We start from the raw sequence: 63,084 nt of genomic DNA on the forward strand, positions 1-63,084 counted from the left end.
TTTAATAATTTTTTAATATTTTCTCATTATACTTGTAATCACAATTTTACAATTGTGTATTTTGTACCTACTTTACAATGGATTACATCTATTTACTGTCAGTATCTCCTGTATAATACAGATATTCTCCTATGTACACTACGTCATGTATCACTTTTATGTAAAAACCTTTTTAGACGTATATATAAATAAATATATTTTTATATTCTAATGAATGCAGCCGGAAGAGGAAGTATCCAAAATGGCCGGCACATAGATGTATCGTAGGCGTTTTCAATAACTGATTTTTTTTCAAAATCGGTTTTGGAGTGTTCAGAAAAAGAGTTGTAAGTATAATTATGTTGTTTTAATTCAGATGGAATGTCTGATGGATTCAACATACTTGCTGCACTGCTCTTCCATGGTGTCCTGCAGTCGTTTTATTTCTCCATCCTTCTCTGCTATTAGTAGATTGGTAGAATCCGTAAACTCCTGGAGCATGGATTCATTCTCGGAGATGAGTCGCTGGATATTGCAACTGTGTTCAGCTTCGTAACACCTTAGCTGTTCCTTATATGATTCCTCCATACTCTGTAAATTCCTTTGGTAATCTTTTGAAATACTCATCATCTTTACTTTGGTCATATTTCTAATCTTCTCTATGTCCTTCGCCTGTCGAATTTGAAGCTGGCGCACTTCCTATAAAAGTGCACAAATGTAAATTCACATTAAAAATCCAAAACCCTAATGTATTTGTAATATTTGGACTGAAAAAACCTCAAGAAGCACGGCGCCACTGGTTGTAAAAGTTGCTATAGCAGTTGTCATTGATTTTAAGCTGCCAGTACACCTTGGGCCTACGTTTTGGACCAATATTGGGCCAATGCGCTGAGCCAACAATAGGACACTGTTTACACGTTGGGCCGATTCTGCATTGACATGGATGTAGAAATTAATGCAGCCGTGGCAATTTATTTGCACAGTACGTTTAGTAAACCTTAATGTGCACCAAAGAAAAGTGACCAAAAAAATGGCAAAAAAGAAGATGGTGGATGCTGACTCTGATGACTATGACGGATGAGGCCAATGTACACCAAGTGGTCCTGTATACGTAGGGCCAGCGCGTTGGCCCAACACATTGGCCTTAAAAAGATAACTGGAGTTTTTTATATGTTATCAAGAGGATAAGACTTGTCAAACAGATAATATTATAGAACTGTTCTCTAATTTTATGTCCGGGTTAAATCTTCCCCATAGGAAAAACTAAACCCTTCCACACACTTTTCCACAAATGATCATTTAGTCAATCCACATTATGCAAGTGCATTATATAAAACAAAATAAATACAAAACAATACAAGAACAACACGTCAACTCACCAGAGATCAAATGGGAAAATAATTCACCGACTCCAGATATTTTCATATCAGAGGGTTCGGCTCGGTAGAACGCCTAACAGGGCCTATAAATCCTACTGATCCCTCAACATAAATATTTAAAAAATCTTTCATAATCCTACAATGTATTTAAAATTACTGATTTTTGCATTTTAATATATAAAATTTTTGGTAGATCTAGTATGCCTAAATTTTTAATGAGAGAGATAGGTATAATGCCAGTAGCCGAAATAACAAATGGTAATATTTATAGTCTGAGAAAGCCAAATTCTTTTTATCTCATTTCCTAAATCTGTGTATTTTCTTCATTAACAGATTTTTGAATATTACAGGAATTTGGAATAGCGACATCAATGATATAAGTTAGTTTTTAAATTTTTTCATGTAAAACTATAGCGGGTCTATTATTATCATTTAATGAAAATTTTGTAGTAAGATATCATAACTTCTAGAAGTTATTTGAAAACCCACTTAATTCGACAAGTTTGTACAAAAATCATTGGAAAATACTACATTATTTTTATTATTATTATATGTTCCGGAGGCGTTAAAGGTTAGAGCGGATATTTTCAAATATTTTATCATAAATCTACAAAAAGAAAATACCTCCAAAGATTGATTCTGCAAGTGAACAGATTTGCATGGTAAACTCAAGTAATTGATTTGTATTTTAAAAAATTTAAAAAAAGAACCTCTGCTTTTGATTGCTGCATTAGCTGTATTTTCCCATCCAAATCTTTGAGTGATTTTTTCAATGCATTGTTGAAGTTAATAGATTCATTTAACCTGCACTCCAGCTGCTCAATGGTTTGTCCTACATACCGTACTCCGGCACCATCTCCATTGCTCTTCTAGGTGTTAAAAAAATAACAGAACATTACAAACCTACACTATATTTAGAAAAATAAATCAGGCACTTTGACCAGTTTTTTTTTCAACCACATTTTTGGATTAAATTTAAGATTTATATCGACTTTTTTCATTAAAAGTTCAAAATGTGTAGTTCAGTCATTTTTAAAACATATAATCGGCACAAATGTCGTGGGTGATATAGGAAAATCATAGATCCTCTCATAAACTAATGGCCCTCAACATCCAAATTCAGTCAGTCTTCAGATATCTTATGGTACGTATACATTTGCTAACCGAAACGCGAACCGAGCCACGAATTACGGGAAAGGAACGAAGCAACTGCAATTGTCGTTTTGCGCCATTTGCAGTTGCTTTGTTCCTTTCCCGTAAGTTGAGGTTCAGTTCGACAGTTCGGCTCGAGTATATTAGATGGCTGTGCATCCCGTACCATAAGGTACTCGACACTCTACCCACTTGGGGATGCCCCGCCTTGGGAACAGTTGAGACTTGTGTGGCGTTCACATTTAAAAAATATATTCCCTTCCGCCATCACCATCCTCCTCCTTTCAACCCCTCAGCTCCCTTGCGATTGGTATAGCTATGCCCCTGTGGATTTGTATTGTTTAGGAATACAGTTCTACATCAATAATACATTTGCTTGAGGTGTTTGAGGTAGTGTTGAGTCCCTCGGTTAATATATTATAAGGTCTCATGCTGTACAGCTCTAATACGAAAATGTCACACAACCATCTACCACCTCATATTAATTTTTAGTAATACAAAGAAAAAGACCTGGGAGAAATATTATTTTTGTCAACACTTACCCAATCTTCAAGATACTGTTTCAGGGGTCAAATATTTTGATATTGCGACCTCCCTCAGCAATTAAATTGTGTTTGTACAACAAAGGGATTTATCTTCTGTGTTATAATATGAGTGAAGTCATGTAATGAAAAACAACATGATGATTCAGTGGAAATGTTACCTGGATTTTAGCTTTAAGGGTTCTATTTTCCTCACGCAGACATCTTATCATATGTTCATCAGCTTTATTCTGTGTTGTTAGTTTAACCTTTATCTGCCCCACCTGACTCTTCAAGGTTTTATTTAGACAGTCAGTGATCCGTACTTTCTCATCCAGAGATTTCATTCTCAAATTGTAAATGTAATACATCTCTGCCAGTCTCCGTTTGAAGGCGTTATCGATGAGTTTTGGTTGAAGGCATCTTCGGTTGTCCGGACTGTTTCTATTCTGACTGCTTCTAGCAGATTCTTGGGGAGTTGCGGAACGGGGGGTTTCTCCGCTGATCAACAAGTATTGAGAATTGGGAGAGTCGCACTTATCATGACTCATGTCTAGTCTTCTCCGAACCTGAAAATCGTTTCAAAATGTAGGACAAAAACTGACCATTGTGAAATAAAAATAAATAAAAATTCTCAATTTTTTTTCAAATAGCGTCTTATGTCATCACGATGTTGACATTTGTGAAATTATACAATATTATATTTGGAAAAAAAATAAACATAATCCATTTTCAAAGACATTGTAGATTCAACTGTGTTCAGCTGCACACAATAACACTTACAAGAAGGCTATAATAACATGTCTCAGTAATGATTACAATTAAGGTTAGCATAATACTTTTCTTCTGCATGGGTTCTATATAATTTTAAAAGAAAATTTTACTTTTGATTACAGTTCCACTGAACTATTATGTACATGTTTCTTAAAGCCCTTTTGAGCTTTTAATATATAAATAAAGAATCAAAAAACACAAACACTTCTTTTTAGGATAAACTAATTTAGGATAAACTAATGTTTATAAGACAAGGTTTTTATGCATAGCACAAAGGATAATAAATTATTATAAGCAATAATTAGTCACCTGTAACATCAATACAAATTGAAAACATCTCCCGAGTAAAAATATATGCTGCTGACGGGAATTGAACCTGCGGTCAGACGCTCTGGACCACTGAGCCACGTCGATTTATTTCCAACACGCCAAATAATTCAATATGCATTAGTACTTCAATCAACAATTACTGCTTATTTTATTTTTTTCACCTTGAAACAACCAACTTTATTTTTGTAGGAAAGGCTTTGTTAGTGCTAAATTTCCCACTAGATGGCGTCGAGACATATTATATCTACATTTGTTAGTGAAATATTTATACTTATCAAATATTATTATTTTTTTAATGATAAACTAAAGTTGGTTGTTTACAAGTGAAAAAAAAATGTATATATATCCTCGGGAGATATTTTCAATTTGTATTGATATTACAGGCGACTAATTATTGCATATAATAATTAAACAAACACTTCTTTTTATTTTTACAAACAAAGTTACTGCATTAGGAAATCAAGTGAAGACTTTTGGCCGTCTTTTATATATGAGAATCATAGCGGGTCTGAAGATTGCTGTGAGTGGTTAGAGCAGAAAACAAAAAGGATTTTTCTCTCATATCTGAAATACCTAATCTCCAGATAACTTGTATTGTACTCACATCTGGCATTGGATTAGGAGTTGAAGCCGAGAAAGACGGGGATTCGGGAGGAGCATTGCGATTCCCCGAGCCTCCCATCAGGTTGTAGAAGTTCCTCATGTCAGTTTGACAGTCTCTAAACTGGGGGCCAAACTGGGGAGGGGCGCTTCTACCCTCTGTTTGAGCTCTCATTGTACTCTAGAAAGATTTAATTGAGATTTAAATGTTAAAATATTGTTGTGAGTTTTAAATGAGAGTGTGATTTTGTTGTTCTCATATATGTGTCATATTATGTTGTCCGGTGAGTTGGCATAGCGTTTGGGTCCCACCCAGGAGTATTGTTTTCAATTCCTCGGCAGGCTAAGTCTTCCATCACAACACAAGCAACATTTTCCGCTTACTGTGGTGGTAGTAGGAGATTTTAAATATTGTCGGGTTATTCATAACCTGGGATTGTATGTTTTTCATATTTTTTTTATCAAACGGCGCCTGGCGCTGGTTAAAACCTCAAAGGCGCTGCGTTAGGTGTTTAGTATTATCAACGTCTTAGCTCGTTGGCGCCTTGGTAAGTCGGCGCCCGGAGTGGATTGCTCCAATTGCGCCCGCACAGGACCGGCCCTGTGTGTACGACCTTACAATAGAATTTTTATTTACTCGTGGTCTGCTGAAATAATTACCTACATAACTATTTCTCTGACTTGTATTTTAGAATGGTTCCGTTAAAATCATTTATTAAATGCCCTATTCGATTAGCTTAAGTACTCGAGAGTGAACATAATTGTTTGAGCATTATTAACAATATCCGTTGACTTTCAAGTTGACCTTCTAAAATATGTGTAGTATTATTAAAAAGACATGAAAAACTGATAAGTAGGTATGTTACGTGCCCTTTGCTATTGCGTGCCATTCTAATGAAAGTAAAATGTTGCAACTCTACTACCTACCCCATGCGTGCGGCAAGAGTGATGGAAATTAAAGCAACAAATTTTATCAACTATTCTAATCTACAACTAACGATAAAATAATTATACCAAGTCAGTAACAAATACAAAAGCCTATTACTGAGGCAGTTTATATATGTATAATAAATACTGTATAATTTTAACTATGCACATGTAAAAGCCCCTAAAAAGGGAATAAATAAATAATAAACGCAGAAAATATGTATCAAAAGTATCACTCTTTCTTTAACCTTGAAAAACACGGCATTACAATTGTGCGATCAGGACAAACATAAATATGAAAAGGCATAATAAAGCCCTCGAGCTCACGATTGTTCGGTTTTGTTTTCTGAAAGAAAGGTAAGGGGTAATTTTTTACCGTCCCATAGGAAGACACAAAGGTAAACAGAAATATAAGATTTAAAAGAAAAACATTTCAGGTTTACGAATAACCTGACAATATTTATATTCCTCATAAGCGGAAAATGTACATTGTGCCATGATGAAGAACTAAGCTAGCACAGGATTGAACCCGCAATGCCTCCTACTAACTACTAAGTTAATACTAAGATGAGGTGAGTGATGTTAATAGGTTAATAAATACCCCTTCATATCCTTCTGGCGTTGCATAGTCTTCGGCGCACGGCGTGCAACGCGGTGACGTTCCAACCGGAACTTTCTGAAGCTTTCCGCGTAACGCTTCTTTAGCCCTTTCGCACGATACTTCACCTGGCTCTTCCTCTGACATTGCATAAGGCGACTCCGCAATCGTTTCACGTGGCGTTCCCTGAGACGTTGCATCCGGTGACCCTTCGTACAATTGCTGTGACGTCTGATAGATTTGAGCTTCCTGATAGTTTGGTGCTTCTTGATAGTTTGGTGCTTCTTGATAGTTTGGGGTTTCCTGATAGTTTGGAGCTTCTGGATAGTTTGGATTTTCCTGATAGATTGGGTTTTCCTGAGAGTACGATGTTTCTTGAGACATTCCTTCAGAAGTTTCACGCGGGGTTGAGGCTTGAGTCTCTGTTGGAGATGGTATATTTGACGCACTGCCATTGCTCATGGTTGCATTTATTATCCTTATCTCTGGAATTTCTACACTCTGCGGAATGTCCGGAACGGAGCGGGACTTTTTTTTAGCACAACACGTGCCTTTGGTACATCCTTTGCCCTGACATTTACCGCTTTTGCAGCAAGTACATTTCCGACTGGATGAACGTGCAAAACTACAGCATTTGGTACCCTGAAAAGTTCCACTAAATTATTCATATTTCAGTCAATTACTTATAAAATATATCGATATTCGTTGGAATAAATTATCACTTTCCTTTATTGTATACTATGCGGTCAAAGTTATTTTAATATTAAACTTCTCAAAAGCTAGGTAGCGGTGGCATGCAGTCCAATGCTGAAAAACTATGCCTACCTTAATAAATCACTCATTAATGGTTCAAAAAAATATATATATCTCTATTCTGGGGAAACTACTTACGATAGATTATATACATACTAGTTTTATTAGACGGTACAATTTACAAAAACATAGAGTTTTTAAAGAAAGAAGAAGAGGGATTGAAATAAAATTTACCTACATAGGGAAACAATTTTAGACATTTTTCAAAATGGCCCAACAATCAATGATGATAATAAAAACAACTATTTTCATGGCCATCAAAATATGAAATGTTACACTATTCCAATTCAAAATCCTGCAACCTACCCTCAGTCATGGAGCAATGCATGCTACGCTATGGCATAACACTATAATAATAAACGTAATGTCCAGTGGCGGTTCTTCCCTTAGGTCAATTGGTGTTTGACCCCCCAAAATTATAAGACAACAATAATAAATATAATAATCAATTATGTGCATCAAAACATTTAAAATGTAACGCGAAACAGCGGCGGCGGCGAGTGACTAGCAGTGACATCTGTTGTCTCTAATAGAAGCTTTCATTCACAAGTCCACACGATTCGCTGGGTCAATTTAAAGAATGTCCAATTTGGCATCTTCTGTCCCTACGCGCGCCATAGAATAAACGAGATGGCACTATATTTTTCGTCGAAGTAAAAATTAGCTTCCGAAGAAAGTTTAGGGACGCTTAGGTCATGACCGTGGGGGAGACAACACGGTGAATATTATATGTTTTACAGAGATGGTGACATAAACAAATGTCGTTTTTTCATTTTACACGCTTGTAGTGTGTGGAACAATGGTTGTTTTTCAATTGCATAGTTCGGGAAAGGATTAGAATAATTATTTATGTTGTTATCGATTTAGAATGAAACAAAACAAAAAACGTAAAAAATCATTGTCAAATAGAATCAAACACTGATTTTATTTATTTTAATGTTGTGGACAACTACAATTAAATTTTAATTTTTTAAATTCTTCAAAAATTAGGTGTGTTGGATAATCTCTTGGTTTTTTCAATATTATTTTTTTAATTACACGTTGTACAATTTCAACAGGGATTAGATTTGTTTTGTATACAGCTGGGGAGCTGACCAGCATATTGGAGATTTGATTGTACTAAAGTGTGGTAGACTGATGTTAGAATTTCCAATGAGAGAAAATTTCGAATATTCAAAAATATATAAATTAATTTTCTTATTTTGTTGATAGTTTGGTTGATTTGATCTTTCCAGTTTAGGTTTTTGTCTATTATTATTCCTAAGTATTTAATTTTATTTAAAAATTTCAACATGGAACAGTTTTTTTTATTATGTTTTTTTAAATTGTCATGTATAATTATATCAAAATTTTGTGGAACGTCATTTGATTTTATTGCAAATGGTATAATGTGAGTATATTTTTTCGCCATATGAATATGAATAAATAGTTTTGTCCGTATAAAAACTTTCTTTCGTGAAAGGCATACAAATACCATATTGGATTGAATCATCGATTCAATATCAACAACAACAAAAATTTGGGTTTTCCATGTTATGTTGATTTACCAGTTTCCAGTTTGTATTACAAGTATCCAGATACCGTGGGTACACGGTCGGCTGACCTCTCAGGTTAAATGGACAATGACTCCCAAAATTATAAGACAAAAATATTATAGTTTACATTTATAAAATATTATACAAATCAAAACAACTGATCAAATTCTTAACAGATTTGAATAATGCCAAATAGCGAGCAGAGACATTGGCGGATAGCAAGTAGCAATATCGAACATTTCAGTTCAGTTAGAAGCTCTGTCTACGCTCGGTCAAAAAGCCCGCTAACAAATTCCGTCTCTGTAAATATTAATAATAATTAATAATTATTATTAAAAAAAAAAAGTTTTCAACTAGCAATAATCGCCCCTCGGATAAACCTCATTGGTTACGATATCGCCACCGCGCAAAGTTAAATAATTAGCCAAATATCATTATTACTATTATTGCACATTTTTCTTTAGGTCAGTGGATGATTTTTGTAGTGATTTCCAAATAAATATTACTGGGTAACTCCGCATTCCTAATTCTTATTAGGAAATTAATTACTAATCGTACGAAGCTAAAAATGATGCTAAGTGTCACGTTTATCAATGATAATAATGTTAATTAAAATTAAAAAAAGTATAATGTGTTATTTAATTAGAATTCATTAGAATATCAATTAAAAATTAGTCAAGAACAACTGCTATATAACAACAAAAAAGCGCTAAAAATAAAACAATTTTCTCATTAAATTGTTATATTTTTATTCTCTGTGCAATTTATTTAACACTAACTTTAATGAATCTAATCTGAACTGCTAGAGATCTGAACTGCTATAGATATGAACTGCTGTAGATCTGAACTGTTATAGATCTGAACTACTATAAATACTGAACTCACTTTTTCATCACCAAAGTAATTTTGTTTTTTTTTACAACCTTTTAGATTTTGTTATACATATTTCACAAATAATATTAAAAAGCAATACGGTAACTCGTTGAGAGTTTCAATGGTAATGGTCTCATTATTTGTGAAAGACCCTCACAAATGTAAAAAATCAAAAGGTAGAAGCAATTAGTTAGGACTGATTTATGCCCACATTAATACCTTTCTCCAGTAATGGATGGTCGAACACGTTTCTACTGTTTGCCGTAGTTCCACTACCTGCGGGCTGTTGGGACTCGGGCGCTACCAATCACATAAAAATAAATTAAAAAGACATACCTGTTTTTTCAACGGAGGTAACTTGCCATAGCAAGGGGGGCAGGTTAGAAAAGGAGCATCGAGATGTCCTTCGTCGAGTTGTGTCCACAACAAATATAAATACTGATTCCTTATCTCGTATTCATCTGGGTCAGCACATTGCAGGCGCCCCAACCAAGAGTTACACAGCTGAATTTTCTTTTTACATTTCAAGTCACTAATAGCTTTTTGCACGCATCGCAAACTTTCTTCAAATTTTTCTTCGTCATTGTCACACATGTCGATATCATATGTTGTTGGACTATCACATCAAAAATATAGCATGTAGAAAATAAATGTTCTTGGAAAATTGTTTATAATTTTACAAAAATAAGAGTGAAAACATTTCTAAAAATACATATCCTACAAACAAGCTTCAAGTTAAACTGACAGCTTTGTTATTGTCTTTTGTCTGGAAATTCTGTTTTTTTTTTTTAACACTGATCATAGGATTTGTACAGTTCTTTGTTAAACAGTAAAACTAATAGAGAAAATACAATCTTCTATGTATTTATTAAAAAAAAGTTTTTGGCGTGGATTTGTCACACTTGACCTTGAACAAAAGAGGAAGCTCACTGTCTGCATGAGATTTCGAAAAACCACCCCCATACTCTTTTCCCACCCCATAAAGCAGAATTTTGATACTTCTTGATGGAGTTTTGCACATTTGATGATCAAAGGAAGAGGAAAATTACTGTCTTCATTTCTAAAAACTCTGTGTAAAATCCGGGCAATGCCGGGAACTTCAGTTAGTTCCTTTATAAATTAGACAAGTGCCTACCCCATTATACAGGGTGTATCGGCAAGTACCCGACAAACTTTAGCCAGCTATTCCTCAGCACATTTGGAGTAAAAAATGTAATGGGCGCTTTGCTGTCCGGTAACATTTTGGTAACATTTTAAGGAATAGCTGGTTAAAGTTTGTCAGGTACGTGCCGATACACCCTGTATAGTAGATTTACGACTTACGCGATGCTGCTTGTGCAATGATTAAAGACTTAGCAAGCACAGCCTGGGTCAATGTCCCACAAATTCCTTGTCCACTCAGTCATCGTCCAATTGACTTATCTGTGCAAGTCGTAAAAACACTAACAAATAAATTATATTTGCACTTTAACCACAATATATATTTTTTCATTTACTTCATATTGTAAATTGCTTGCATTCACTTGTAAATTACTTATTATCAGCCTGTTCTATTAATTTATATTATTTTTATGCCATCTGCACTTTTAAAACTGGTTTATTTATTTTTTCATGTACATCTAAATGGAAAATTATATATTCATTTTATAATTTTTTGGTTTTTATTTTGCTGTTGTATTAAAAATAAAAACCTTATGCTGGCACTGTATTATGCAGTAAATCATTTAAAATATGTATCATGTAAAAACCCATCAGGGCATTTAAATCAATTAATAAATAAATATTGACAGTAGCAACACCATCGACACAAATATTTTTGAAAAACTGTGTAAAACACTTTATTTATATTAAAATGTCAACCGACTTCGGCAACTTCATTGTGAGAGCAGAAATGAACTTTAAAATATAAATAATATCTGGTAAGTTTTTAGATTCTCACGGCCAAAAGCATTTTTGTTGTTTGTTTTTAGGGTGTTATGCCGTGTTGCGCTAACTCCTTCTTTGGCTAAAGAAGGAGTTAGCGCAACACGGCATAACACCCCAAAAACAAACAACATAAATAATATCTATATATATTTTACAATACGTAATACATAATAATACAATAAATATGTGATAAGTAAAAAATACCATTGTACATATAAGTAAGAAATTTATTAATTTTTAAACATTGTTATTTCATACTTTATAAATTAAAACAATTTATTTCGACAATATCACATACGCTTTATAATATTATGGAATCTATCAAAACCAATACACTACAATGTTTATAATTAATAAAGGACATTATAATTTGTATTCCTTATTATTACTTATTCATTTGTGTAACTAGAAATCACATCACAAAGCAAGTCTATTTGGGTAATAAAACTATTTATTTATATAATTATGTAATTTAATAAAAACATTTAAAGAAGCTCACGTTAATATCAAAATGTATTTATTTGGATAAAGGTAAGTATGACAACTTATTCAGATAGTCAATCTGGCAACTACTTTCTTCCTACTAACTTACCAGGAACTAATTTTGCATCATTTTCTACATTTCTCTAGAAGTGTCAAATGAAGCCTTAGTGTTTTGAATAACTATGTAATAATTACATAATGTAGATTTTAAAATATCTTTAGATGTCGGGAAATGGGTTAATTTCAGCTTCCAAAATTTGCATTCATTACCGAAAAAAAAAGGGGAAATTTAAACATGTGTATTTAAAAATAGCAATATTTGTAAAAAAAAATCATATATATATAAGATAATTCTCTGGTTGGCCCGGTCAGTTAAATGGTTTTCTAATTATTATCTTTTAAAAAGCTGTATTGATTTAGCGAATAGACATAAATTTTTTTAATGTAAAACGGGCATAAAATGTTAATTAATAAGTTCCTGTACGTGCTCTTCTTGGTTGGCAGTAATCAGTAATCAACCTCCACAACTCGAATGCTGTATTCAAATATAGAATACAAGTAGTTAGTAACTAGTAGTGGGTTAATAATTGAATAAAACCATTGTTTACCAAATAAAAATTAATTGTTCCAGAAACGTGTCTGTACTCCAAAGCACGTCTTGTATATCAAAGTGAATTTCTTATGAAAAATAATTAAAACCAAAATGGTTTGTTCGGAAACCTAAAAATATTTGGTAAATATAAAGAAAATAGGGACACGGTTAATACGCACTTTTAATGGAAAAAAACACTTTGTAGCAGTTAGATAATAATGAGAAGTAAGTATTTCAGTTTCTGGAAAATGAAAAAAATCCATTTCAGTAAATATTTCTTAAAAATTAAAATCGATTTTTTACTTGGCGGCCATTGTTATTGATACTAAAGTTTAAGTTGAGTTTTTTTTTTCTTCTCTTATTTAAGTCAAAATGTGAACCTTTGATCCTAAAATAGGTTCTTAGCTTGAGTACAATTAAAAATTTAAAAAAAAAAAACAATTTTAATATTATTATGTCAAAACATGGCAGATGTCAAATTATCGTTTTTTTTAACGAAATGGCTATAAAAATGCATTATTCTCCATTTCCGGATACTGAAATACTTACTTTTCATTATTATCTAACTGTAACAAAGAGTTAAAATAAAATGTGAGTACATATTAAGCTTGCTCTTATTTGAAGGATGTGACGTTACACTGTCACACTGTTACTACAGCCTTCACTAGGATGGTGTTTTCCTACCAAATATTTTACTTCTCATATAACAAGACATCACTAGTTTATCAAGTTCAAATTATAAAAAAAAAATCTTGTCTGGCGAAATGCTCACTAACTAAGTTACTCGCATTTCAAAGTTCCACTGTTTACGGGAAATACAAAATAAAATTAACTTTATTATTCAAATATGATTTAAGATTTTCACGGCCAAAAGTATTTTTGTTATTTGTTTTTGGGGTATTATGCCGTGTTGCGCTAACTCCTTCTTTAGCCAACGTTTCGGACAGCATTGCAGTGTCCATCATCAGGGCAGATAAGACATCTAAGACATAGACAAATAACACATCTGCCCTGATGATGGACACTGCAATGCTGTCCGAAACGTTGGCTAAAGAAGGAGTTAGCGCAACACGGCATAATACCCCAAAAACAAATAACAAAAAAACTTTATTATTGATTAAAAAGAGTGCCTCATAATTAAAAATCATAAAAGTAATTACCTACGTACATATTTCTAATAATTCGGATCTGCCTATATTCTTTTATTCAAACAAGTAGGTATATTACGCAGGTGCTATTTATTGCGACGAAATTCTTATAATTCTAAATTAATCTATCTAAGACTTGAATAACAACAAGATATATTCTATTGTAGTTGCAAACCTACATAAATTCTAGCAAATCAAATAAAATCGTTGCAATAATATACAAAGTCAATAAAGGGGTCAATACACAGAGACAAATAAACAAAAATGTGTCAAAGTCCTCCAATAAAAAGAAGAAAATGTAAAAAATATTAAGAACATCATAATTTTTTAAATTAAACCAATTCATATTACAATGAGTTGATAAAATTAGTGAAAAGTTTAGTTGAACAACTGTAACATTAGTAACTATTAATTTTAAAACATTGTTCACAGACATTTAACCCTTTGAAAGCCAATAAATCAGTGGCGCCAAAAGTCAAATGCCACCATACAGCATATATGCATACAAGTATAACGAGCAATCTGTGTTCAATATCTATTTCGGATGCCATTATAAGTGTTTACTCGTATACTACAATAGGCTCACCTATGTGTACACTTCGGACCATGCGTCGCTCCAGGCCGCCGTGCAGAAATGTCTCACAATGGACTGCGTTGCATTACTTTTACAGGCTTTCCTTTTCTGAGCAGCGGTGGAGTGGTGCGTAGTACCGCCGCTCCGAAGTGGACGTGTAATAGTCACTAATATTTAAACCATCTGATTTTGTAAAAATTTTACTATTAGGGAAGAAAATAAATCCTTTCCATCGGCACAAAAAACGTCAGTGATCCTTTCTTAAGATTTATTATACAGACTCACAGACCCAAAATTTTCTGAAAAAGAAGCAGTATTTTATGTAGCATGAGACATTGGAAGTGAAATTTGTGGGATCTGCATTTATTAGGATTTTTGGTTCAAAAGATTTTAAGATATGTGTATAGGTTATATTGGCCTTCAAAGGGAAGCTTTTGGGAACAGCTCATATAGGTCTCCATTGTTGTCCTGGCGAAAAATAAGATCTAAACGATGTTAAACAGAGAAAACACCATGCTTTATGTTCAAATCTAGTAGATAACCACAGAAGAATTAAAATGTGCACCTCATGAAACAAAAGTTTCCGGCGGCAATTTGAGAAAAATTTATAAAGTTTTGCGAATTTTTTATTAATTATTTTTATATGGTATGACAAAAAAGTGACGTGACGATAAAGTTTATAATACATTGTGTGTTTTTCTTTTTTCTTTTTCAGTAATTTTTCATTAGAAAAAACGTAAGGTGAGCCATTTTTAAAACTTTTTTATGTTTGCATTTAAGATATTTAAAAAAAATATATGTTTTTTTTTCTAATTCTATATTTACTGTTTTTTTTTAATATGCTATCTAAATTTTAAGTATGCCATCTAAAAAAATTCATAAAAAATTAAAAGCTTAATAATCGGCCTCTTCAAATGGCGTCACTTTGATTGCAAATAACCTCCCATATCACCCCACTTAGTTCGATCCATAGCTTACAGAACACCCTGTATATAAAAAAAAACTTGTATATTCAGAATCCAGAATTCAGAATACATATATTTTTCTTAGGCTGATTTTAGTGTCACGCCGACCGCACGCGCACCATCGGCGCTGATGGTCGAGATATATGAACTTCTAGGAAGCGTTTTTGAATGACGCGTAGCTATCAGCGCGCAAAGTGGTCAGCGCTGATGGCTACGCGGCCGTACGCGTCGCGCGTCGGCGCCGCGTAGCTGTCGGCGCTGACGATCGCACGAGCGCCTCTGCTTTCGGTGAGTGTTCTAGTGTCGAGCGGAGCAGACGTCATCGCGTGTACAGTCATGGCGAATCGCGAAGTGGATACAGGTCGAGTTATCGATGAGGTTCGCCTGAAGAAGAAATTGTGGGATGCATCCGATCGACTCTACAAAAATAAAGATGCAAGAAACAAAGCCTGGGAGGATATTGCCGACACTTTTTTTCACGACACCGATTTTTTTGGGATAGGTAGTACAAAGCAGCAATAACTAATACACTCCGCATTTTGGTCTTCGACTGTACAGTAAGGCGGTCAGTACTATACTGAAACGAGCCACGCTGAGCCTCAGCGCTGACAAACTACGCGCTGATCTATGAGCGCTGACGGTGAGCGTGACACTAAAATCAGCCTTAAGCCATAATATTTTTCACAGGAGTTCCTTATTATGTATGTAACCAATAAAAGTATGTCATTTATTAAATATTATATAAATGTATAATTTGAAAATAAAAAAATTGCAACATAGCCAAAATTCATTTAACATAAATCCCCATGCTGCCCTTTACTATGTCAACACATAGTTGAGGGCGGCGCCAAGTATCAGGTACATTAAAAATATACTTAATTTTCTATCATGGAATATGGGTACTATTACCATTCCACAGCTTCTTACTTTCATTGTAAGAAAGGACAACTAGGGAATATCCGAAATTCAGATTTAGTCAATAATTATATTACATAATATTAAATTATACCTTCTATCTAGGTACATGAATTTGAGCATAACGAATTGGCTGAAGCTGGAGATGAATTTCAAATGGCAGCATTTTATTAAATTCTACAGAAATGCTCATTCAAGCAATCAATAATCAAAATGAGATCTTCTTAAAGTAATTAAAAATGTACCCTTAAAAATAATTAAATGTTGTTTTCTCAAGGTTAAAAAAATATTTATAAATTGGTTAAATATTCCTGGACTCAAAAACTAAATTGTAGACATAAAACTTTTTAACTTGTAAAATACCAATTGGATGCATTCAAAAAGAAAACTTAAATGAATACATTACCGAGGAAAATAAAGATAATTTGCACCTTCAGACCTGGCACGCTAATCACATGAGAAGAATTTATAGATGTATGTCTGCGTGCCACACTAAACTCCATACAGTCTGTAGGAGCCAGGCAATGGGTAACTACTGTATACAGATGGAAACTCAGAGTGAACTGCTAGTAGGGCTAGTACAGGATACTGGCACCACACTGCCTACTGCCTCACACACCCTGCAACGGGTAACTACTCTATAATAGCCACGGGTCATGACTCATTTTATTAAGAGCGAGTCATAGTACCAGCTAATATTTTCGTACGACTATTAGAGTCGATTCAATTGAACGGGAGCCGTAAGTTCAATGAGCATACTGTGCTCGCTCGATATGGCTCCCCTGATACTGCTCCTCACATGAATGATCGTACAACTCCTGTTACGCCGTCTCGTACCACGAGTAAAATTAAATGCTAGGTAGTTAGTAAGTGAAGGTACACATGTCCAAGTTCAGATGTCAGACGTCGTTCACGTATCTGAGTACGCAATAATAAATTAATAGTCGGATAATTTTAATAGAGCTATTTTTCTAAAATATCACCTGAAAAAAAAAGAATTACTGTTCAATTGAGCCGTGGTACGGTTTACTGGGAGTTGTACGAATACGGCTCATCAAAAAAAATTAGCTCAATTGTGCGGCTCGTTCATGAATGACTCATCGCTACTCTATACAGAATAAAACTCACTAGGGGTGTTGCTGGTGGGGCGAGTGCCCATACTGGCACCACACTGCCTTCTGCCTCACACCTATACAACAGTACTCCACAGCCAACAGACTACTCTATACAGACAGAAACTCATTGAGAGAGCTGCTAGTAGGACCAGTACAGGATGCTGGAACCACACTACCACCTGACACACCCCCCTGCAATTGGTAACTACTATATACAGATAGAAACTCACTACTACTAGAGGGTGCTGCTAGTAGGACTAGTATAAGACACCGGCACCATACTGCCTACTGTCTCACACACCCTGCAACGGGTAAGTATTATGTGATCTTTTTCTTAACCAATAGCGTTAGCCATTCATACCATGAATAACTGTCGAAACTCCGCTTCTCCAAGTTTAAATCTGTCGTCATTCATTAGAAAGTAGGCAATAATTTTGATTTCCACGCGAAATGTCAATGTTTATATCGACTTGTAGACAACTTTTTATCTAGACAGCGAACGGGCTCGATAAACTAACAATATTTTAGGTGATCTCAACTGTCAAATCTCCCTGGCGATAAGCCTTTGTGCTAGCGAGTGCAGACTAATTATGTACTGGCATTTTTGATAAAAACTTGAATTGTGTCAATGTTAACATTTTGAAGGCATTGTGCTAGATAGTCCTGCAACTCATGCATCTGTTGGGAATGAGAAGCACCAACATGTCATAGATAATATAATAGCTAGAACAGACAGCCTAGCAGATCTTCTTGTAGCCTCGTATGCAGCAGCCCCTGCTGAGCTGGAACTCGGTGTCAGCCTTGAGCTGTTGGAGGTGCGACCTCATGGGGGCGATGTTGGTCCCCACCCACTCATCCAGCGTCGGGGGATAGAATATCTGCTCCATGTAGCCTTTTAAGTACACTTCCACGGAGGAAGCTTCGTTTAATAACCTGAAAAAATATTAACCACTCAGAAAATTAGAACGTCAAAAGACGTAAATATGATAATAGCGGTCAAGACATTAGAACGTATTTTCACGTAAACGCGCGAGATTTTACAAAAATCGATTTATTTCCATCACTAGTATACGGATTGACATGATTTAAAAAACAGAGTATCGATAATGAATAACGCTACGCGTCTGTATTCAAGAATATCTATGGAACGTAGAGGTGCATTATCTAAGCCGATTGAATCTGTCATCTTGTTCGTTCATAATTTATTGCGTTTCTAAATAATTTATTAAAAATATTTTAGTTTGGACGGTTAATATTTTGAGGTGACTAATAGTTTTTAATTATATTTCTTCAATATATAAAGTGTTATTTCTTTATGATACTCAGAAAAAAGTACATTTTTCACGGCTTTGAAATAATGGTAGGCGGTTTTTACATATTTTTGATGTTTTCATAAAATGTATATTTAGAAACGCAAATATGTACGTATAACAACACAATGCGATAGTGGATTTCATAATCTTTCCAAAACATTTTTTAGAATGAGGCTACGTTTCCCAAAACGTGAGTTATGAAGCTTTTAGCAAAACTCGTAAATAACACAAAAATTATCACGTTTTGACAGTTCTCAAAGGAACACATAGTAAATAAAAGTCTTTGTCTGAAAGGTTAATAACATTCAAACAATGAAATAGAAGAAATCACGGAAAAGATAGATAGAAATCAGAACTACCTGGTTCAGAGAGGTACAACTACAGTGTAAGGGCAAGCGAGTCTTTTTGATGAAAGGAAGGAGAGGAAGTTCTGGGAAGATAAAAGGTATGAGGGTTGGGTAGGAATCTAGGGATCAGTGTATCCAGGAGTGACATGAATTTATCCCTCCCACTATGGCGCAGGGCGATGAGTCGAGAAACCAGTAGGAGAGGTCAAAGGGTCTCCCCAAACCAACCTCTCCTGATCTGCCTCCCAAATTGATGAATAATAATAAAAGTAAAATAAAAAAAGAACATCATAATTACATGTAAAACTTTAAAAAATCAACCTATAAAAACAAAGTTTTTATTTTATTAAAAGTTGTATTTAATTTATTTTTTTGGCTGAGGATTGAACGTTCCTCCCCAGCTGCTGCTATCACTCAAGCCAAATCCTAATTGGGTGGTACTGAGATTTATTTTGAATATTAACTACTGTAAATTTTTATAATGTCATCCAATTTCAGAGAAATGCGTGAGTGCCACCAAAACTTGATAAAATGCATTGTCATTGACAACGAGTATATCTGCTGAGTTTCAGCTCGATTGAATGTCGGGAATTTGGTTAATTTCCACTTCCAAGATTCCATTTGATTCATTCATTTATTTATTCACTCATTCGTTCAAGAAAACGAAAATGAAATTAAAATAGACGCATTTTAATTTTTTTTAATTATTTGAAGAAAATGAACACTTTTATGACACTTTTTAGTTCAGAAATTCAATTATTATTAGATTTTTTGTATAATTTATTAATACCCTATCCGCCTCTGCTTCTGTCCATGGATCATCAAATTTGCATATTTTAATTCGATCTTTTAAAAATCGGGTCACTAACGTCTAATGACTAATGTAACATGGTATATTACAAGCGTAGTGAAGATACATAATTATATAATATGCTTACTCATTAATGGCTGGTATCAGACTCTGTATCTGCATGGGGTTGGTGTATCGGCTCTGCACCTGCCACTGGTTTAACCAAGTCTGAACTCTGCAACAAAACATCCTAACTTTACTACTCGATTCTTGGTTCTTAGTTCATTCCAAAACTAAACTTAACTAAATGCTGTAATATCGAAAAGGACAGAAATATCACGAGAAATCAAACAATCTGGATTTCAAGAGATTCAACATGTCGATAGCTTGGATATCTCCACTTGTGGCATAAATGATTTACAAAAAACTCAACTGAGAGCCCTAATTTTTTTGTGTAAAAAATGGCAGATGGCAATGGCGCTCTTGAAGTGATTTTTCACAAAAAAGGCACTACACAAATCATCTTAATACATTAACTAGCTGATGTGTACCCGACTTTGCTTGGGGTTTTCCTTAGGAGATAGACATATACCACCATAGGCTTTTCTGTAGGCCTTTTTAAGAAATTATACAATTCCTTAGTACATTATTTTGATGTACAGTGAAACTCTCTTAAGAAGTTTTCCGAGGGACCGGGGAAAAAAAACTTCTTAAGTGGGAAAACTTCTTAAGTGGGATTCAATTTTAGCCATTTAATAACTCGAGTCCGGGGCATACGTCATTCCTATGTCTACCTACGTTAAATTGTTGTGAAAACAAGCTCATATGATCCAAGCGGTCAAAAAAAAAAATATATACACATACATCTTCTACAGTGGCGGCTTAGGGTAGATTGGCACCCGGGGCGGTTTTGTATTGAGCACCCCTATTTAAAATAAAACACCGAATACTAAACATGCTTACGAGACTTTATTTTACTGAAATATTCGATGACATTATCAAAATTTATTTTCCTGTCTCTTTCAATTGATAAAATCGAAAGATTGGTTAGTCGCGCTTGGCTCATTGTGGATCTTAAATAAGATTTTATTAATTTTAACTTTGAAAAGCTTCTTTCACATGAAGCCACCGAAACACAGATTGTCAAAAAAAATCTTAGACACAGCGCTAAACTTGGAACTGACTCAGAATAGCCCCATTTTACAGTGAATCTGAGGAGCTCCAACGCAGTCCATTGAACTGCTTCGTGGGCAGAAATGTTGGCGGCTTCTAAATGGCGCCTCAATCGTAATATCTCCAACACGATATCCTCTGCTGAAAATTCATCGTAAATTTTTAATAAATTTGGAACCATTCCACGAAGATCTCCTTCTGGTGATGTTACCAACGTTTTTGTCTGAACAACACTAAATGTAACCAGAATAAAATCCATTGCCCTGTAACGATGGTCTAGTTCTTTGTAAAATCTATCGTGACATTCTAACATTGCTCTCTGCAGCTCGTCTGGTAATGTAAGACCAGCATCTCGGGCCATTTCTCCGGGCATACGTTTACGAAATCTCCTCCTTCCTCTTTTTCCTTCAATCGGAAGTCCTCACATATTTTTGTTGCGTAGCAAATAGCGTTTTCCACTATTTGATTGCGTTGACTTTGAAGAAAAATTTTAAGGGCCTTAATCTTTATTACACACTTTTCTAATGATAGCCCAGATGTTTGAATATACTTTTGCGTCTGATTAACTTCTTCTAGTACTTCACACCAAAAGGAAAGATAGCATAGAAAACTGAAGTCACACAAAGCTGGTATGAGTGTTGATGCTGCTTCCCTTGTCTCAACGTTTTCTTTACTGGTGTTGGGATCACACATATCTTCGAGTGTTGATACAAGCTTCTCAAAATTATTCTTCAATGGTTTAACAGCGTCGTGATGAGCACTCCATCTTGTATCTGATAGCCGTTTAACGGACACGCCTACATTTTTCATTAATATTTCCCACCGATGTGTGGATGATGAAAAGAACGTGTAAACTCTTTCTACAGTTCCGAAAAAAGTTAAACTTGAAGAAACGCTACCAAACGAGTGCACTCCACATAGATTAACCGAATGATTTGCACAAGGCGAAAACAACGCTTTCGGATTGCGTTCTTTGATTTTTGCTTGTACACCACCATGAATTCCTGCCATGGTTGCAGCATTATTATATCCTTGGGCTCGACATAGATGTATGTCTAAATTATCACTCCCCAGCTGTGTAAGGATATTTTCAGCAAGATCAACTGCAGTCTTTCCAGCTATAGGGAAAAAACCTAGAAATGATTCCTTCACTTCAACTTGATCGCCTTGAATATGAACATATCTGATCACGTAACTCATCTGATCAACATGTGATATATCTGGAGTGCTGTCAAAAATAATTCCAAAATATTTGGCTTTTTTTATGTCGTTCACAATGTTATCTTTCACCTCCTTCCCCAAAAGGTTTATGGTTTATGAACTTATTTTGAATGTCTTTGGACAAATATGAACTGCCTAAACGGGCGGATGACAGCTGTCGATTCAGTACAAAGAAATGGAATTTCGTGGCAGCTCTCTAATTTGTCTGACTCCTTCCCCTACCATAGGAAGAAATATTTTATAGCGTCGTGTGACGGTAGAAAAGATAAGCGCTCGCGGTTCAAAAGATATCTGCTTGCGCTTTTATAGCTGTGTGTGACGCAGGTCTTATTTGGCTGCACAAGTGTGTTGTCGTTGTCACCCCTTGGTCCTTGGTACCCGGGGCGGACCGCCCCCCCCGCCCCCCCTTTAGGCCGCCACTGATCTTCTAGTTATCATGGTAATTAGTATTATGTATTTAGAAAAAGGTGGGAAAGTAAAATAAATGAAAAATGGTAGAACACATTTGATTATAAAAAGTTTATTTACATACCTACATATAAATAAATTTTTTTTTCGAAGTATTTATCTATAGTAGATTGCTTAACTCTATTATTGAATTCTTTTGTTGTAAAATTTTGACTAAACATTACAAATCAAAACAAAACCATCCCATGGACAAAGTAAACACAATTTTAAAACTGTTAAAGTACATCCCTCGAAAAAGCCACTCGAATTCGGATAGTAAAAGTTGCAGCATTCCAAAAGGTTCATACTGTTGATCTTATTTTAAATTGGTGTAAAGGCAATGAATTATACATATTTACTTGTTAGTGATTACTCACTCTTAACTTGACAGTTGAAGACAGAGCTGTGGATATACGCCGTCTCTTTTTTACGCTTTCGTTTACTATATGAACTGAGGGAGAAAGAAAGACTTGTTGTGGTTAATTTTACCAAGCGGTTTGATAAAAGGACACCGCAAGTAATTTTGCTAACCGCAAACTAATGATAGCGGGTTCTTTGTCTCAGAACCGTTTGCGTACTGCAACCCTGCCATGGCACTGCACAGAAAAATCTCACAAAGTCTACGCGGCAAACTGCTTATTAGTTGGCGGACTTTAACTTTTTTGCACGCTTGCTGCTTGCTCCAATGGCATTTGAGATTTGAGAGACTATTGTTATGATGTATTTTCGCCAGGCACAGTCGACTATCGTATATTTTTAAAGATATTTTAATCCTTTTCTAGAAATTCCTTATGAAAATAATATGCGCAGCTCAATATTATGTACCTGTAGGTTCATTTATGGTCCTACCTAACTAGCAGACATCGAATAGCTACGATTTCGCACATAAATAAATGGCTTGATGCTTGAATCAGAAAGTTATATCATACAAGCTGTTTGACGCTGGAATTATGTATAATCTGTGAACGCATCCAAAAACTAGAAAAATCATTTGCGAAGTTTCGTTTCAATCTACATTTTAAATTTATACATATGTATTTCCTAACCTTCAAACTTAATTTACGACAAATGTCAGATGAAACATGATGCACGGCAATTTTTGATGTTTGAATGAAAAAAACGTAATTATAATGCATATTTTACCATCTCCCCCGCCATATAATCATGTTGTTATGTATTTAAAGGTGAAATATTCCGTATTAACCGTGATCCGATAGATTATCAAAAGTTTTTCGTGTTTTACAAATTCGATGGAATAAAAATTTTATACAATAATATTACGAAACATCTCTATGTTCATTATCAAAGAGAAGATTATTGAAGGAGGCGTCAAATGTATGCAAATGTAGATCTAGCCCACGTTGTCATTAAGGTTGAGTTTAATATAATCTTTCATGTTATTTCGGCCTTAAAGACGCTTGCATATTTGTTACATAATTCCGCATTGTTTATTCGTTCCATTGCTATTTTACCTAGTTAGGGGATTAGGAGACGGGGTATTTGGTTTATTTATTGGATGTTTATTGGTTACGGCAGGTTACGGCTTACGGCCCGGCGGCCGACAAAGGGTTTTATGATGTCAGGTACTAGGTATGGGTTTCAGTCAACGTCTTTCAATTTATGACTTGGAAAAAGGTTCATTTTAGATATTTTGCGACACAATATTTCGTTTGTGTTGATTTTACCGCCGGATTTCTAAAACCTCTTAAGCGGGAAGCAGTTTTAGCTCTAAAACTTCTTATGTGGGAAAAAATCGTGTTTTTTGTATGGAATTTTCAAGGGACCAAAAATCAAAACTTCTTAAGCGTGAAAACTTCTTAAGTGGGAACTTCTTAAGCGAGTTTTACTGTATCTCATAAAGTTTAGCCAGCAAGGAAAATATTTTTTTTATGACTTGATTACAATACATTGACTTTTCTCTACTTTCTATAAATATAATATGCATGTATTATATATATAAACCTTCCGGAAGAAATTCTCCATATGATAGTGAAAACCCTATCAAAATCTGTTGCGTAGTTTAGAAGAACTAAGCGCACAAACAGACATACGCAGATAGCTACTTTGTTTTATACAATTTAGAGATTTAAACAGGTTCAACAAGGTCTAGGTATTGCTTATTGTATTTACAACATTATTACAGTGTGAAAAAACATTATTATTATACTATTATGGCTCATTAAAGATTTGTTTTTCATTTAATACTTCAGTATACATTTTATAATATTTCTAAAATGGTCCTTGCCTTGGATATCCATAGACAAACGGCGACAGAATAAGATCTTGAAAACCTAAATCACGAAAGATAAGCTTCTTGTCAATGAATTGTGTTGGTTTCAAAAAACATTGAACACAATATATTATTAAATAAAAAATTGTTATATCTTTATATCTTGTATCATTTAACACATTCACCACCAACTGTGTCATTTGGCAGAGTTCAAATGTTTCGAGAAACTCAGTACCCGCCAATTGGCGTGTGCGTCATTATAACATAAAAAGCTTAGTGAAAATCTGGCAACTGTCGCGACGTATTGTTTTTTTGCTGGCCCTGTGCTTAAAGAATTAAAAATTGTTGTCCGTGTGCGGTTTTTGACTACCTACTCTAGTTTTAAAGTTATAGCGTGTTGAATATGGGTGATAGAGCGTTCCAAGTTTACATATCGGAGTTTTCTATCCCTTCGCTGTCCAAGGCTGGTAGTGAACCTGTTAATGAATTGTATCTATCACCACAGTCAACTGGTTAAGAGACACATTTTCCTGCAGTCTGGAAAGTAACGAATACACCCCTGCTCCGAGGTACTGAACTTACTGATCTCCATAAGCCAGGTTACGGTATCTCTCCCGCAGTGCAAGGAACACGTTGACGCCTCGCAGCACCTGCCAGCCGGGGAATTCCTGGTCCTCCAGCGGGCCCCCGCCGCCCCCCACACCCCTCGAGCCCCCGCTGAACCACAGCCGAAGGCAAGCCGCCAGCACCGGCAGTCCCACGGGGAGCAGCTCGCACAGGGTGGCGTAATGGTCATACCTACAGCAACAAACAACAATGTACAGAACGCAAGTGACCTTTACAAATGTGTGTAGTATACGTAACTAGATGAGAAAGTGGAGGTTAATACCTGGACCAGCCGGTGAATGCGATGCCCATAAACTTCTGCATCTTGCTCCCGTGCTGCTCTATCTCATTCATCCATGCTTCGTGGTTGCTGATGTGATGCTTCATCACGGGCAACACCTGCATTCATTATAACTATGTAAATAAAAATGTTAATGTTCGTTTGTTCAAAATCTTAAACCTCCGAAAGTTCTGCACCGATTACTTTGAAATTTTCAATTCTTTTAATAAATGTTTATATGTTACATTTTTAGACATATTTTTAACTACCATACTAGGCTAGTGCCCGTGTAAATGTAATTCCCCTTTGGAACGTTGCATTCGAATACGCATGTGTTTTTATATACCTATATTATATTCCCATTTGTTAAAAACTGAATGTCACCCTAGTTGTCTTTATTATCTACTTTGTTTCTTCTTGGGAATAATGATTAATGATTAGTTATGGTTCACATCTAATACATTAATTTTTTTTTTAAATAATTTTTGTTTGTATGTAGTATTACTTTATGTTTGTGATTACTCTATGTTTGCTTCACTTAAATGTAAATTGTTAACCTCGATACAGGCTTAGTCCTAGTGAGGTTGATTTTTATGAGAAAAAATATGATTTATGTATAGTGAGATGCAATAAATAAATAAATTGATGTCACCTGTGACATGTAAAAGCATGTTTTTTTAAAAAAACAGCGCCATCTGTTGGTCAAACATATTTTTTTTTTAAAAAACAGCACCAACTGATGGGTAACATGCTTTTTTAAAAAAACAGCGCCACACGTTGGTCGTAAAAGCAACACGCGCCATTGTTTCTCTATCTGCACAGACAGACTTAGCCTCAACAAACGCGTGGCGGGGTACAGCTAGTTCTAAATAATATAACTCACTGTAAACTTAGTTATAATAACAATTGTTTATTTCTACGTTTGTGATTTGTACCGAAATTCACGGCCTTCTTCGACACTAACACAAACGAATCTTCCCTTTAATGAGCATCGTGCAAAAAGAAATTGAATATGATGTATGGGTAATTTTACATAATTAGTTCCTGTCTTTGATAGCTTATAGAAAAATGGTCGGTGTGGCGCTGTGAAGAAGTTAATACACACATGTGTATTTTTGAAAGTGTAGATTAATTTCGTGCAATAGCAAGCAAGGGGTGACTTGATTGAGACTTTAAAAATTTTATGTGGACATTATAATTACCCTGAGATCATAGACATATGAATATTAGTAGACCTGCCCTAAGTGATTAAAAGCGTATTATCCCCACTCCCCATACCGGTTCCATTGGAGCCGGCTGGGCTCGCGTATGGCCTCAAGTGAAATTTGAAAACGTGACGTCATCATTCTTGTGCGAACTATGGTCGAGGCATCATCGGTTCATTTTACGAAATAACACGGCAAAATGTTGACTTGTGATATGAAAACTTGTAAAAATAGACGTGAAAAAGAGAATAAACCCAATTGTCATATTACATTCCATAAGTAAGCATTATTTTACTTTATTTTAAGCTTATTCACACCGTATTATATGGATCAGTTTTAGAAACATATACTATCACATCACAATGTAGCGATTCTCAAGTGTGCTCATCGTTGTTTACTGGGGTAAGTAAATTATGAAACATTTGTAAAAGTGTCTTAACTAAATACTCTGAAACTAACTACGACTCTGCAAACAGAAGAAATTTACTTTGCCGAATTTGGACTTCGCAAATTAGTTCATAACGTGGCGAGTAATTTGCGCTCCCATGTAAAAATGTCTATTCATTCAAAAGCAGATTTTACTTTTAAGAACTAAATGGTGATATTATAATGCGAGATGCCTATTTACTGTCAGATTGATTTATTGACGAATCACAGTCAGCTTCACTTGTTTCGTTCTTCAACAGTTGATTTTACCCCTCGCCATTATCTTCTCGTCTATTAATTCCTATGTCTGTGCCTGAGATCCAAGAAATCTTCACCATCAACAAACATATAAATCTCCGTGGACACTCAAAAAAATTAACAAAACATCTTTACATCTAATCCTAGGAGACACTTTGTTGCACATAGAGTAGTGGATGCATGGAACAAACTTCCACAACATGTCTTCGATTCTACTAATATAAACCTATTTAAAGCTCCATTGGATTCTTATTTGGAGAGAAGAAAGGGTTAACTTACTTTAAACTTTAAAACAACTCAATTGCTGTTAAACTTATTATGAAATAAAATATGAGCGCATCAGCAGAATGCTGCCTGCTCATTAAATAATAATAATGAATCAGTGGTTGTGAGACAATACGGACGGCTCGCTACTGTCTCTCGCCTTCTTTAGCAGAACCATTGGCAGACCAATGACCTCCAAAGTAGTAGGGTTCTCAAAACAAATCCTTGGCACAAGACAGATGAATGGTACCTGACAACTGCCTGTGGCGCCCTTGAAGGCAGAAGCAGCCCAGACGCGCGGGAACACGTTGGCGTACTTCTCCCAGTGCTGTGCCCCGATCTGAAAGTGCTCCCGCGCCTGGTAGTGCCACACCATCGGCTCTACCAGGGACCCCAATTCGAATTCTGAAATATTATTTATTTATGATAAACCAAAATATTTCATTCCTTAATCCGTAAGATACAGCTATATCTATCCTACTATTCAGATAAATGACAATGAATTTGGTCATCCCTTATGAATAAGTTAAATAATAAATTAACCTTGCATAACTTGGGCATCGATATTTCGCAGCATGTCATCCCACATGATGACCTTCAGGTGAGGGTGCGTCTCCTTCAGGAACCTGGCCACGGCGGTCACATGCTCCAGGAACAGCACCGCCTTGCCATACTTACTGTCCTGGGCTCGACGGGAGCAACTGGGACACAGGCCCATATGCCAAACCTGGAATAATGCAACGGAAGCTACAGGGATCTGTTCACAACCTGCATACATGGACAAGTAGAGTAAGCAAGTGACGTTACCTCATCAGCCCCGATGTGTATGTAGTTGAGTTGAGCGGGCCGGTGGAGCGCCAAAACCTGCTTGAGCAGGGCCTGCACTAGGGGCAGAGCCTCCGGGTGCGAGGGGCACATGGAACTTGGCAGGCTGTCCACCTCGCGCAGACCGGCCCACTCGGGATACTTTAAGACAAACTCCATATGGCCCAGAGTCTGCACCAGGGGGATCTGATCACAATGTTAATACTCTCTATTTGTGTTTATTTTGTTTCCATAATATTGTTAATTGGGTTTAATTTTACTCAATTTCATTTATTTATACTTAATTTATTTTATGAAACAATTTACAGATAATAAATACAGGGTGCGTTTTATGTTCGAGGTCGATTGTTTGGCCGTCATTTTAGTTTGGATGTCATTTGTCAGTTGGCATTTGACAGTCGTAGAGAGTGGTCGATAACAATTTATTATGGAGCATCTAACGCCGCAAAACCATGTAGAAATTATTATAACATTTTATTTAAATAATTGGTCATTTGTGAATGCGAAGAAAATTAGGTGACTAACCAAAAGACAAAATTTTAAGGAAGAACCGGCAGACAAGTAGCCGTGTGGCAGCTTTGTTGGACTACCTATTTTTTTAAACAAATCCTGTAAATAACTACCGTGTATTATCATTATTAAATAAAAATGTAAAACCCAAATAATTACAAAAAGTGGTCATATCGACTGGCCCCCATGATCCCCTGATTCGACCCTTCCCGATTTCTTCCTATGGGGGTACTTAAGGGAAAAGGTGTATGCCAAGAAACCAACCACAACCTCGATACTTAAGGACAACATCTGAAACGAAATTGCTGAAATAACACCAGAAGTCAGAAAAATGTGCTTAAAAGAGCTCGCTTTGGGCTAAGGCCAGAGGCGGCCACTTGACCGACATATTATTGCGACATGTTAATTATGAAATTGATTTCATCAAAAAGTTATTAAAAAAAAACATCCACCTGGAACATAAAACGCACCTGTATTTCATGGTGGGTCTATGATATGTTTCCTTATCGCGCCCTTGAGGTGATTTTGTCACGAAAACGGCGCTATACAAATAATCCAATCATTATTAATGTGTGGTATGTATATTTAGTAATTACCAGGTGACGTGTGTAGTACATTGGTGTGTGTGTGTGTATGTGTGAGTTTGTGTATATGTATGCTCATTTAACAGTTTATATCATTGACAGATGCTCCTTTCAAATATGGGCAGTAAATCTGAAAAAAGGTTGATGTTAAGAGTTTAGACAAATATTATTGAAGGGACGAGGAGCACGGTTAAATGGCAAATTAGATGCTGCATATGTTTTGTAATTAAGCGTGTGGAATAGCGCAGTATGTCGTGTAAATCTCAAGGGAACGTTAAAATCAATTAGGGAACATCTTATCTTATCCATCTCATCTTTGACTTAGTCTATGACAGGTTAAGTTACTTACCACAGTAAGACCACATTCGGCCGCAATGTCCATGATATGTGTGGCCTCCTGTATGGAGTAGGGGGCCCCCGTCGACACGGCGCTCTCCGAGAGCCCCCCCGCAGGGCGCAGCTCCCTCACGTAGGGAAAGGTGTCTTCCCATTCCACCAACAGCCCCGTAGCGCCCCAGTCACGCAGGCAAGGAAATAACTAAACACAGTAGCGCACTGATAATTTCAGAACAGTTTTTTTGAATTTTTCAATTATCTCTTCCTGCTTGAAAATATAATAATAAAACCCAATCATGCATACTAAAAAATTCAAAATGGTAGCACAAGATCGTTTTATAGCAATATTATTAGATAAATTATTCATCTAAGTTTTATAAGGGAACTTTTGAAATTGAATAAAAAAAATCGAACTCTAATGCATCTTTTTCCATCTCTCCCGATGTAAATAGGTGTTTATGTTGTAATTAACTTAAAAAGAAGTGTAACTTCCATAATCTGTGCCTATTAAAAGTGCGGCAGTCGAGCAGGAAAGATAAATATTTACCGTAATGGTTAGTACACACGCAAAGCTCACATCAACAGATAATATAAAGCACAATAGCGCTCGCCATACAATCCCATACAGACCCGACACACGTAAAAAGATAACGCGCTATAAGTGTGGTTCTGAACTTCGCTAACCGAATTTATTTTACGTAACCGCTCCCGACGCGATATTTGAAAAGTTATGCGTCCCCCTCTCCGCCGCAAAAAGGAGAGGGGGTCATTTTAATTACGGAGCTACCAACTAAGTTCCGTGTTCCCTTAGTAAAGTTGTCACTTTGACAGATGAAATTATGTTCCTCGGCCGCTCTCGAATTCAACTGACCCCCTCTCCTACCATAGGTACAAATATTTGATAGCGTCGTGTGTCGGTAGAAAAGATGATGCGCTGTACATTAACTTTTGATGTGAGCTTTGCGTGTGTACTAACCATAAGTCAATTATAGATAGCAAGATAACACATACACATAAAAAAATATATGGTAATTATTCCCTAACCGCCGCAATTTTAGGCACATATGATGGAAATTACACTTAGTTTTAACAATTACTACAAGAAACAAATATGTACATGCACAAAGTAGGTTATTATGTTGGGTTAATTAATTCATTTATGCATATTTAGATTAAAACGAAACTTACGCAAGGGTCAATCTATACAAAAATGGCGGCAAAGGGATCGTTTGAAAAGGTACATTTTGACTTTATTAAAAAAATGGAATTATAATGCATCTTTTACCATCTATCCCGACGTAAATCGTGGTTTCTTATATTAATTAAGTTGAAACGAAGTGTAATTTCCATACTATTTGCCTATTAAAAGTGCAGCGGTAGTGAAATATTTGCCAAAATTATAATCAGAGACTAAAAAAGATCCAAATTTACGCAATATTGCAAACGATTGTTTTTTAAATTGAATTATGAACAATGGACTGCGTCAGAAAATAAGGTTTTCAAATGACTATGAGGCTTCAATGTACGAAAAAAATAACCTTTTCATATATAAGGAAATTTGCCAGCATTATATTATTAGTCAAAGTAGTAAAAAGTTGACAGCATTTTATTAATCCAACTAGTAAAACTTTATTAAGATACAAAAACATTTCAAACACCCAAACCCTTTCGTATTATTTCACATAAAAAAAATAAATAGTTATGTTAATTTTACCTTTTCGAAGTACGATATTTTGGGAGGAGCACCCTTCAGATCCAAATGGACCAATCTGAGTCAAAACGAAACAAACATTATAGCATCGACACAAGTAGTAGGTACAAAAAATATTATATACATTAGGTTTGTACAACAATCATACCTTTGGGTACCAAATGTTAGGGATTCCATTAGGAATCTTCTTCAATAATAACAATAACAAAAACCACCTGATCAAAGGAAAGTATAATATTATTATTATTATGCATAGAAAAATATTTTCACGAAACGTCAAAATAATTATACCATAGATATATAACACCCATAGTAGACTAGATCGCCAATCACCCTACCTCCCGTATAGCAGCGCCCGTAGTGATTTGAAGAGCCAATCCGCCATCTTGTAAAGGTCAGCCGTGATTTGCCTGCTTGTGTACAGTGGAGAATTGATTGCAAGTTTATCAAGTATAATTAAATATTTTGGATTGTTTTAACCATGGTTGTGGCGTGTGCAGCATGGGGATGCACCAACAGACGCGACAAGAAGAAAAAATTTGAATTTAATTTGAAATATAGTATACATTTCATAAAAAGATGTTTACACAAATATTTATTTATTTATTTATATATATATATACGCCTAAAAAGGCTTTTACGTAGAAGTGATACATGATGCAGTGTACATAGGAGAATATGTATTATACAGGAGATATTGACAGTAAATAGATATAATCCATTTTAAAGAAGGTACAAAATACACACTTGTAAAATTGTGAAAACAAGTATAATAAGAAAATATTAAAAAATATGATCAATATTAGTAAAACGTAAGAGTAACATAAAGTAAAAAATAAATTACAACAACACTACATATATGACAAAACATTTAAACTAATTTACCAACGCTAATCTAATTTGTAGGGTTCAACAAAGTGTTGGTGTAGATTATGCTTAATTCTATATATGGAGTCAATAAATAAATCAATAGCGCCCCCAAACTTGTTGCCCAGATCATGCATCCTATTGGTCAGTGAGTGTGTCTGATAGTTGGTCGAGTATGTATTACAGAAAAATGTTATATTTTGTCTTGTATTCCTAGTCGGCACATGTAGTTTAATAGTGGCAAGGATGGCAGGACTATCAATTAAGTTGTTAATGACTCTGTGTAACACAACCAGGTCTGAAATAATTCTCCTGTCAGACAGTGTTATTAGATGCAATTGATTTATCAAACTGACATAATTAATGTAATCAATAGGAATTCCGAGCTTAAAATTTACGTACTTAAGAAATTTGTGCTGAACTCTTTCTATATTATTGGAGTGAACTTTATATAAAGGGGACCAAATAGGTGAATTATACTCCAATTGACTTCTGACTAATGAAATATAGAGGGTTCTCATACAATCTATGGACTTAAAATTAAGTTAATATTAGTTAAAGTTCTGCAAAGGAAGCCAAGCATCTTTAAAGCCTTATTAGATATATGGTTGATGTGTTCAATGAATGACAAGTTTTCATCGAATATTACACCCAAGTCACGAATATGTGATACTGGTATTAATTTAATGTATATTCATGTAGTATATTATAACTGATAATATACTACATGAATATAATAATATAGTAATAATAATATAATGTAGTATATTATAACTGATAATATACTACATAAAAATATGTTCTTAATGTACGATAGAATGCATGTATTTTGAATTCCCGCCGTAATCTGACTCTTTCAAGATGGCTTCAAATTCCTACGGCAATGGCCGCCAGGTTGGCGATCTAGTCCACTATGGGTGTTATATATCATTGAATTATACACAAACAAGAATGACCAACTTGAGCATTTCTCGAATTATTTGCAGATGATGTGCAGCTTGACAATCGCCTGGATGAGATAATATTTAATATAATTCAATATAATTATATGAAAGATTTTAGCGTACTTTCGTTGCTTTTTCTTCACTTGGTGACTTCTGAGTTAGCTAAAGCGTTACCAATAATTTAAATTGTTTGATGTACAGCATAATGTACTGGTACAGCTTGGCACATAAATATACCACTGCTTGGCATAATCTAGAATAAGGGCGCCCACAGACGAGAGACTTTATTTATATAAAAACATACTACAAAACATGTGCCATTAACAAAGATATAAAGTTAAAAAGTTATAAGTATAAAGTGTAAGAAAATATAAAATACAAAAGGTAAGAGATTTTTTTGTTAAAATGACGTATTAATGAAATATAGTAAATTATTTTCCATTGATGCCAATCTGTACAAACCTATAAATAACCGTTATCATCAAATTACAGGTGACTTAAGTAGCGTAGCTATCTATTTGTTGTCAGAATAACCTGTTATTTATTATGGTTCAAGAAAAGACAAAAAATAATAATAGTTGCGAATTCATTACGGTTTATTTATAGAGGGTCTAAAGTCTCTTAGGTGCGCAAAAGACTTTTTGGTTGGGAAATTTGTATACATTCGGGGATTCGAGTTTGACACTTGTCAGTTACATTGTAACTTGATCTTTGTTAATCTTTTGGAAGGCTGGGCACGCTTTATGAATATTTTTTTTGAAATAATACTTCTTCGAATCAATTTAATTACCATAAAACACTACTTTTTACGTCGGGGAAATGTAAAATATTTAATTAATAGTGCCATTTTTTCAAAAAAAATTTCGACCAATAATAGTGGTCCATGACTTTTCAGCGATCTAGTGGCACAACCTCCCCGCACTGAAAGAATACTGAAAATCTTCGAACAAAAAATTGAAATTTTTCAAGTTTTTTTTTAGCAACATCATGAATATTGTGTTTTTCAATCTTAATACTCTAGCTCACTGAAAAGTTACGGACCGCCACTGGTTTCGACAGTTTGAACAACAAACTGTCGTGTCACACTTGTAATGACTACGGCCTGGACAGCTTGGAGATATAATGGACCTAAAAAGCCTTGGACGCATTAGTGCGATTTTGTAGGAATGGCAAAGTTGAGGGAAAATTGCCTGGCAGCCATCTTCTATGACTACTTTTGAACTGATTTCTTCGCAAAATGGTGCATAATGAAAAATAATTATTTTATTTTTGCGTTGTGAATGCAGTTATAAGAGCTTATGATTTTGTTGGGGTATTTTAAGAGACAAGGAATGCGATACGTCATCAAAAAAATTAAGTAGGTTTTGGCATTTTCCATACATCTTCTCCTCACCCTGCGGCTTCAAAGTGTTATCGAATTGCACCGTCCTCCTAGTGTGGTGGTATATTTATGAAATTATCGTGAATGGTTTATCTATGGTTATATCTATGGCCTGAAGTAGGTAATAAGTGTATCTACGGCAATCTATGGCCCGGAGTTGAAAAAGGCAAAACAATTTTTAAAATATGTAAGTATGTATACTTAATATTATATATGTACATAAACACGGGATGTAGTACTGAATAGATTTGTTTTTCTAGTTTCGTGAATGTGAAATTCTTGATGAAAATCAGTGATTTGCGCTGATTCAAAACAGTATAAAAATGTATTAGACGCCAAAAAGTTAATATGGCCTCAGCGCTATTTTGGCGCGAATATTTTTCACATATTAATTCTGGGTGTAAAGTATGTCAGGTTCACATTCAATACTATTCCGCATTGTACTACCCCGTAGCCACATCTTTGTTTATTTAATTTCTCTCTATGTATTGAATTTTCTAAAGGTATAAAGGTTACATTGAGCATATTGTATCATTTAGGTTATTTTCCTTTTGACAGTACCTCTGAAAAAAAAAATAGTATCATTTGCTTTGATAACTGATTACCTTTCGTGTCATGATAAGATGTAAAAATACATAGGTGTTCATAGATGATAGGTTCTGTTATTTTAGGAAATTTTTCAATAGACCGTTATTATAGTTGACTTAGTTACAAACTGTGCAGCGGGTGTATCAAAACATTGCTCAATTATGTTAATTCAAACATGTTCTATTATCGATCTTATTATCATTTCTGATTATATCTTATTTCAGAGGTGGCTATTCAGCTCTTGGATCCGAAAAAGCATGTCCAAGCCTCAGGAATTGAGATCGAAGTTGAAGCCGCGTCCTTTCAGGGTTTCCATTGAAGGAAACATTGGCTCTGGGAAGTCCACTTGCCTCAACTTCTTCAAAAGGTTCGAAACAGTGGAAGTTCATCCGGTAAGACACTCTTATCTTCTTCCCTTGTCCTATTTGGGTCGGGGACCCTGTCTTGCGCTACTTCAGCGACCTCCGTCCATTTCATGCCAACTTCTGCTCGCACAGCTCGCGGAGTTGCTTTCCCCACCCATGCCTGTGGCGGCCAACTTGGTGTTACTACTAGATACTTAATTATATCAATTATTTGTGGTTATACCATAGACATCCAAATTAATAGAACATAGATAGAACCATTAGGGAAAGGGGAACAAACCAAGTTGCACGGAGTGCCGTACTGTCTCCCTATCTGTGATTTGTCGATAAATAAATCTGACAGTATATATGTAACTCGCATTCTAATATCACAATTTAGTCTAGAAAATAAAATTTACTTACGAATTACTAGTCCTTAGTCTGGTTTTTTCAATGTGCTCTCTTCTGCGGTCGATGTATGACTGATGTCCTACTTTATTAAAATCCTTCTCGAACCCTCCTGGTGCCAAAAATATGGTCACATGGTTTGTATCCACCTCGTCGAAATAATACCCAGATTTTATGTTAGGGCGAGTCTATCAATTTGGATGTCTATGGGTTATATATACTTTATATAATAATATGCTTTATGCCGAGATTACACAAGGACAATACAGAAGACAATACAATATTGCCCTGTCCCAGCTCCGTGAACTGCCTCGACCGCGCAGGAAGGACAATACAATAATTTGACCGTAGTTTAAACGCGGAACGTTGCGAAAATTGATACACGACGTAGCGTGTTACGAGTGAGTTTGTGGAAAAAAATATGATGTCTTTTATACCAAGATGTTTTGTAGTGTTCCATTTATCCGACATTTTTAAGTCGAAATACGAGATCCTAGATACGTGGAGCGACTGTATTGTCCTACTGTCTTTCTAAATTCATCTACATTTGAAAAACGCAGCCGGGCGTAATGGTGGGGGTAAAACAATATCCTGCAGAGATAGCTTGCCTGTCTATCTCTGAGACAATGTCTTGGTTCATTTTTCTGTTCTTCAAACTACTGTTCACATTAGGACAATGGGTCCGGAGCCGGAACAAGACAGTATTGTCCTGTCCTCGTGTGAACCCGGCATTATCAGTAGATCGATTGCATAATTTATCAGCTAGTTAAGTCATGTGGACTCTTTCATTGTGGGCCTTCAAGGAACCAAGGAGGAGTGAAGAAGAGAGATGAGGCCCTCTTCCCTCGTGGGGCCTTAAGGGGGATTGGAGAGGCTAGATGAGACTTGGAAAGACACATTGTGGAACCAGAAGACATTGCCTCATATCCAATGACAACCCTGGTGAACTTTATATAGGGGACCGGGAGATGTTAAAGGAATGAGGTAAATTAGGAAATAGCACAATGGGCCTATGGCCTAAGTGCTCACGGGAACATCCCCGCTCTATAAAAAAAAGTTATTAGCTATAAATTAATAAAAAATTCATAATAATATGGGGATTTATAATTTTTAATGTTCTGTTTTTTTAGGAGCCAATTGAGAAATGGCGAGATGTATCCGGAAACAATCTGCTTGGTCTTCTGTATTCCGATCTGGATAAATGGAACTTCCCTTTCCAACACTACGTTCACCTTACCCGGCTGCAGATCCAGACCAGTCCGCCCTCCTCGAACCTGACACAAGTCAAGATGTTTGAAAGGTAATTCATCATTTAAAGAGCAATAATAAACACATCTCAATTAGTAATGGGCGTTGACAATAATCCCATCCAAGCCAACATTATCGTTGGTGATTTGCAACAGTTCAATTTTCAAATATCTGTTGAAAATACTTCCTTGCAAATAGAGAAGTGGATGAATGGAACAAACTTCCACAACTTGTCATTGATTCTATTAATATAAACCAATTTAAAGTTCAATTGGATTCTTATTTTAAATAAAAAAAACTCAATTACTGTTAAAGTTATTGTGAAATTAGTTAGCGCAGCAGCAGAACATTGCCTGCTCATTAAATAATAATAAAATAACTCCGTTATGATTTTCAAACGCATTGAAAATTTGCCAAAAGGCCTATCCAAAATGCACAATATCGTTCACATATAAACTGTAATATCTTTTTTTTATTTATTAGGCGCCAATAGTGCCAAAAACAATAGGTACATAACCAGTTGAATAATATTCGCATTTAGGTATTGTATTTCAACTATTGATGCAATTTTTTTTCGATAGCGTTGAAGGAGCCATATATAGACATACCCGCCATACCTTCAAAATCGCATGTTTAGCAGCTGCCTTTTCAACTTAAACTTTTTTCTTAGATATATATTCAGGGTGTCTGGGGGTAAAGTGCACAAACTTCGGAAGGTGATTTTACACGATAGTACATACAAGTATAAAAAAAAAAACTTTTTAGAAATTTCATCATTTTAAGGCAGTTTTCAGGTACAAAAGTTGAATTGTTTGTATGGAAAAAATAATATTGTTCTATGGAAATTTTCCTTTTTTACTTCTTCCATCGTGTAGAGTCAACCCCCGAAGTTTGTGCACTTTACCCCCGGACTATATGTATGTATGTAGGTTAGGTTAGTATTTATTATTTATGTTCTCATTGAATGTCTGTTCAGGTCCGTGCAGAACAACCGCTATTGCTTCATGGAGAATGCCAAAAAGAACAAGTTTCTGAAGGAACCTGAGTTCCAGGTGTTGGTAGCTTGGAACGATTGGGTGGAGAAACACATGGACATCAGTTTGGACCTTATTGGTGAGAATTACTACTACAAAACAACAAATAAGTACTTCCCATCCACCCTTCAACCACAATTTTTTAACCAAATATTTACGCAAACATTATACATTGGAGCAGGGTCACGATGTTTTTCTTTTCTGTGGCCGATTCTGAACAGCCAGGTGCTTCCCGACCTTTCTCTTCACGTCCCCTATTCATTCAGCCTCACCACACCTTAATTGTAGATGGTAGTTGGGACTCTTATGCAGTATAATTACTGTAATAGGTACCGGCTTACGCTTTTGAAGACTTGGTTTGGGAGTGTTATTTTATGTTATTTTCCAATAAATCTTTTTCAGTTTACCTTCGCAGTACTCCAGAAGTAGTCTTCCACAGAATGCTGAAAAGGGGCAGATGTGAAGAATCGTCTGTCTCACTTGACTACCTCAAGCAAGTTAGTACAATAAGTGTTCAATTTACTCTTAGGTCCTTCGTATGCAGAGATACTTACAAGCTACGTAACTGTTACTCTTTAAAGCTGGTTTCCGTACACGGCGCTACTCGAATTATACTAAACTTGAACATTTTTTCACGTACATCCGTGGAGTTAATATGATGTCAAGTGACTGTAGCGATGAAGACAATGTTGTTCTTATTTATCTTTATTGTAAGCATAATAAACGATCTAAAAGAAGATTTCGGGTTCACTCGTACAATCAAATAAACATTAATTTTAGGGCATTCGTCGCTGCCAATGATTTTAAATTGACAACCTCAATCCATGCCTTCCTTGCTAAATCCTTTCTTATGTATTACACCTCCAGATCATGCTCGCATACCATTTCTGTCAAACGAGTAGTAGATGCAATGAGCGTAGCGTGCTACCAGCATTATCAGTAGCTTACAACCGACATCAAAACCGTAGTCAACGCATCGCGTCGTGTACGAACATTAGCAAAATAGTATGGCGGATACTCACGAGATATGCGCACAAAACTCGAGTCTCTTGGAAGTATTTCTGTGTACAAATGGCCTTAGTCCTAGTTACAGGCATTTTTAATACCAACTTGTAGCCTGAACATTCTCAATTAGTCTGCATTTATTATTCCTATCCTTAGATAGAAAGTTGTTAGAGTGGAAGATACCTAAGTCCTCAGTTTTCACCTTGGTGCGAGAGCACATTATTCAGTGACCACAAATAAATAGCCAGGTACTTCTTGTTCCTATCTCTTTCCCCTGGCCAATTCCTTTTTCTTCCTTCACAACATTCCACTGTTTTTTAGCAGACTCTTGGGACTTTTATTTCTGTTTAAATCTACCTGGGCTCCATGTTTCTATGAAAATTCTAATAACCCTGATTTGTTTTGAAAACTCTGAGGCAAACTTTAACATTTGGCTTTTACATCCGTTCTTTTTCCCGTGGTGATTAATTCAATATCTTCGATAACAACCGGATTACGTATGTAATAAAGTGGCCACATTAATATTTCAGATCCACGCTTCATACGAGGAGTGGCTGTCAACCCCTGAACAAGTGACCTGCCAGGTCATCACCATTGACGCGGACCAGGAGTTGGAAGGGGTGATCGGCCAACTGGAGCACCACACCCCCTCCATTCTCCACCCCTCTCTTCTCCCAGTCTCCTGATCATATTAGATATTATAATCATTTGTAGGACTTGTATATATTATGCAATAATACTCTTGTGCAGCTGTTCTCGAACAAGACTTATACGGAATCATTCTGAAATGTTGAGGTTAGGCTCTTTAAAAGAGACAGATTGAAGATATCCATTGCAAGGAGGGTTGGACAAAACATAGCATCTGCCAAATGACGCTGTTTAGTACATAATGGTAAATCTCATTAACATAACTCAACACAATGACAATTGAAGACACCAACCTAACCTAAAATAATTTTGGATTATACATAAGTTAAGTACTGCTATTTTTGTGTGTTTTTTTTTTTAAACTTCTGTTCCTACCAATTTACAAATAATCACACAGCTTGACAAAAGCCTCATTCAAATGGAAGTTAAATGTTTGCTTTGAGATTATTATTTTCTCTCAGTAATTCGCACAAACTCTTGACACAAAAATTTATATTTTATTTGTATGGTTGGAGAGATGGTGGCTGCACTGCGAGGGTGCTGAGGTCTTTCAGCTATTGATTAACATTCAGTATGGCATTGTGTAGCATACATGTTACCCGTGGAACTAGCAGAGTTTCAGCTATTGGTTAACTTTCAGTGTGGCATTTCTACAAAATCAAGACAAAGCGAACTTCGCATAGCACTTTTTTTATGCATGAGACTGACTACCAGTTTTATCAAGATGTGTCGACTCAAAATACATTTACTTTAATATATTGATACCAAATACATTTAAGTAGGCGTGAGGAATAAGTAATCCATTGAGTGAATTAGATTACTTATTGAATTCAGATTCATATAGTACATCTAAATCGCACGATTTAAAAAAATTAGATAAGAATAATTAAGAAAAATATTTTTATATCGCGCACTAATATGTACTAATGGAAGACTGATTTTAATTTTTCAACATAGTTGAATTTTATTTTATTTTTTACACGTATTATATTATTTTATATCGCAATGTTTCTCAAACCTTACATAAGCTTTTAAAATATTTTTAAATGTGGTAATTTAATTATTATAATAATATGTAGGTTCTAAACATAGTTTGTTTGTTTTATCGAAGGAAAGAAAAGTGATTTATTCTGAAATAAATATCAATTTATTTTCAAATAACTGCCATTTTTTTTTTTTTTTGCATATTTTTTGTTTACTGACGTGTTTTTTTTTAATGTTATGTGTACAGGGCGGCAAGGGACGTAATTTAGCCAGTGATTTCTGACATTATTTGGAGTATCAAATGTAAATGAAATTTTGGTCTCCGGTGACTTTTTTATGTTTTTTTTTTCAAATTCATCCACATGCTACATGTCGTCACTAGTCACTCCGCGGAGTTCAATTCCAATACCAATTCCTACAGATTTTCTGTTTTTGTTGAAAAAAAAAAACATCAAAAATGTCACCGGAGACAAAAATTTCGTTCACATTTTTGTCTCTAAATAATGTCAGGAATCACTGGCTAAAGTACGTCTCTTAACACTCTGTATAAATATGTACCTATAAATCAAATATTTTATTATTATTTAAATTGATGTTTCTTTATTTACATAGATAAATTAATGTATAATAAATAATTTACTATAAAATACACATTTAATTTAAATCTAGCTTTTTTTACATCTGCTAGAAAAACTGGCTACCTCTGTAGAAGATTATCTAAATATATTATACATTTAAATAGTTAGTGTTTACATTTTTACTTAATTTATTCAAAATATTGAATGACTATCTTTTTGTTTATTTTTTTTGTAAGAATGGAGGGATAATAATTATCCAAAAAAGTTGACAATAAAATTTATTAATAACATAATGGTTTGTTTAATTGAAATCTACAAGCATTGTTTATCATTATAGTGTTAAGTAGAAGCTATTAGGGTGAGTTTATCGGTAGAGGTGATCAGCGTGAATGTTGGAGGCAATTTCACTTTCCCACTTGTCTCCGTTGTTGAGGAGCTTCTCCTTGTTGTAAAGCAGCTCTTCATGCGTCTCGGTGGAGAACTCGAAGTTGGGTCCTTCCACTATGGCGTCTACCGGACAGGCTTCCTGAAAATGCGAAACAAATGCACATTCATTCATCAAAAACAATTGAGCGTTTTCACAAAGAGAAATAATATTTACCCCAAATTTTTTTTTTTAATCTTTTTTTGGTTTTTATTCTCTATGTTCTATGGAGGTGTAGGTGTCTACAAAATGGCTAATTAAGAATTTCTAAAATTAATATATTGCTGTCTACCTGCTTTATGTGTAATAGAAAATGATACATTTTCACAAAGTGAAACATCTACATACCTACATTTATATAAAAGTGAAATAACAAGGCAGATACATAACATAAAATAGTCATTATCTTCTTTCAATGTATCTGAGTAGACCCCCAGTTATACAAAAAAAAAAAAAACAAAACTTTATTTCTGATTCCCTCTCACAATTTTTATGTATATATATGAATGAATCAACGATATTTTTAAGTAAGGATGTTTTATAATTATTTTTTAGGTATAAGTAAGTACTTAATAATATAATTTAAATGTACAGCTAAAATATATTGATATTTCAAGTCATGAAACTTTTTTTTTTCAAATATGTAATTTTTTCTCTTGTGTCAAAATTCGCAATTTTCGATTTATTTTTTAAATAAAGACCACTTTTAACAAATGATTGGTCCTGAAGTGATTATTCTTAAAACTGTCTCACAATTTTTTTTTTTATTGTTATTTATTTATTGGACAATTTGTATAGCACTGCTTTTGTGAGATATCACCTCAGGGGCGCTATTTCTATTTGTAAAAAACTATAGGACTAGACGTTGATGCATAATCAATTGATTAATATTTAATTAATTAATCATCACAAGTAATTCCCCTGTTAATTCTTGCATGGCGGGGACTATGTATATATAGATAATATATTTTTTTTAAAGAAAGAAGTATTTCAAGGTTACGAACAGTGGCGGCTCGTGAGTTTTGAGTGTGAGTTGTTGTTTAGACGAAAATGATTTTTTTATAATTCGATTTTTTGTCTGAAGATTTTCAGCAAATTTCAGTTTGGAAGTGTATCGCATGGATTTCCCGAAACTCTTCGTACAAAAAAGACGTTTTCGACTACAACATCAATAATGCCAACTTAGTAAAAATTACCACTCTAGTTCACCAACAAGTCACGATCTGCCACTGGTTACGAATAACCTGACAATATTTGAAAATCTCCTACTATGTACCATCAAAGTAAGTGGAAAATGAAGCTTGTATTGTGATGGAGAATTTTGCTAGCTGAGGAATTGAACACTACGCCTGTTAGAAATCCAGGATGTCAACTTAGCCACTGATCAGTATATATATATATATATATAATTTACCTGGCAGAAGCCGCAGTAAATGCATTTGGTCATGTCAATATCGTAACGGGTGGTCCTCCTGGAGCCATCAGCACGCTCTTCTGCCTCGATGGTGATAGCCTGAAATTATTATTATAAATTGAATATACAGAAATCAAATAGCATTCGATACCGGGAAAGCAACTTTACTGCTTTTAATATTGAAATAATATTAGCGAACATCGCAATAATTAATTGAGCTGCCACTGGACTATTTTTTTAACATTGCTTGATTATAATTGAGTTTTATTTCACAACTAGCTTTTTCCGTTTGAAAAAATAATACAAAACAATTCCTGGAATAAAATAAAAAAAGGAAACAAAAATTATTTAATTTGTATCGCCATGACAACCATTCAAAATGGTTAAATAGTTTCATCACGCAGGCTACTTTGTTCGCTTTTGGGAACAGCGAAATCATTGTGTTTCCCTATTGTCATGGTGAGAAAAATTATGATTTAAATGGTGTTAGAAAGAGAAAACACCATGCTTCATATTCAAATCTAGAAGTTAATCACAGAATAATTAAAATGTACACCTTTACGAAACCAAAGGTCCCGACTGCAGTTTGAGAAAAAATCATGAAACTTTGTGATTTTTAATTAATTATTTTTATACGAAACAACAAAAAAGTAAGATGACAATGATAATACAATTGTCTAATAAAATGCTTTTTTTTTTCATCATCAGAAATTTTTTATGTGTGTTCAAAATTTAAACATTTCAAAAATTATATGTTTATATAATATATTCTATTTAAATAAAAATATAAAGGTTCATTTGTTCAAAATCTTAAATCTCCGAAAGTTCATCTTCTTCACCTATTGCTTAAATTTTGATACAACATTGTATTTGAATATTCTTGTGATTTTATATAACTATATTATATAGGTATAGAGGAAAAAACATGTTTTTTTTGTTTTGTTAAAACAGCACCATCTGTTCGAAGTAAAAGCAACAAGCGCTATTGTTTCTCAATCTGCACAGACAGACTTAGCCACAGAAACGCTCGGCAGGGTACAGCTATTTTCTAATAATAAAATTTGCGGAGGCATTTCATCACCTTTCAAAAACAATTTTTCTGATACATTCCATTTATTTGGATTTTATTGGCAAAGCGGAAATACATCCAAATTCTGACAGAATATACCAGGAGCCAGACAGGTCAAGCCATGTTTGTGGACCAGATACTGCCCAGCCTTCCTCTAGCCAATCTTCTTCCCCTACTCCCTTCAACCTCTCAACATATCCCAATTGGGGATGTCATAGGTCATACGGTCGACAGTCCAGTCTGGGCTCTGGTGGGATATCATATATAAAAGGTAACCTGAGCAGGGCAGATGGCTTCGCACAGCTTGCAGGCTATGCAGCGCTCCTCGCCGCTGGGGTACCGGCGCAGTGCGTGCTCACCACGGAAACGTGGACTCAGGGGTCCCTTCTCAAACGGGTAGTTGATGGTGGCGGGCTCCTGAAAAAGTTGAAATAATAATATTATTATTTATAATGTGCCAGATATTCATGATGAATTTCATTGAACTAACTCCTTCTCTATAGCAGCAATGGTAATCCAGCAGGATTGGGAGGACAGTGCAATCCCAGTCTGCCATATTACATACAGAAATTATTAACCATTACATTTAAATAGAAAAATGTTTCACTGTATTTGTCTTACTTTGAAGACGTGAGCGAGCACAACGGCACTACCGCGGAACAACTCGGACCAGAAGATGGTGGTGGCCGCGCGGTCGGTGATGGCCTTGAAGCTGTCGTCCTGCACCTTGTCATTGACGTAGATATACCCAGAGGAGGAGGAGGGCGTGTGCACGGCCGTGGGGGTCGCGGCAGGCGGCGCCGTGCTGGAGGAGCTAGCGCTACGTCCCCCGCAGGCACCCGACCTGTAGCCCACTGGAACACAACAACAATTGAGCCGTTAATCAGAAAAACAGTGAGTTCTGAGATATAGGCTATTAAATATTTAATTTGACTGAAGTGAGCACATTGAAAGTCAAATAAATTTATATGTAATAAGGTATTTCGATTGATAAGTGTTTTAAGAATTTTACCAGTTTTGAGCTAAAAGAAAAATTATAACACTATTTTTCAATAAATCAATATATTTTTCATTTTAGAAACAAAAATTACCATTGAAATTTGAAAATTTAAAATTTTAGACATGTTACAACATATTAACTTCTCCAGGCTAATTTGTTCAGTTTTTTGAACAAACAGCTATTATCCATAGAATCAATTTGTTCGTTTTTCAGAACAGTTCATATGGTCTCATAGAAATCGTTGTGTCTCCTTTAAAGTTATAGTTAGAAATGTGAACGGCGTTAGAAAGAAAAAATACCAATCTTTACATTCAAAAGTGGAATTTAACCACAGAATAATTGAAATGTATGAAACCTCTATGACACCAAAGATTCCGATCAATTCCGAACAATTTAGAAATCTTTAAAACTTTGTGAATTTTTTATTAATTATTTTTAAATGACACAACAAAAAAGTGAAGTGTCAGTAATGTTCATAATACATTTCGTAATAATTTTTTTTTAGTGTCGGCAATAATTTTAATTAAGTGTTTAGACGAAAAATGTAAGGCGAGCCATTTTTAAAACTTTTTATGTTCAAATTTAAAATTTGAATGTTTATTTTTAATATTAAAATTTGAAGGCATATTTCATCACCTTTAAAAAACGTTATTAATTTTCGGATACGTTCAGAAATATCCTATTTATTTGGATTTTATTGAGAAATGGAAATACATACAAATTCTCCGATTTTCTGACAGCATCGATGATAAATGCAATAATAAAACTTTATCACCGTAATAATGACAAATATACCAAGTGCCGATCTCACAAACCGTCAATTTCAATAAATGACCGACTTGTCTTGAGAGCGCACTACGGGCCTTCACCACAGGCCAAGGACTATTAGTAGTAGAAGTACTGTCATCTGAGATTTTAAAACGAGTTTTGCTGTGGAAGTAGATGGATATATGGCGCTTAATTTTAATGGATCTGCACAAAAACAGTGTTATTTCGATAAGGCATAAAGACTCAATTCAGGACAATGCCAAACTTTGTGTCATAAATGTCAAAATAATATAACATAATGCGATGAAAAAAAAATTTACGAGATCTTATTTACAGAAGTTCGCATTATTGCAGACTTTCCACTGCAAACTATAGTCCAATAGAACTTAGTAGAACAGCACTCGTACCTAATCTTGCTTGTAATCACTCATCATGCGATCGAGGTATTAGAGATTCCTTTTTTTATATCTAATACAATTTCGCATTTTTGGCCATTCAATGAAGAACTTCTAAATTAATCACCCTACTTGTCCAGGGTATTTTGAGCTTACGTCGGTAAGTCCACATTGCAAAAGCTTCTATGATGTATCTTCTGTTTTTTATATCCACTCGAGCGATGCAGATTTTCGGGTTTTCGGTTTTTGATTTGGTCATTTAATTTTGGTCCAAATATTAGTATGGAAACATATAAACTGCTAACTGCGGTTTAAAACCAATTCAACTCAATTCAGTCTATTCATTTTCAAAACATTACAAAATTGTTCATTTTAAAATACATTTAGTCTTAAAAATTCTTACATTAATATAAGCAGTGGGTATATCAACTATACTAGTAATAATAAAGCTCGCCTTTTAAGGGCAGCTTCATTGATTCTAAAAATGTCCGAATTGATTCTGTTAAACAGCAAGATTGCTCTACCTACCAGCATGACCATTGGCAAGTTAGTCCTGCAGGCCGGGAGATAGAATAGTCTATGTTGACAGTGACGTAGATAACCATCGGGAATGAATGCTCTCCATGATGACCGAGAATTAATCCACCTAAATTCACTGTACATAATTAATTATCAATATAAATCACCTACTTAAATTTGGGTATCTATCACTCAAGTGGATAAGTACCTACCGCCTGTTTTAACCTTTGATGTGTATTGAATATTTGTAGTATTTTGTAAACCCAAAGAACAAAGATGTTGTAAAAAGTTTACATTTCATGGGCTTACTTAAAAACATCGTTAGGTTGTTGCCGATTAAAGCGAGCGCAGTCAGAATTATTTTATGTCAATAAACGATGAACATATTCGTACTTAAGTTCGGAGTAGCAGTAGAACATGATGTATTTAAAATAACTCAAAAATTGCGCACTACATAAGATTATCATTGTATACGGCGCAATATGTTGTTTAAATGCGTTGCTAAATTTAAAATGAATTAGAAGTAGGCATAGGTTATGTGGGGCAAAAGTTTGACAGTTGCGTAATAGTATATCATTTTTATTTTATTATTATAAGTTGATATATTATTGTTTGATACAAAAAAACGGAAATTCAATATTCGAATTCAAACTCTACTTCAGAAAGTTACCTCTCATAGCGGCGTTAAATATTTTCGTGTACGACATTTTCGCACTTTTGGACAGAAACTAGAGAAAATTAAACGTCAGATTGAATTTCCATAGAAAAGTATTACCTTAGCGAATGGTAGCAAAGTTTAGTATTTTTTCAATGCTTAGAATATATTACTTTATGGTGCTAAAAATTCTTTATTCATTTTCATGTAATGCTATAAATTAATATAATATTAACTTTGATTAGGCTAGAATCAAATAAATTTTTTTTAGTATTGATTTGAAAAAATTTGTTGGGCAACTTCAGACTGCAAGAAGCGCGAGGGATGTGAAAAAAATTATTTGTGTATTCTTTCATTATTTTAACTGAAAATATGTTACTAGCACAAAGCTCTGAAAATATTTTTGTTCATTGTATTTAATTATGGTTTTTGTTATAACATTTTATTGATTAGCCCCATTTTCCTCAGTAGGTACCTGGATTATGTTTCCAATAGGGTTGCTAATTCGTGGAGAATTACTCAAACTAAGGGAATTTCTGAAAAATTTCAAGAATTGTGTGTTTTGTGGGGAGAACAAAATGAAGGATTCTGGATAAAACTTGATTATCTAACAATATTTGAAAAATATTTAAATTCACAGTTATTATGAGAATGTACAATTATTTCGTTTTCTTTAACTTCAAATTTTTATTTTGAAAGCCTGAACGAAAGAGAAAATCCAAAATAATAAATAAAAAAATAAATACCAATTTCGATAGACTTTGGTTTAATTCGGAGGTAGAATTGCACATTCCTTTTGGAGAATTGTTATTTTGTTATCCCCAATTTGGAGATTTTGATCACCTACTGTGGGTATTTTATGCATCGGCAACCCTTGTTTCAAAACATTTGCGCAATATTTATGCACTTGCGTTGCGATAAACACAGATAAAAATAATGTGGTTTATTTATGATGGTACATATATGGTACATATCGCAAACGTCAGTTTCGTTGAAACGTCAAATGACATTTTGTTTATTTTATTTTAAAGTTATCCCTAGCTTTTTATCCGGAACATGCTATTAATCTCATTCTTATTAAAATACGAAAAACTATTTCAAAATGATTGAAACATGCCCACGGAAATCTATGGTCCTCGGCATCGTATTTTTAGTACTGTACGTAATATTTTGGTTTTTGGTTTAATTTGCTTAGTTATCAAACCAATGTATAAGTATTTAATTTTTTTTGCAGGTTGACAATTGTGGTTCTAATATTAGAATCACATTTTGCATCAGAGAGCTTAGGACGTTCGAATTTAACACAAGAAAGTAAGCACTTTCCTACCGAAAATAACTCAACTTGCTGGCTCCATCAGGAGTACTCCATTGTGAAGGAATGCCACCCATGCACAGGTTACTAATTTATTCTAAGATCGTCATCTCAATATGTTACATTTCCCAAAATATTAACGGCAAACTTGTCGAATTCCGCTGCATGCAAAGGTTTAAAAAAAACAAAACTTGAAGTTGATCTAATGGAGACAACCATTTAAGTATGCTATGTCAACTATGTAAGTAAACATGCACAAAATAGGTTTCAGGATTTTTGTATGGGTTATTTTAATAATTTATACGTATTTTTTCTAACCTTTAAACTTAACTTTAAGAAAAAATGGAATATTAATTCATCTTTTACGGTCTCCCACAACATAAATAGTTATTTCTTGCAGTAATTAAGTTGAAACCAAGTGCTATTTATATATTTTTTGTGTATTAAGCATGCGGCAAGTTTTTCATAATAATATTTGATATTTAATATTAATCAACCATTTAATTTTGGAGGTAAGAAAATAAGTTGTGCAAATTATTCTAAGCTAATAATGTCAATGTTTTCTTTAAGATTTTGAGATCAAAAGCAAAAGCATCGGAGTTTGTATACACACACACTACAAGGAACTTTTGAAATGCAAAAATGGAGAAATTGTAACCAGAAGGTATTGTAAACAACTAATACTAGGCAAAAACCCTTTAGTAAAAATCCCCTACATCCCGTTACACGACAAAAAAAAATGGAGAATCACTTGTAACTATGTATTTAGATCAGCGGTCGGGGAACTTTTTTAACCATTACCCCAAAATATTTTTGCGTAAGTCGATATTACCCCTTCCCCCCATTTTTAAAAGAAGACAATCAATGTATATAATTAAATAAACATTATTTATTGAATTAATTTACACGGAAAAAAAAAGTTACATGAAAATAGTAGCAATAGTATGTAATAGACAAACAAAATAAAATTCTCAAATTGGATCAAACAGATTTTCAGGTTTCCCTTTCAGATTGTGGAGAAATGATATTGCTTCATGTTTGATACAATTACTTCAAAATTGGGACTTTTTGATGTAAGAGCAATTTGAATACAGTTTTCGACGTTTAATCGATTTCTGTTCTTCGTTTTTATGTTCATTAGAGTGGAAAAGCCTTGTTCACAAAGATAGGTTCTTGCAAATGGCAGCAACTTTTTTACCGCCTCCTCATGTGCAATTTTGAAAGCATTCGTAGCTTTTGACATCCAAAAAGACGACAGATTGGCTTTGCTCTCAAATTGTTTCTGCCAAACCCGGAGGTTCTTCTGGTATGTGAGCAATTTCACATTTAAAAGGATCTACAACCCAATTGAAAGTGTGTATATCAAGATCTGGAAAGTAGTCAGAGAACCGCTCTGTGAGTTGGGTAAGATGTTTTATAACTGTATCCTTGATGTCATCAAAACAATTTTTTTTTACAGTCTTACAAAAACAAAGCTAACTTTGAAAAAGAAGCTATCTTGTTCGGTTCTGCTTTCTTTTTTTTATTTATTAATTTTATTTTAGCAATTTGTACATTTAAGTTTACAAATGGCTAATTATTTTTACATATTAATATTCTATGTTTTTTCTTGTTTTATGCGGCTTCTACGCAACATCTTGAATTTTTCAATTGGGGCAGACTTAAGGTTTTCCGGCAGCGCGTTATAGTATTTCATCCCTTTATAGAATATACTGTTCTGTGTATTCGTCTTGTCCTTTTTTGGTAGTCTGATTTCATTGCACGTCCTAGTTTTATGCTTGTGTATGTCCTTGTTGTATACAATTTTATTTGAAAAATATTTGGGTAGCAGGTTGTTTACTATTTTGTGTACAAATATCATCGTGTTCAAGGTCAACATCTGTTTCACCGTTAGCCAATTTAGTTCGTTTAACATTTTATTTACTTTTGAATATCTATTTCGTCTGAGTATTGTTCTCATTGCCCTATTTCGGAGAATTTGAAATTTATTTTGTTCTCGGTCGTTACACAGAAATAGGATAGTTGAGCAGTAATTAAAATGTGGAGTTATAAATGGTGATTGCAGTTTTTTCGGACAGTTTTTGGCGAATTCTTCCCAAAAAAGATATCTTTTTTCCAATTTTCTTTTGGGTATATTCAGCATTTTTGTTAAAGTTGAGTTTGGAATCTATTATAACTCCTAAGTATTTTATATCGGTAACATTTTCAATAATTTCACCATCAATTTTGATTTTGCTTTCACTGGATGTCTTCTTATAACCAATTACCATACATTTTGTTTTTTTTGTATTTAATTTAAGCTTATTTATTTTTAGCCATCTTGATACATTATCTAGTTCTGTCTCCAATATTGAAGCTTTAATCCAAATCGGTGATGAAATGTTCCTCGTCAGTAATTTGCGCACAGTCAAATGACAAGTCGGAAGCCCGTGCGTGAATGACCGTTGAGTGTTAAGTTTAAACATTACAACTTACGCAGCGCCTCTAGTGGCCGATGTAAGAAACAACGACACGCAAACACGCACACATACAACGAGCATCTCTTACTTCTCACGCACACACCTGAATTGATTAAGATTGTAAAAATAGTAACACGTTTATGAAATAGCAAACTAGAAAAATTTCCTTATTACCCCAAAAAAAACTTTTTTACCCCATTTGGGGTAATTTACCCCGGTTCCCCGATCGCTGATTTAGATTGCTAATTAATTAATCATGCAAAAAGAAATGTACGAAATTGATATCACTCAAAAATATTTATCTTAGTTCTAACTATTAAAACCTATTATTTTTTAATGATAAATTAATGTTTATAAGACAAGGTTTTACATGCATAGCACAAAGGATAACAAATAATTATAAGCAATAATTATTCCCGTCGGCGGCATTTATTTTTACTCTGGAGATATTTTCAATTTTGTATGGATATTTCCGGTAACTAATTATTGTTTATAATAATTTGTTATTTGCACCTATTTTATTAAACCATAGTTTTCAACCAAATTGCATTAAAAAGGAAAACTTCAAATTATTAATATTACTTGCAAGCAGTTCCTACTCGGCTTTGACCGAGATTTTAATATATAATATTACTTGCAAGCAGTTCCTACCCAGCTTCACCCGAGAACATCTAATAATATTACTTGCAGACAGTTCCTACCCGGCTTCACACAAATTGTTATTTGATTGTTAAAACTTTTTTTATAAATATTTATAACATTTGTGTCCCGTGGCAGAAACAGATCTCATAACCTAACCTGACTGTAAATCACATGCGCAGATATTTTCGCTATGTTGGTCGGATACTTAACTGTTTAAAAATAACAATAGTAATAATAATAATAAAATGTTTTCAGTTGTGACAAAGTAGCCTACCTGGAAGAGCGGGCCTACTGGAAGTTCATGGGCTGGACCTGTTTCGCCGGGGTCATCTCCTGCGTACTGGTTGTATATCGCCAGCGAACTCTCAACCGCAAAGCCATGATCCGAGTCAGCAATCAGCTTGCAAATGGACTCTCATAGCCACACCCAACTATTGATTATATGTCTATACTTCCAAAAACATAACATAATGATGTTTTTTTTTGTTTTAATTACTTAATCTGTTCACTGCTTTACCGGTTAAATAACTGGCATTCACGGCCCTTATTTTGGTCGGTATTCATAGAACAAATTAGAAAACTAGAAGTGCATTCCATACAAATTTGAATGGAAACACTAGCCCAAGCATTCTGTCTCTTAATATCGCCTGACAACGTAGATTTCCATCTCATTTAAATTTCATAAACACAGTTTTGTTTTGAAAATTTAAACCCCGATAGGACAAATATTTTGATCACGAATCAAGTCCACAAGGCACATCTTGGGTTCTTCTTTATTCTATGTTACCGTACATTTTCTTTTAGAATAAATGCGTGCATACCTCTGGAGTTAGTCGCAGATTATTTGCATATCATATAATGCACAAAGCGGCGCTTTAAAAGATTTTTACTGAATAGAAAAATGCAGAAGGAATCAATGCATTTTTGCCACTATTTAAATGCGAGCATTTTTATAGTGGTCCGAATAAAATTATAATTTTTTAAAATTCCTTACATTGTAAAAACATTTATAGGTTTAATCATTATTTATTGAAATATCATTATTAAAATTGCAGTATTGATGGTTCCACATTATTTAATAGTTTGACAGTTTGAATGCATCACATTTATTTATTGAATAACAGTTTTAACTGTTCGACAGTTTGAATGCATCACATTTATTTACTGACTAACAGTTTTAATTGTTTGAATGCATTACAATTATTTACTGAGTAACAGTTTTAACTGTTATTCATCACATTTATTTACTAAATAACAGTTTTAACTGTTTGACAGTTTGAATGCATCACATTTATTTATTGAATAACAGTTTTAACTCGACAGTTTGAATGCATCATATTTATTTACTGAATAACAGTTTTTATTACTTAATTTACCATTCCAAAATATTTTGTTAATCAAAATTATAATTTTTCACTGTAGTTAGGGAATTATTTTAATGTAATTAATTGTTTAACAAATTTAAATATTTTTAAAATTAACTATACTATGTTTTATTTGAGAAAATTGCATTGCATCATCGTTTAATTTTGCAGACAAGCACTGCAGACTAGAGCAAAAATATAACAGATGCCTCTACCCAAAACCATTTACAAAAAGTAAAGTAATTTATAGAGTATGCAGCTAATACTTTGAGGTTCATTATAAAAAAAAAATTACTTAGGACTGGTTGATTCACAGTATTTGAACAATTCATCAAATTTCATGGTTAAAATTCAAGTTCTGTGAAAGCTCTGTTATTATTTCAACATGAGCAGATTGTTTCACAGAACTTTGATAATAAATTATAAATTTGATGAATTGTTCAAATTCTGTGAATCAAACCATCCTTAGAATATGTTATACTACAGAGATTCCAAAATTTAATTTACATTCTTTACTAAAAATAATGTCAGGAATCACTGGTTAAAATAAGTCAAGTACGTCCCTTAACACCCTGTATATGTTAAGTAAAAAAAATTGATCTAAAGAGATTTACAGAGAACTGAAGCCCGCCACAGATAGCTGCGCATGGCTATGTTCCACACATGGCTTCAGCTTTGTTCACTAGGAACTGCCGTACATATCAACACATAGCAGGCCATGCGCACGCTACGCACGGCTTCGTGGGTATGTGACGTTAGAGGCACACACGTGGGTTGGACCTGCCGAGCGAAGTTGTATGCACGTTACGAGTCCACGGCAGCAATGTTTTTTATGTGAATACCGCACAAGAGTCCCAACTGCTGCCAACCACCTAGAGCTAGTGAGACTATGGTATCCCCAAATTAAGATATGTTGTGAGGCTGAAGGTAGTGAGGAGGGAAGATGAACACTGGGAAGTACCTAGTAAAGTAAGTATCTAGTCACCAAACATATTTTGCACAAAAACATGTGTGCTCCCCAAGACTGCTGAGATGAAAATGGGTATAATGGCATAGGTCAGCTAGCAATGTGTGGCCGCATCACTGTATCAAGCTTCGCAGCTCTCGTCTCAATCGTGGCTGTGCAGCATCATGCGCGGCTATCTGTGGCGGGCTTGAGGATGCATTTATCCTAGAGGATATGGAAGTATAGATATGCCCATTAGACGTAAAAATTAATTATTATGACGTTAGCTGTGATCTGACCAGAGATGTGCAAAATGGGTACCCAAAACCATTTGAAATGCAAAATGGAAATGGGTCAAAACTTTTCCATTTGAAAATGCAAAATGGTTTTTAGAAAAGCATTTCAAATGCAAAATACCTATTCTCAAAATGCATTGAAAACGCAAAATGGTTTCTCAGGTCAAACAATTAAAATAATTATAGAATTTTTAAACAATTTTGTCATTTAATAATGGACATCAATGTAGAACAAACATATTACATGATGGTAAATCCAAAAACACCACAACTACAGATTATGAAACCCCAAAAAATTTGCGCGGGACTAATGTTGCCAAAGTAAAAACATAGAAACTGCTATCTAACATTTAATATTACAGCGTCATGGCCCCATGTTCAGTATTTTTTGTAATGGTATCACTCAATTGAAAGGGCTCCTACCAGGGAGCAACGTGACAAATGTTAATTATCTCTCATAGCGAGGTTGAGGACCGACTGATATTTGGGGCTTATGATAAAAAATGAGTGGAGATAGTAGGAAGAATGTTGCAAAAAAAGCATTTAAAGTGGAAAATGCATTGAGAAAAGAATTTAAAGTAGAAAATGCATTGAGAAAAGCATTTAAAATGCAAAATGGTTTTTAGAAAAGCATTTAAAATACAAAATGGAAAATACCCATTTTGCATTTCCATTTAAAATGGATTTATTTGAAATAAAGCACATCTCTGGATCTGACACAAAAATAGGGTTAGTAAAGACTGCCGCCACTTGGCAGGGTGTTGGGATGCAATGGGTTAACACCAGAAGCAAAGTTCCTTACAATTAAATCTCTTGTATTTAATTTTCTACCAAATATTTGATTAAATGACTAACAACTTTGACATTGATACTATTCCCCAATAGCCGATATCGTTGCTTCCTGCTTATCTCTGGCGGAAAGTCAAAAGAATCTGGAAACGCCATTAGCCGCGATACTTCTCTTGGAGTAAAATACCTCAACTTCAATTTGTTTAAAATATCATTATATTCCTCTGACTGATTATTAAGTTCTCCGCAAACTTGAAACGATACTTTCACCTCTTCCGGTGTTGATTTAGTAAAAACAGAGCCTGTGCCTTCTAAGAAGTGCGTGTAGGCCTTTGTGAAACAACACGACCTTTCTGAATCTGGATAACAGATGTCCAAAACTGACGCTCTTTTAAAGAACTTCTTAGGGAGGTGATAGGACTCGTCACACGTTTCCTCGATAATGCTGCCGATCATGAAGCTTTTTTCTAAATCCTCGTGTTCAGGTAATCGGTGCAACTGTAAAAAACATGAGAAACAGTACAAATTATTGTAATCTAAAACTAACTGTTTTTAAAACATAGAAAAAGAAATGAATAGTGTCAGAAATGTGATCTTGAAGGAAAACTGATGTTGCCAATTTACAGAAGACCTTTTGACCTATCTTCGGGCGCACAGACGCGACCACAACATTTTTTAAAAAACAAATTCAATTTATTCAATAAACAAATTTACAATGTGTGATATACATATATATATTTCACTAGTAAGATAAGATATTATGATATGATTAATATTTATTATTTTTCAATGTTCTCCCATAAAAAGCAATTGCTTGTGTGTATACTTCTATTGTTTCTTCATTGTCATGAAGTTTAATTTGTAGAACTCCATTTCAAATTTAAGTTTTTCTTTATTCAATGATATTATTATTCAATATATAAAAGAAAACAGTTCATTTATAAACAAGGTGACAGTTTGATAATGCCTTCAGAAGGTGAAACTTCTGACCACAATTACAAATTATTACTCGTGACAGCTGTTTCGCCTTCTGAGGTATTATTATTTATTATGTGTAATAATAATTACACATTACTATTATGAATAATTAATTTAACAAATGTATTGAATATTTAAAGGAAAAACTGAAAACACTTGTATTGGTTTATATATTTTCAATATTTTAATCTTTGTACCTAATATTTCTATTAAATTACTCCTGCAAAATATCCTTTATCTTGCCAAATAATTATATTTTTCAGCACAACTTGACATATAGGCAAAGAATGTCGACTTCCACCCACTAACACCCTATAAACTATTGAAAATATGAATTACTCACCAGCACTGGCGCTAGTTCTTGCGCCTGGTCATCAAAATGCTTTCTCCTGGCCAAACAATAATACCTCAGCCTTGAGTTTGGTATTCCAAATTGCGCCGGAGTCAGCAGTAATTCACGGTATTTAAAGCCACACTCTTCCAGAGTTTCAACAAGAGCATCTCTGGATTTGGATGTCTCGAAACCTTTTACGTTTTCAACCAAAATATAATTCAAGGTGGACAAGTCCTTCAAGATGGAAAGTAAATGCCCGAAAGAAAATGACCTGGGATCTTTCGTGTCTTTCTGGCTGCCATTTCTTGTATAAGGCTGACAAGGCGGCGACATTAGCAATACATCCGGATCTAGCTTGTTTATGAGATTTGCATCCAACGACTGAATGTTCCTATTCATGATATTTGTATCCTTATAATTATGCGCGTATACTTGGTTTGCAACTGTATTTATGTCAATCGCCGCAACAATTTCTCCAAGTAATCCAGAATCTTGAAAATACAAACATTAATTACAATAATTGCGCGTAAGTATGTGATAACTACCACGAGAGTTATTTTATTTACATGTTAATTACCATTCCAAGCATAATGCATTCCCCCAATGCCACTAAAAAGTTCTAATATTTTGTGAGATTGCATTTTCAGCGTGGTCTGCAGCGATCACTGGTCAGCGATGCAGTTTGACGTTTGACAGCTGTCACTGTCAGTCGCACGTGGAAATGGAAAATACTAGGTTTCTGAAGTTGGCTAACCTGTTAGTGTGTTGCTACTTTTTTACCATTCTGTACCCAACAAGGAATTGCTGTTCATCAGTTCACCGAAGGGTAGCCTCGTATTTATATTATTTTATGGTTTGGATTAGATAGAAAGTTAATTAAAATCAAATGCGTCTTTCATTAGGGGAAACTATTACAACAGTCATCCTGTTTTTGTATAGAATCTGACAGCGTTGAAGGGAGTTGCTTCCAAGAAGATTTTCAAACTTATTTAGCGAATGGTTTTATTAGTTACAAAACAAAGCCAGCAACTCTTTGACACCTAGTGATCAGTATTTAACACTAACTTATTAACTTCACTTTGTATATGCTTTCCCAACAACAACAAAACAGTTTCCCTAATGTTTTAATTCTGCAGTTATTATGAAAACCCCTTGTTAACTAAATTCCAGCTGGACGCCGTCAAGTAGTATTTATATTTTAAAGCTGAGGGATTTGTTTAGCTTACTAAGTTATGTTATGTTTATAATGTGATATCTGGCAATGTTTTCAGTACTAAACAATCCAAATCAACACACCTCTCTGCAATCGGAGGCAATATCGGAGAGTGATGGGGCGCACTATGGGAGCACCCAAGATCGCTTCCTTGATCATCGCGTGAGTAGACAAATCGACCTTAACTCCGAAATCGGAACAGATATCAGGTCGGCTAGCGTTGAATCGCAAATGCCAGGGTTTCGGTCAGGTATAGAAAGGGAAGGATAATCTCCAACAAAACCATGTTTGAATATTTTTTCTGTGTTCTTTTTGTTTCATTAATCTATTCAAATTTCTTGTTACTTTTATAAAGAAATTCAAATTTCAACACATTTAAGGTTTTTAATGTCTCCTGGGGTTAAAAATTTTCTATCTGACGAAGCTTCCTCCTGAGAAAATGAACTGTTAAGAAGATAAAATTTAAAGATCATTTTCTCAGGACAATGCTTTGTCAGATGGAACCTTGTTGTCCCAAGGAAACTTGACATTTTTATTTTTAACTATAGGGACTTTGTGAAAATCAAGCGAAATTATTGAAAGTCTCAGTTCAGTTAAAATCCAACGATATTCATAAAAAAATGTAGAGAAGTTTTTGAAATTTCGAGTAATTTTTGTATCTAAAATTTTCCAACTCAGAGATGCGACATATTGCAGGGAAATCGTGTCGGAAATATTCACAATCCAGCACCTATCAATATTTTGACCTACCGATTTTTGTAACCAATCTACCGACATGTTCAACTTATCTACCGTTTTTCATTTCCGCGGCATGGCATCACTGGTAATGGGCCCTTTTGCGAAGTTTGACGTGTCGCGACGGAACGAACCCGTATTGTCCCGTATCGCGACGGTCCGGCGCATTATTATACACTTTATTGGTGCTGTTTTTGTTTTCTTTTTGAAATCTGTAGTGACTCAAAACTATTATAAGGTAAACATTTGGTACATTCTTATAAATGCTATTTTGGGACCTACAATCATAGTACCTAGATAGTTGATTTATGTCAATGCCTACAATGGACTAAAAATTAAAAAAAAAAAAACTTAAAATTTCTTTGATAAAATATTTTTTTTCAGGTCATACGATTCCGATCTGAAGAAGATGTCAGTAAAAATAAAATCACAAGAAGGTGTGGATGAATGTAAAAACTTCATTAAAGACGTACAGCTCAAAACTGCTCTTTGGGACAGGGAAGACCCTGACTACAATCTCCGTGAAATTCTTGATGGGCACTGGGAAGAATTAAGCTCTAAATATGGAATGAGTGGTAAGTGGGTATTTAAGGAATAATAATAAATGTAATTAGCTCTGTCCCGTCCTGACACATTAATGCAAAGGCCAAGTAATTATTACGGTCACAAATAATTTTGTTTGCCTCGACGCTCAGAAAGCGCTGTGTGTGATGTGAAGTGATATGAGATCTCAGAGGCGCTTTGATCGAATTATCTGAAAATGATATAATGAGGATGTTAGCAAAACTAACAAGATTAAGAAAGTGATGCTTAAGATGGTTTGGAGACATAGCAAATGGACAGGAGAACTGCATGTCGGGAGAATATGTATTATTATAAGGGGATGGAAGAAGTCGGGGACATACAAGAAGAGCTGAAAGGTCTTATGCACTACCTGTTCAGTGAGTGGTATGTACATTAATAAAAACAAATCATTTTATTTTTCAGTTGAGGCAACGAAAACCAAATGGAGAGGTCTTCGAGACTCGTTCCGTAAGAACCTACGAAGAGAGATGGCATTCCGGAAAGCCTATCCAAACCGAAAACTCGTTCAACGTTGGAGATACTTTGTCCCATTGATGTTCCTCAAGTCCCAACTTATCCCGACACTGGAGCATGCATCTAAACCCATGGTACTCCCCAAGTCCTTCTATTTTCAACCTAAAATCGAAGTAGACAATGAAAACTCTCTTACGGGTGATGTTTTAGAAGCCACATTCGAAGAACAAGAGAATTACGATCTTCCCATGGAAGAAGAAGACACCACCATATTTATTGTAGACCCACCGGAACAATCGTCTGATGAACCGACTTCCAACACTGATAAAGATCAAAAACCTAGTGCTGTCTTATCGGAACTTTTAAAAAGTTTTCAAAAAGACATTGTTGAATTGGAGAAACAAAAATCAAACATGTTGAATTTAGATGCTACCGATGATGATGTCCTGTTTCTACACAGCCTGTTACCATACTTCAGGTCTTTGGACATGAAGAAAAAGTTGATATTACGAACCAAGATTCAGCAAATCGTTTGCGATCATTTGACAGATAATGAAAAAGTTCCTACAGTTAATTATCGGTTTCTTAAAAGAACAAAACCAGTGAAAAATCTCCCCAAAAACGCTTAGATTTGGAGCGATCGTGTCCGATTGATTGATTGGTGATTTTAAGGCGATGCACTACGTCGTGTAATATTTTGAATCAAGCCGCCATCAATAACACTCCTTACGTAGATGGCGATAAGGCTTAAATTCCCGCTTAACACCATAGAACTGTTTTGATTTAGGCAAGAAAAAAGAATTGGCCAAAAAGAGCCTTTCATTTTATTTTTTGGATGTGGCATAAATATTTAAATGTTTGCCGATCATTTTATAAATAACTTAATTTTCCACATTATACAATAAAACCATAACCGAAAATGGGTTCGTAAGTAGGAAATTTTGAACTAAGCAGTTTTCATAGGCCTTATAAATTATTTTTTCCTGAGCTTATAAAAAGACTTATCTAAAAAATACTTGATTATTTCAAAGGCCAAGATGTATTATACTTGCGGTATTTATTTAAAGCATCTGAAACATTTCTAGGCGACCAAATTTTCAAACCAAAAACACATGATTTTGCATTACTACGTAGTGCATCGCCTTGATAACTTAATTAATACGTCCTCATGGTGTTTTCTTTTCTCCTCGCCAGGAAAATTAATAACCGAGGCTATTGTAAATCTAAATGTAAACATTGAAAGGAGATTAAATGTCCATTTCAATGCAAAAGGTGAAATAAAACATAAAATATATTTAAGACTTGTAATTTATCAAATCTTTGGTATTGTAAATAATAATACAATGAAATAATTTAATTATATTCATTAAAATGTAGCAATTGATGATAAACTATGGCTTTAATAACTTCTAGTACATACATAATAATATTATATATTATTATTAACAGTGTACTATTGCGTTACTTTTCAAAATGTTTTACAGATAATATAGGATAGACATAATGACATCATTTCATCTTTGTCCTCTAAATAGATTTCAGTCCAGTTTAGAGCAAAAGTTGACTACAAATCTGAGGACATGTTCTCAACATTTTAATACTGAGATCCCAACTCACCGATAAACAAACATATTCAGTTAGTCAAAATGCACAGATCCTGCCTGATGTGCTTTTATATAACTACCATATTTTAATATTTCATATTGCATTAACAAAATTATAGTACTATAGGAGAATAATCCTATTCAATAAACAAAAATACATATTAATTATGTATTTAAATAATTCAATATTTTACAATCACGATAAATAAATTTATATTTAAGAATGCAAATTAAATGCTGTAGCGAAGAATTTTTACACCTAAAAACGCCAAATAAGTCTTTTTACAAATATAAATGTAGTTAGTACTTACAAAAATTTGTATTCTTAAGCCGAAAAATATTTATTAATATTTTTAAGAAAATAGCAAATGTTGCTCTATTTTCAGCTTCTGAAACATCTCTTATTGTCATTTTCTAAACAATAATACTAAAAAGAGCCTCAAATTGTGTTGTGTTTACGGACAATTTAAGCAGATTTAGGAATTAAATACTACAGAAATGTTGGCGTACTATATGTTACTTATTCAGCATTGATTTAAATGACTTTTTACTCAATTGTAATCGACTATATTTATGGTGGTACATATTGCATTTTAGAAAGAAGCTCTTAGATTCAATATTATGTGCTATATTAAAAACGTTATTGTTTAAAACTGATAAGACATTAAGAATAATATAATATGTGCATCTGAATATTAGATAAATAATTAGACATGAGCTTAATTCTTATGAACCAAAAAATACAACATGTGGGCAGAAGTCCTTTTTAGTTTTTTCTTTTGAAAAAATCAAACATATGCAAAGGCATTTGGTCGATCATTTCAATTGAACCTTTGAACCTTCCATATACTGGGAATTATATTATATATTTATATTTCTCAATCTCCATAAAACGGTTATACACCAATATATCACAGAGAAGATTATAAATTTGAGGTACACGTAAGTATAAAAATGACACGGGGGAAGTTTTACTATTTTCTGACATGCATCAAAAGATAGTTGCTAACGTCTGTAAGTGACGTTGAAAACTTCGATGGTCAATGCAGAATCGTGAAGCAGTTGAGTCGGTCTGTTGATTGGTGTGTTCTGATAGGCAGAAGTCCTCGCTTTCGGAGCATGGCTCGTGTTTGGTATAAAATGTGCATGTCTGTACATACAACCATAGAGTAAGGAAGAAAACTACAAGTGCCTTCCATACGAATGCGAATGAAAACAAATGTGCCACTAACTTAGTACGTTTTGGTTCTAGACCATTTAGCAAGTGGTCTGTTTCTCTTGCTTACACAATATTTCATCAAAATGACAATTAAACAAAGTGATACATAGTCATAAGTGATTAAACAAAAACTAGGTTAAATGTAACTATGATGTGA

The 63,084-nt window shown here is 34.4% G+C and overlaps 6 protein-coding genes, 1 long non-coding RNA gene and 1 pseudogene across 12 annotated transcripts in view; 3 read left to right on the forward strand and 5 right to left on the reverse strand.

Moving 5' to 3' along the window:
* LOC149419486 (uncharacterized) overlaps positions 1 to 4,253 on the reverse strand; it is a 6,627-nt gene extending 2,374 nt beyond the window's left edge. The window contains exons 1-4 of one of the 2 annotated variants that reach the window (XM_089637846.1): positions 4,115 to 4,253; positions 3,214 to 3,600; positions 2,069 to 2,227; positions 383 to 678 (exon numbers count right to left, since the gene is read on the reverse strand). In XM_089637846.1, the coding sequence (XP_089493972.1) occupies positions 383 to 678; positions 2,069 to 2,227; positions 3,214 to 3,600; positions 4,115 to 4,123 (851 nt within the window). In that variant the 5' untranslated portion in view covers positions 4,124 to 4,253. The remainder of the gene's footprint in view (positions 1 to 382; positions 679 to 2,068; positions 2,228 to 3,213; positions 3,601 to 4,114) is intronic. The other variant, XM_089637847.1, reaches the window with a different exon arrangement.
* A 4,641-nt stretch (positions 4,254 to 8,894) lies between these two features.
* Positions 8,895 to 9,022, reverse strand: LOC149419487 (U4 spliceosomal RNA; annotated as a pseudogene).
* A 5,618-nt stretch (positions 9,023 to 14,640) lies between these two features.
* LOC149419488 (hexosaminidase D-like) lies at positions 14,641 to 31,986 on the reverse strand. Its single transcript, XM_089638335.1, has 11 exons — positions 31,874 to 31,986; positions 31,729 to 31,783; positions 30,028 to 30,216; positions 28,567 to 28,770; positions 28,303 to 28,486; positions 28,010 to 28,164; positions 25,610 to 25,725; positions 25,303 to 25,518; positions 19,798 to 19,884; positions 15,833 to 18,132; positions 14,641 to 15,249 (listed from the first exon to the last, which is right to left on the reverse strand). Exons 1-10 carry the CDS (start codon positions 31,900 to 31,902, stop codon positions 17,937 to 17,939), a joined length of 1,431 nt encoding a protein of 476 aa, XP_089494461.1. The 5' UTR covers positions 31,903 to 31,986; the 3' UTR covers positions 14,641 to 15,249; positions 15,833 to 17,936.
* A 3,074-nt stretch (positions 31,987 to 35,060) lies between these two features.
* On the forward strand, positions 35,061 to 40,493 carry LOC149419489 (deoxynucleoside kinase-like). Of its 5 annotated transcripts, none has more exons than XM_089637850.1 (6): positions 35,061 to 35,104; positions 35,730 to 35,897; positions 37,388 to 37,557; positions 38,482 to 38,618; positions 38,942 to 39,036; positions 40,075 to 40,493. In XM_089637850.1, exons 2-6 carry the CDS (start codon positions 35,763 to 35,765, stop codon positions 40,228 to 40,230), a joined length of 693 nt encoding a protein of 230 aa, XP_089493976.1. In that variant the 5' UTR covers positions 35,061 to 35,104; positions 35,730 to 35,762; the 3' UTR covers positions 40,231 to 40,493. The 5 variants fall into 5 exon arrangements, with proteins under 5 accessions (XP_089493976.1, XP_089493975.1, XP_089493974.1 ...); XM_089637849.1 differs by lacking the exon at positions 35,061 to 35,104 and adding an exon at positions 35,136 to 35,322; XM_089637848.1 differs by lacking the exon at positions 35,061 to 35,104 and adding an exon at positions 35,298 to 35,420.
* Positions 40,494 to 41,930: 1,437 nt separating this feature from the next.
* On the reverse strand, positions 41,931 to 48,151 carry ND-23 (NADH dehydrogenase (ubiquinone) 23 kDa subunit). The gene is made up of 5 exons (XM_089637853.1): positions 48,014 to 48,151; positions 45,283 to 45,515; positions 44,938 to 45,078; positions 43,593 to 43,691; positions 41,931 to 42,280 (listed from the first exon to the last, which is right to left on the reverse strand). Exons 1-5 carry the CDS (start codon positions 48,048 to 48,050, stop codon positions 42,119 to 42,121), a joined length of 672 nt encoding a protein of 223 aa, XP_089493979.1. The 5' UTR covers positions 48,051 to 48,151; the 3' UTR covers positions 41,931 to 42,118.
* A 795-nt stretch (positions 48,152 to 48,946) lies between these two features.
* JTBR (jumping translocation breakpoint protein JTBR) lies at positions 48,947 to 52,941 on the forward strand. The gene is made up of 4 exons (XM_089637854.1): positions 48,947 to 49,156; positions 49,233 to 49,393; positions 49,881 to 49,974; positions 52,667 to 52,941. The coding sequence occupies exons 1-4, from the start codon at positions 49,101 to 49,103 to the stop codon at positions 52,830 to 52,832; spliced, it is 477 nt and encodes a 158-aa protein (XP_089493980.1). The 5' UTR covers positions 48,947 to 49,100; the 3' UTR covers positions 52,833 to 52,941.
* Positions 52,942 to 55,139: 2,198 nt separating this feature from the next.
* Mt2 (tRNA (cytosine(38)-C(5))-methyltransferase) lies at positions 55,140 to 57,759 on the reverse strand. The gene is made up of 3 exons (XM_089637855.1): positions 57,696 to 57,759; positions 57,128 to 57,609; positions 55,140 to 56,304 (listed from the first exon to the last, which is right to left on the reverse strand). Exons 1-3 carry the CDS (start codon positions 57,757 to 57,759, stop codon positions 55,837 to 55,839), a joined length of 1,014 nt encoding a protein of 337 aa, XP_089493981.1. The 3' UTR covers positions 55,140 to 55,836.
* Positions 57,760 to 59,175: 1,416 nt separating this feature from the next.
* LOC149419493 (uncharacterized) lies at positions 59,176 to 60,193 on the forward strand. Its single transcript, XR_016302901.1, has 3 exons — positions 59,176 to 59,304; positions 59,451 to 59,641; positions 60,054 to 60,193. It is a non-coding gene; the product is annotated as an uncharacterized LOC149419493 (long non-coding RNA).
* Positions 60,194 to 63,084: the final 2,891 nt, after the last annotated feature.

The sequence above is a fragment of the Hesperophylax consimilis genome, chromosome 12 (assembly GCF_061612785.1).
Source record: "Hesperophylax consimilis isolate HC1 chromosome 12, BYU_Hcon_1.0, whole genome shotgun sequence".
NCBI classification, from domain to species: Eukaryota; Metazoa; Arthropoda; class Insecta; order Trichoptera; family Limnephilidae; genus Hesperophylax; species Hesperophylax consimilis.

Coding starts and splice junctions, on each gene's coding strand:
- LOC149419488 (XM_089638335.1), bottom strand. CDS start 31,902: ATGGAATCCCTAACATTTGGTACCCAAAG. Junction 19,885..25,302: donor AACCTGGCTTATGGAGATCA/GTAAGTTCAGTA, acceptor GTTTTGTTGCAG/AGTTCAGACTTGGTTAAACC. Junction 18,133..19,797: donor CTGATACCAGCCATTAATGA/GTAAGCATATTA, acceptor ATATTTTTTCAG/GTTATTAAACGAAGCTTCCT.
- LOC149419489 (XM_089637848.1), top strand. CDS start 35,325: ATGTCAGGTTCACATTCAATACTATTCCGCATTGTACTACCCCGTAGC. Junction 37,558..38,481: donor CAAGTCAAGATGTTTGAAAG/GTAATTCATCAT, acceptor ATGTCTGTTCAG/GTCCGTGCAGAACAACCGCT. Junction 39,037..40,074: donor CACTTGACTACCTCAAGCAA/GTTAGTACAATA, acceptor TTAATATTTCAG/ATCCACGCTTCATACGAGGA.
- ND-23 (XM_089637853.1), bottom strand. CDS start 48,050: ATGTCGTACACGAAAATATTTAACGCCGCTATGAGAG. Junction 45,079..45,282: donor TGCTCGCTCACGTCTTCAAA/GTAAGACAAATA, acceptor CAACTTTTTCAG/GAGCCCGCCACCATCAACTA. Junction 42,281..43,592: donor TTTACTGCGGCTTCTGCCAG/GTAAATTATATA, acceptor TCGCATTTTCAG/GAAGCCTGTCCGGTAGACGC.
- JTBR (XM_089637854.1), top strand. CDS start 49,101: ATGATTGAAACATGCCCACGGAAATCTATGGTCCTCGGCATCGTATTT. Junction 49,157..49,232: donor GGCATCGTATTTTTAGTACT/GTACGTAATATT, acceptor TTTTTTTTGCAG/GTTGACAATTGTGGTTCTAA. Junction 49,975..52,666: donor GGAGAAATTGTAACCAGAAG/GTATTGTAAACA, acceptor AAATGTTTTCAG/TTGTGACAAAGTAGCCTACC.
- Mt2 (XM_089637855.1), bottom strand. CDS start 57,759: ATGCAATCTCACAAAATATTAGAACTTTTTAGTGGCATTGGGGGAATG. Junction 57,610..57,695: donor AATGCATTATGCTTGGAATG/GTAATTAACATG, acceptor TGTATTTTCAAG/ATTCTGGATTACTTGGAGAA. Junction 56,305..57,127: donor AAGAACTAGCGCCAGTGCTG/GTGAGTAATTCA, acceptor TGTTTTTTACAG/TTGCACCGATTACCTGAACA.